A 72,089-nucleotide genomic window follows, 5' to 3' on the forward strand; every position below is an offset into this window, starting at 1 on the left:
TCCACAGCTACTTTCTTGACTCAGGACTTGGTCATTTCTCACATGGACCACTGGGGTACAGGACTAATAGTCTTAAATCCACTGTCTGTCTTGCTCTTTTCAGGTATCTTCCAACCTACAAGAGTAGTAATCTATCAAAATAAAAAATGACATATACTTTCCCCTCATAAAATCCATTTCTGGCACCCCGAGGCCTAAGCCTGAAGGCCTTTAGTATGCCATGTAAGATCCTACATCATCTAGCTCTGTTCTAACTCTTTGGTCCTGTCTCTCACCATCTTATCCTCAAGTCCTGTTAGGTGAAAAGTTCCTATAAATCTCAGGTCCTCTTCTGCATGGAGTGTCCTTGTCTGCCTTCTCTCTTATCCATACAGCTTTGTAAAGACTCAACTCAAATACTACCTCCACCATAAAGTCTCCCATGACTGTCTGCCCTAAATATAACTAGCCACTCTCTTCTTTGAGTTTTACACCTTAACCTTGTATACATTTCTGGCATATAACAGAATTTTCGGCATCTACATCACACTTAGTGGTTTACTTGCCCTTCTTCCCCTTTTCTCTGTAAGCCTTTTGGAGGCAGAAACTCACTCTTCTTCATTTTGAAAACCCCAACAGAATATCTGGCACAGGGTTTGGGGCATCCATCAGGAAGAAAGAAAAATTAAAACAAAAAAATGGGAAGGCAGAATGGAAGGACATAGGCAAAGTAGGAAGACAGGCAAGGAGAAGCTGTGTGGCAGCAGTTCTTGGAGTGACAGTGAAATGGAGAGCAGGGAATCTAGTTAGGAGGTTAACCTGAGGGTACAGGTACACGAGGATGAGGCCTGGATGAGTTTCGTGGCAGTAGGAGTGGACAGAAAGCATAGGACATGAGGAGGACTGCGAAAAAAAAAAAGAAAGAAAAAGAAAAAGGACAGAACACAGGGCAGAGTATCACCTTGCTAAGCCCCTGAGTGGGTGCCTTTAAGCACAGAAGAACTCTGTCTGAAAAATTATACCATGAACTCAGATTCCAATGTTCCACTGTGGGCTTCCCACTAGAACAACACATGGATTTTTCAAACCATCAAAAGGTAATTTAAAACAGCAGAACCCATGCATTATTGCTTTGTGAGTCAGAAGGCCCTTCATTAAAATACGTTTGTCACACATCTGGTCAGTATTTAGACAAAATGACTTTTGCATTTAGTGTTAGGATTGAGATAACCATTTGCATGTAGGTTTTGGTAGTAGTTTGGATTTGTTTCTGGAAAAATCAACCAAGTCACAGTGTCAGAGGGACACAGAGAGCAATGCTTTCTGTTTCATTTATTGACCAAGGGCACCCCCATCCCAAGTCACAGCCTCTGGGGCACCCACACAGCTTAATTCTGAGAGACAGCCCTGCCACTGCCGCTTACTGTCCACACCAAAGACTGCACAAGCCCAGGCCAGGCTCCTGGAGCATGTGCTCTTCTGCCACAAAGATGGTGAACTCCATTTCCTTTCTGCCCCAAACCTGCAATCAGCAGGACTTCAAAGACCAGACTCTTGTGGTGCGTCCTCCCCCTTGAGGAAGCAGCAGTCCTCCAGTTCCATGGAAGTGTGTCTCACAGAAAATCCACCCTTGTGTTAGGAATTCAAGCTCCTCTGTGTTGTCACTGAAATGCCAGATAAAACTGAAATGAGCCTTTGATAAGCCATGTTGAATCTGCCCCAGATAATCTACTAGAAGCATAAACAAGTAAGGGGCTTGAGGTGTAGGACACACAACTGGCCACCGCTGCCTTCTGGGCCACAGAAAGAGGGTTGAGCCTTCAACAATGACCCTGCCCATGGGCCAAGGCCACAGGAAGCTGAAGGTGACAACGGGAGCAGAGAACCGGCTTTTCTCTCTCCCATCTGGAAGCACCATCTCCCTCCTGAAACTCCCCCTGCCCTTGCCCCTCTGCTCTGCTGTCCCCCTCTCTGCCCCCGGCTTTTTTTTTTTTTTTTTTTTCTGGAAATGCTCTGCCATCATTTCCAGCTCTTATTACAGTTTGCTAGCTGGGTGACTGAGTAAGTTGCTTACATTGTTTGATAAGAAGATGAGGATAAACGTATTAACCTACTGGATTATTAGAAGGAATAAATAGCTACTGTTTTACAGATGAGCCTAGCTAGGTCAGAACCTGGAACACAGAGGATTTAATAAATACCATTTCTTTCTTGACTAGTATGTAGCACTGTGGTTAGGAGTGTGGACTCTGGAGTGAGACAGCCTAAGTTAAAATCCAGCTCTGCTAAACTACTATAGCTATGTGACCTTACATTCATTTCTTCTGTTCACCTCAGCCTTCTCCTCTATAAAATGGGGATAAGAATCACACCTACTTCAATAGGATATTATAAGGATTAACTAGATTACTGTATGCAACCTGCTTAGAATAGTACTGGGTTATACAAAATTAGCATTGCAAAGCTTAGCTATTATTATTATTCTCCTCTTTACATAGGTATGATTCATTTAAGCAGTTTCATGGAGCCAATAGAACATTACTACATTCGTAGGAGGTACTCAATACCTCCCTGTGATTTAAATGAAAGAATGGAGGAAACTCTTTTCAACATTGGGGGTACTTTATAATGTAATTTATAAAATTGTCATTCAGACAGGAATTATTTTCTGAGGGTCTTTTATATACCACACACTGCACTGGGTTCCAGGGACACTACCTCACAAAGCAGGCAAAGCCTCTGCTCCAAGACTTGCTATCTGGTTCTATAAGTCTTCGCTATTCTGTAGTCTTGCTGCCTTGCTTAGCAAATGAGGACACCGACGCCTGACCAAAACAAGGCATTTCTAGGAGGCAGTTACTTGTAGACATGTCGTTTATTTTTAGGACTCATGTATCAAGGCCTCATTTGGTTTGTTGAGTGTCTTGTTCCAATGCCCTTTTTTTTTTTTTTTCTTTTTGAGATGGAGTCTCACTATGTCACCAGGCTAGAGTGCAGTGGTATGACATCGGCTCATTGCAACCTCTGACTCCCTGGTTCAAGGGATTCTCCTGCCTCAAAGTACCTGTGATTACAGGCACGCACTACCATGCCCAGCTAATTTCTGTATTTATAGTAGAGATGCAGTTTCACCATGTTGGCCATGATGGCCTCGATCTCCTGACCTCACGATCCACCCACCTCAACCTCCCAAAGTGCTGGGATTACAGGTGTGAGCCACTGTGCCCGGCCTCTGATGCCCTTCTTTGTGAGGGAATCAATACAACCTGGTGGAAAGAGTTGGGCTCTCCAGTGAGACCAAACCTGGTTCTGCCAGGTACAAATTGTACCATTGTACAACATACTTAAACTCTCGTGGCTTCAGTTTTTCATCTGTATAATGGAATAGCAGCCTCTGCTGTGTCAGTAAGAGTCTCTTTGTATTGCAGAGGCTACAGACTGAGAGCTGGGAGACTCACACATCTCACATGGTGTCTTTATCGTGTTTAATTGATTGAATTCATGACAGACACTTAACATTTGGGAAATTTTCTATGAAACCTAGATTTCTGGCTTCTTTTGACAAGTCAGAAGGTCTGGCAGCAACGCTGAGCTGGAGTGAACAGCTGCCTCTGGGATGGAACATGAATCTTTCAATGTGGCACAGTCCCCACCTTTCTCCATCCATTGCTTACACCTGGACTGCTCCATTCATTAACCCACTCTGTCGGCATAGAAGTTTGCAGGGCCTGCTGTGCGGATGATAGCTTTATAGGAGGATGTTATTGTAAACAATCAGGGTGTTTCCCTGGCTGGCGAATGCTCACTGAAACGTTTGCCTCTGCTGTGGATATGCAGAGCATGCTTTCTCCAGACATCTTTCTCCTTTTAGTTTCATAGGAGATTTAGGCGGCATGGTGATGATAAGAGAAAGATGTGGCAGTAGAGATGCATCAATGTAAATATAAAAGTAATAGAAATGCATTCATGTAAGTATAAAAGCACCTGACTGCAGCACCCATTAAGAAAGAAGAGAGGAGGGCAAGGGAAAGAAGAGCTCTACCTTGAGAAACCAGGGGCTGTTAAGATGCAGTGCGCTGGCTGGGGCCTTCTGAGGAATGGCAGTTTGGCAGACCATTTATCTCCTTCCTTCCTTCCTGGGGCCAACATGAGTCTTATTTATAACTTAGCTCTCAGACTCCCTTCATGTTAAATCCATAACTGAGAAGCCTGCAGGGCTAAGAGTGGAAAGTAGCTTTCGAGACATCTAGATTACAAAGCTGCATGGTGCAATAGAAAGAGCCCTAAACAAGGGGCCAGAAACTGGGAGCCAGTCCTCGTTCAGGCTCTTGATCTTTTAGGGATTGGTTGTGTCTCCTTTGTAAGTTATGTAGCATGAGTTAGGGTGTTTATATTCACCTGCCTTAGGAGAGGCTGTTATGAGCATCTGATAAGATAACTGATCTCTGTCTCTCTCTATATACACACACACACATACACATGTGTATACACATATACATGTGTGTGTATACATATACACATATATATCTCTATATATACATATATATACAGAGAGAGCTATATATATATAGAGAGAGAGATCCGTTATACACTGGTGTATCTACATTATTAGCATCTAATACTTATGAATACTCATACACATATATAATGCACCCTGGAGAGTATACAAAGTATATGAGAGTTGTTAGAGATGTAATTGTCTATGAGGATCCATGCTGACCAGACAGAACTCTGGGTCCAGGGCCGTGAGGTGAGGGAGGGTGTTGGAGTTCATTACTGTAGCGTCTGCACAGAAGCCAGGCATTTGTGCTGGAGGTAATCAGGGCAGAACTTTATTACCCCGGTAAAAGATGCAACATTAATAGCCAAAAAATACTTTTAAGGAAATGTATTTATTTAGTCCATATAAGGTATTTGGAGGATGAAGGTACCTGAAACCATTCATATGAGGAACATATGAACAATGATGTGTAGCCTGAAAAAGGGAAGAAGAAGGGAAAGATAACCTGAGGCTGTCTTTAAACATGACTCATGTCATATGGAAGAAGAATTTGACTCAGCTAGCCACAAAGAGAAATCAAGATGAATGGCAGAAATTACAAGTGTGCTGATTTTTCTCATTTATTAATTTATTTTTTTATCTATCTAAAATAGCAATTAAGCAGGCAAACTCAAAGCTACACACTTGCATTAAGTCTCTACATTGTCATTAGCTAGTATGTGACCTTAGGCAATTTGTTTAGTCTCTGAGTCTCTTTTTGTTCAATTCTGTTAAAATAGAGATAAAAATAATACCTATCCCAAGGGCTATTTTGAGAATTAATGAATCAATGCAGGGATGGCTATTGGTATAGGGTTTGGTATACACTAAGTACACAATAACTATTAGCTATTATTATTCAATAAGCACTTACTATGTGCCAGGTTTTGTACTAGATGTTGGGCTTACAAAGGTAAATAGGATGCAGTCACTCTTCAAGAACTTTCTAATCTAAAAGTAAATCAATATCTGCAAGAAAAATCCTGAGAAAGAAATGTCTGCATCTAGAGAAGGATCCGTTTCCCATCAGCAGCTTTTCTCACACAAAGGCTGATCAACTGTTTGGGAAGATGGAACAGAAGGAACTCAAGCTTCAGAATGTTTCTGGGATTGGATCATCTTTAAGGTGTCTTCTAATGTCAAAAGTCTCTAGCTCTAAATTTCTTCTCAGAAATTTCTTAGCCCTCAACTGAAGTCCAAGTCGAAGCCTGAAAGGGGAACAGAGCTTGTATGCCTGACCATGCTGTAATCACTAAGTCTTGTCCTGCTTTGGTCCCATGTCTCAAAGCAGTGACCTCTCCGTCAGGCAGGGGCCAGCCACAACTCCTCTTATCCTAGTGAGTACATGAGGGGCTGCAAGAGCCTCTGCAATGGTCTTGACCCTGTCTACAATATTTCATACCTGCCGCTCACTGAGGTTTTGTTTACTCTAAAATTATGGGGAGTGTGACATTGTGCTTGGAGCATTTGATGAATATATTCCCTGAACCCTCACCCAACAAAAACTCACTTTGGAAACAGAGCCTGAATTTAGGAATGTGGCTTGATTATGGGTTGCAGCCTGGCTTGCAGTTTTGCCTCTTCTCTGTGATCCATCCTTGGAAGCTAGGACCAACAGCATAACACTGACTTAGACCAGCAAGAAAACTGTTCAAAAAAGCTACCTTTTAGTCCATCAACCTACCAATGCCCTCAGCACTAACAGACAACTAACCTTTCAAAATAGGCAGAAAAGAGTCATCCCCTTTCCTTTCATTAGCTGTCCAAGAATTCAGAAATACACAAACTAGAATAAAAAATACATGAAAGCTTTTTGTATTTAATTTGTAATTTATAATAAGTTTATTTTTAATTAATGTAATTAGCCTAATTGTGTATTTCATGTTCACAAAAATCTTCAGTATTGGTATGCTTGATTTTCCAATCCTATTAACAAACCTTTTAATCCATACAGACCAAATCAAATAATTTAGCATTTATTTCAACATTATCCTTTAGTGTTCTTCATGCTTTGTGAATGTTGGTCTCAACTGAATGAGATGAGAATAGTGTTTTAAAAGTGGGAATCATACATTATCCCTTGAAATTCATTTCATCCTTATTGTAGCAATAACTAACAATTATTGGCTACATTTTAGTGGGACCAGGAACTGAGCTAAGAGCTTTACATACATTTTCTTATTTTAATTATTACCCCAATTGGTAAAATAGTTATTATTGCATCCATTTTACAAAGAAAGAAGCTGGAGCTCATATAAGCTAAGTATCTTGGCCAACTTTAAGAATACTAGTAAATTACAAAACTGGAACCCAAACCCAGATCTGTGGGATTCAAATGCCCATCCACCTACTCCGTTAGGCTGCCTCCAGCCCAGGCTGGACACAAAGTAAATTTTTCATAAATAATGAAATGATAACGACTCAGGCAGTTTTCTTGCAAGAAAGGCTACTATGATCCACTCCACTGGATATCTGTATATGGAGCAGGTTAAAATAGGCAAGAGGAGTCTTTGTGATTCTATTTCTTGGAAGTCCAAGATTTAGATCGAAAAAAATATGAGATCATTATGTACAAAGAATCTTCATTTAGGAAAGGTTATATGTTGGATAAAGTAAAAATAAATATGTTTACCCAATTAAAAATGGTCTTGGTTTAGAAAGGCTGAGATTTGAATGCAATATGTTGGAATATATTTGGGGTTTCGGTGTGGTGAGGTGGGGATGGTGGGGAAATATATTTACAAAATAAACTTCTTAAGTTAATATGGATTCTATTATCTGTTGTCCTTTCTTTTTTTTTTTTTTTTTTCCAAAAAAATTTAAAAACTGAAAATAGGCCCACAGACTGTTCTATTCTGCCTTGAACTTTAGGGGCGAATTGTAAGCATACTTTGAATATATTTTAGTCAGGGCCTATGAAATATGGCCAAGTTCATGATACTCTGAGGCTAAAAGTATATTGCCTTATCTCCCCCTCATGCCAAATGAACAGAAAATAAACTGGTTCTTTTTTTAGCTTTTTATTTTGGATTTGTTGAATTGGCTTATTTTCAAATCTTGCAAGCAATACTTTTTAAATTATTTTTGAAATCTCTTGTTAAAGAGTTTTCTCCACTTAAAAATGAAATTTTGGAAGGGACAGGAAAATGCAAAAGCATTGTTCTTGACTTTTAAGTTTTCAGAGTTTCTGGTGCTGGTGTCCGGCCTGCTCTGAAGGGTCATGGGATCCTCTGTATTATAGTCACTTTGGGAGCAGTGGCCACAACAAGCACAAAGCTGTAAATCCCTAGAGTAAGGGGCAATTGATGGGTGCTTCACTGAAAAATTAAAAAAAAAAAAAAATTATAGGAGGAAACAGGAAAAAGAAATGTTAGAAAACAGTCAAAGTTTTAAAAAGTCAAAGTCGAAAAAAAAAAAGAAAAATGGAGTGGGGAGAAGGAAAGTATCAAAAGCTTTGCCATCACCTGCTCACTGAAGTGAGGATAAAATGTGGGGGAGATAGGGTGGTGGGGAACTATGCTTGAATTGGGGGCTGAATCTTATGCAGACTTATCACATTCCGGGCATGTGAAAAAGTGGCTGAGACTAAATCTTCCCATCCTAATGCTATGCAAAGATCTAGTATCTCTCCTACCAACTGTAAAATGCCTGGGAGAAGACTTCAACATAACAGTGCAGTAGAGCCTGGAGATTTTATATGTAATATTCAGTTCTGGTTGAAAAGCAAAGTAGCATAATAGGTAGAAGACATTTTGCTGAGGAACAAATCTTAATTGGAGGTTCGAAGTTGGCAGACAAAAATTTATTCATTCACTCATTCATTCATTTGAAAAATATTTATTGACTATCCAGTAGCTCTCAGGTCATAAGCCAGGCACTGAGATGATATCTACGAGTAATATGTAGTCTAGGTAGTCAAGAAGCTTCCCTTCTGCATAAGGGGAAGCATCAATATATGAGCACTGATTATGCAAAGTGATAAGATGTAGGATAAAAGTATAAAGTTCCAAGAATACACTTGGGAGGGTCATAAATGCAGTTATGAGGGTCCCCTAGAGACTGAGGTGGCACATTTGATGTTAGCAACACATCTCAATGAAACTCTGTTGTTCTCTAAGGTTAACAGGTGTGCAATGAAGTAATTTTCAAAATTGTATATGTGTGTGTGTTTATGCATGTAAAGTGACCTCAAACAGAAAGACAGCTAGTGAGATTGTGGTATTTAAATATTTGGTGATTTTATAATTCTCTTTATGTATCTTTATAAATTTCACATGTTTACTGTGAAACTATGAGGAAAGAATTAACACAGCAGAACTGGGTGCTCAGTCATTGCGTGTCCCTAGAGGGCCTAAAACTATGATTCACACTTGGCTAGCCCCTGGTGTTTTCATATTGTGTATGCCTGGAGAAGGGGGCATGCTGTACATGTCAAGATTTGTCATTGTTGTTTACCAAGATTCATGATGTACCTGGTTTCATTTTGGGTCCTGGGTTTTGATTACTATGACTGGTCACATACAAGTGTGTGCCTACATGATCAGCCCCCACTAAAAGCCTCAGTCCCTGAAACTAGAATGGACTTCCCTAGACAGAGACACTCTGCACATGCACCTATAATTTATTTCTAGAGAAAAAGCATGTTTTGTGTAGCCCCACTTGGTCAAGGATTCAGAAGCCTATGCCTGACCTCTGTAGACTCTACACAATGCATATCCTTCTCCTGCTGCTATAATAAACTTTAGCTATAAATATAATGAGTCCTTCTAGTGAATCATGGAACTCCAGTTGGTCTTGCGATTCCTGAAACAGTGACCCAAAAGATATATTGAGCAGCCATTATGAACCAGAGAGTCAGTATGGTAGTCACTGTAGGATAAGGAAAGATGGGGGTGTTAGATGACACTACTTTATTACTCTCATCTAAGGTAGCGTAAAATTCTTAATTGTTTTAAGAAAAATTCAATCTGCTTTAAACCCTCACTGGTCAAGGTAACTACAAAAGTATAATGTTTATTATGACACGTTTAGGGAAGGCTGCTTTTTTCTTTTAGAGCCATGTAAGAATCTTGGAGGCCTTACCTAGTCCAGGTTTCTAGAAAGGGCCTTTGGCCTTTAGTCCACATTGGTTATTGATGACCTGCTTATTGTCCTTTGAAGGTGAACAGCTCTGCTGTTGTCTGCCTAATTAGGGAACAGGAATATCTGCCAGATAGTGACCAACCTCCCAAAGTGACCAAGAAACCATTTCCATCTGAGAGCCTGACCTCCCTTCAGAATCTCTCATGGAAGCCAAGTGCTAGGTCCTACTACTTAACAGAAACTATAGAACCATACCTCTTCTCAAGAAAAGCATTTCCCTTCTCATGCAAGAATATTCTATTCATTCAAAACCTTGGATCCCCTGTGCTCTGAAAAATTTTCCTCTAATTTGTACAGATGAGATTTGCTGTCAGAAAACTGCTTAGAGGTCATCTTCTGGGAGTCTGGCAACATCTGCTTTGGGCCCTCTACCACAAAAGCCACTAATAACTATTCAGTCAAGACTGTATACAAAGGTTTGAGTCTCTTCTTAGAATGTAAAGCGGGGAAAACATACATCAGCAAGAACAACACAGACTATTAATCTTGCTACAAATTACCTTGTTACATTAGGAAGACTCATTCTTTACCTAATAATGGCAATTAGTCTAGTAGATAAATTGCTATATGTATTAGGATTCTCCAGAGGAACAGAACCAACAGGACACACACACATACAGACACACACACGCACTAGGGAATTGGCTCACAGGATTCTGGAGGTTAAGAAGTCCCACAGTATGCTGTCTGCAAGCTGGAGACTCAGGAAAGTTGGTGATACAATTCAGTCTTAGAAGGCCTGAGGACCAGGAGAGCCAATGATGTAAATTACAGTCCCAGGGTAAAAGAAGAGGATATGAAATGTCCCAGCTCAAACAGTGAGGCAGGAATAAAAGGGGTAAATTCCTCCTACATCTACCTTTTGTTCTACTTAAGTCCATAACAAATTGCATGAGGCCCAACCACATTGGGAAATCCGTCTACTTTACTAAATGTTTTCATTGAAATGCTAATCTCATCCAGACACAACCTCACAGACACACCCAGAGACAATGCTTAATCTGAGCACTTCATGGCCCACTTAAATTGACACAAAATAAATCATCACATTATGGTACAAAATAAAGTATTGCAAGCCTTATAATAAATATGTATGAAACAGCATGTGAGAGAGAAGAGATTGGGGAGACAACGTAGAGGCGCTGATGGGCCTCCATGGGTGGATTGGACTTTCACCAAGAGAGGTCACTCATTGTCCTTGTCCAGATTCACCCAAGAATCCACAATTCAACAACAGCACCAGAAACATAACTACCATCAATTAAAGCCAAAGGTCTATTTCCACAAAACGAGGACCTAGAAGAATATCTTTTTGAAGTGGAATCATAGAAAGAATGCTAATCAGTTGGGCTTTATCTTTACTGTGGACATAATTTTTTAAAAAAAAGGAAAAATGAATAACTTGTATGGTGTAGGAAGGAGCTTTTCTCCCTTGATATCAGTATTACTGGCTCTCTGAAGAGTCGGTGGGAAACATTACCACCATTCCTTGGAGGTCTGTAAGACTAACATGGCTGCCCATGGGCTTCTGGCAGAGCAGAAAAGACACCAACTTAGGGTCTGAGAAACCTTTACCCCTGCTGAGTGGCTTTGGGAAAGTGTCACCCTCTGATCCTGTGGTTCTCACAAAAAACAAATACATTATACCTATTTTTCAGGATACTTGCGAGGTTTAGAAATAATATCCGTCACATAGTGGGCACTCAATAAGTGATAGATAACATAAATTTTCTCTTCTAGATGACAAAGGCAACTTCTTGTCAGGGACCAGAGCACTGAGCTAAGAAATTTCCAAGAATCTCCTCCAGGCCCAAGATTTTAGCCACTAGTGAAACTGATCTTCTGCTTGGACACAATCCAAACTCCTGCAGGCAGCATGAGTGCAGTGAAGCCTCTTTACTGGCCCACACTCTCTTTAGCCACCCCACTCCAGGTAGCTTGTCTGAGTCTCCTTACACACTTCCTCTAGCCTTTTTCCTCTTCACTCCACTATTTGAGTCCAATTTCCCCTGAAAAAATATTCACTTAAATAGGTGGCATTGGGCCAATTTCATTCATTGATCTGTGTCAATGTTCTAATGAGTGCTAATGAGTGACCTGCTCAGGTAGGTGAACATCAAGTCATGGAACACTAGTAACTCCGCATCCCAGGTAGTAAAAACAAGCACAATGCCAAAAGACCTCTTCACTCTAGAAGATCTTCTATAGGCCAGGGAAGTGGTTTCGTGGGAAATTTGGGGACCCATGGACATGCTCAACTTAGGACACTTCAGGATGCTTCTGTTGTATCTACCTGGAGAGATCAACCTGGAAAACAGTCCTGCTACTTTACCAGGACTACCAGCCAGCAGCTGTGCAGGAGAGTGCTCCAAGTCATACCACGGTCAGGCCAGATGGAGAGGCCCAGAATCTTCATTCTGAAACCACTTTCTTAGTTCTAGGAATTTAAACTTTTGAAAAGATAGAGTTTAGCAACACTCTGGGAATTATCTAAGTTCATCACTTTATTTTTTGTGAAGCTGATGCTTGCATAAATGAGATGATTGTTAGGCACTAGAATTAGTTAGGGCTCAGTTGAATTTGAAACCCAGGTTTTCTAGCACCTAAACCAGAATTCCCTGTGCTAGTTCATATGCATATACACATATATACATGCATATATGTATCTTCATATATATATGCATATATACCTATATCTTCATATACATATATATAAAGATATGTATATGCATATGTGTGTATATATGTGTATATATACACCTTGTTATATATAAACTTTTGTATATCTTACCTGTTCTAGAAAAGTCTCTGGTGGTGATGGACCAAAAGATCAAATCTGTAAATTATATTCCATTACCAAGAATCTAGGTGATTAACTGCCTAGAGCTCAGTCTGCCGAACTGTAAAATGAGCAGAGTATTCCCTGCGTTGTCCTATGTTGCTAGGCTGTTACAAGAATAGATAGGGATGTCTTGCTCACAAAAAATGCTGAAAAAAAAATTGGTTAAAGAAGTAAAGAGTTCAGAAAGTCAAAGTTCACACAAACACAAGTTAGTAGAATTGATCACCATTCTCAGATTCAGAAGCTATTGGTGGTGTTCTCCCTACCTCCAAGATTGGGGGAGCATTAGCCTTTATAGTAACATTAGACAACAGAGTGGCTTACTATTGGAGCTGGCAACCTGCATGCTGCTACACACAGACCACTGAGACAGGCAACCTCCACACCTTCTACCAACTGCTCATGGGCTGTTGCTTAAACAACCCCACATCCTGGACCCAAGCTCCTAAACAGACTAAGAAAAATAGCAGGGCCGGGCGTGGTGGCTCAAGCCTGTAATCCCAGCACTTTGGGAGGCCGAGATGGGCAGATCACGAGGTCAGGAGATCGAGACCATCCTGGCTAACACGGTGAAACCCCGTCTCTACTAAAAAATACACAAAACTAGCCGGGCGAGGTGGCGGGCGCCTGTAGTCCCAGCTACTCGGGAGGCTGAGGCAGGAGAATGGCGTAAACCCGGGAGGCGGAGCTTGCAGTGAGCTGAGATCCGGCCACTGCACTCCAGCCCGGGCGACAGAGCGAGACTCCGTCTCAAAAAAAAAAAAGAAAAAAAGAAAAAAAAAAAGAAAAATAGCAGCGCACTGAAAGTGGAGTAGACAGAGGGAGAAAGAACAAGCAGGGTCACCAAAATGATGACCCTAAAGAAATGGAGTGCCTGAATGAATGGGACTGATGTCAATTTGGGAAAGGGGTAGGGAAAGCGAGGGGGAGAGAAAAAGGGGGAGGAAGAGGGGTGGGAAAGAAAGGGAAGGACGGAGGAATAAAAAGAATATGAGAATTTAGGAGATTCACATATATATTTGAGACTCAAAGTGGTGACACAGAAGATCAAGTTGAAGGAATACTCTAAAGCCCACAACAAATATCCAGATCTTACCATTGTTAGTACAAGGGGCCTGAAATACAATTCCCTTGGGATAAGATTGTACACAGGAGGCTATATCTGCTGTGCAGCTCCCCAAAACTTTAGCCACTGTGACTTATCCCAAGGGGAAGAGTTTTGGCCACCTGAGTTCCTGACTGGGGTTCTGACGGTGGCTTTTAGCCTTTGCATCATCCTGCATCTTAAGGATTGCTCTGTCTCTCTCTCCTTCTCTGTCCTGCGTGAGCAAGCTGCTGGCATCTCCTGTCGGCCACAGGAGCTATGTTGACAAGGCCAGGAAATGTGTGGGAAGGGGTAGGTTGGGGGGAGATTCCTAGGCAGCATTCCTCTAGGAACTTTCTTCTCTAGGAATTCTCTTTATCAGATCAGCATCTGTTGCCTGTCCACTGGGTCATAAGCTTTCTTTATGCACGTTCAGTTGTTAAATCTACAACAACTCTTGTCCCCTCACAGACCTTTACTCCTGCTCAAGGGAAGGGTCAGGGTGTGTGTGTGTGTTGTGAGCAAACTCCCTCATTGCCATGGATCTGGCAGAGGCACAAGCCAGCCCCATTCCAGGACCATGTGACACCAGCTGGGTTACTCACTTGGTTGCCCTCCAGCAGGGGCAACCGGGGACACCTCCCTAGAGTGACTACAGCGTTTATCCCTGGGATGAGTCAGCCCAAGCCTTCCTCTGCCCAAAAAGGGAATCTGAGGCTGGAGCTGGAGATGGGGCCTGTTGATTAGCCCCATCTATGGTTGGGAGATCACATAAACTACCTCTCACCTGGGAAACATGAGGGACAGAGTGAGTAAAGCTCAGGTCAGTGGCTCAGAAACTCAGAGTGAAACATAAGTTTATTTGAGAAACTCGAGTGACAGGTGGAGCTTTGCTTCCAGAACCCCAAGGAAGATCCTACTCAGCTGCCTAATGATAACATTTTCATCAGATTTCCATTCATTTCATCTCACTGACTTCACTCTCACCTTTATTTTGTTTTCGTCATTTCTGGAGTGGGTCAATTACTTAACCCTGAAAAGAGACGTGATATAGCAGAGTCTTAGGGTGGCTTCTGGCTCATTCTTCATGAAGAATAGGATTCTATTTTTTGTCCTGAACAGGGTAAAGTCTTCATATTACAAAGCTCTACCTACCTAGTAGGTAGGTTGATATTTCTGTTGTTTATAAACACTGGTCTCATCTCTCCAAGAGCATAATACACTCTTCAAAAGCACTCACTTCCCTTATAGTTCTAATTCTTCATGGCACTCTCTGAGAAGCACATGTGGATACTTAACACTTGTTACTTGATTGTTCTTAATCTTAAATACCTGAGAGAGAAGGCATTTCCACAACCTTACTAGTCGCCAAATCCAAGATCTAAATTCATTGAGATCGAGTTTTTAATAGCAAAATTAAAGTCCTTTTACTTATCATATTTTACACCATTTCACCAACATCTATAGTTTAATTGGTTAATTTCCATCTGCTGGCCTTCTAGTTAACTCTGAGGCGTTCCCCTGATGTTACTATTATAATTGTTCCTGGAGGTCTATGATAAAAACAGTGGTCATTTGTAGAGGCTTCGTCACACACAAAGTGATTTCACAGGTATTTCTACTTAGAGCATCACCCTCTGTGGTGGCTATAATTGCACTTCTCACATCTCCGACATCGGGGAGCAACATCAGGGAACATAATTAACTCAGCGCAGATGGGCTGTAAACTCCATCATATGTTTGTGATGTGGTCTGATGGCCCTTTCAGCCCCTCCACGCTCCTGGGCTATTTTGTCTCACAGGTGTTTCCCCTAACAAAATGTTCTCGCACACATTCTGTCTTCACATCTGTTTTTCTGAGAACCCACTCCCTCGAACCTGACTTGACGAGCCCCTTCTCTGGGTCTCCAGAACACCCTGGATCTGTCTCCATTAGATAATTCTGCATGCCACATTACACTGTCTGTCTCCGTGTTAGACCTGGATCCACAACTGTACTGTAATGAGGTGAGTGCTACCCATGCTGGGAGAGGGCGATTCACCTCACTGGCGAGTTCAAGAGTGAGTGTGGAGGTCAAAGAGGGTTTCAGCAACATGGTACCTTCACCTGTGCCTAGAAGGATGGGTAGGATCCAGGTAAGGAGGATGGGAGCCAGCATTCGACGCAGAGGGAACAGTGTGAGAAGGAGAATGGGCTTAGGAGCCTGATGAATATGCTGGTGTGGCTGGAACCTGTCTAGAAATGTGGCATCTTGGTAGTGATTGCCACACTGAATAGTTTTAACTTTATGTTGTACATAGTGCTTCTCAACCAACGTTTAAAAAATCTGCCTTCACACAGTGTAATCAAGTAACTCTTCCCTGTTATGTAATGATTCTCAGGTTGGTGGGGTGTCCCCTAAGAATCACTCTGCCCTGTACTGCCCAGGACCATCCCAATAGCCCTATGTGGCTAAATAAACTTTAAATTCATTCAAATGGAAATCAAATTAAACTTTCAGATTTTCAGTCACCCTGGACACATTTCAAGGGTTCAGGAACCACATGTGGCTCCAGCTCCCCTGTATAGAACAGCACAGAGGGAAGTGGAGGACCTAGGGATGAGGAAGGCCAGGAAAGGTGGTTTCCAGAGAGGCAAAGAGACTGTGGTGTGTCACACAGCTGACAGTGAAAGAGCAGAGCTTGAAGCCCAAATCTTGTTAGTCTTAACCACGAGTTATTTCCACTGGATTTTTCTATTTTTTCCCAACTTCCTGGAGCTGGTTGGTAGGAAGTCTCATTCATGTCCAGATCCTACCCTATGGGTGCTGGAAGTGAAATAAAGTGCAAAGCATCCAGGACCTAAATTGAGATTATTTAGATTTGAATCCAGTGCTGTCATTTAGGAGGTGCAGGGCTTGGGAAAGCCAAGCCCACGTACACATGTGCTTGGAACTTTTATTAAGCACCCTCATGGACATCCTTCCATGTCAAGACATCAGATTTTTCTCATTTTTCAAGATACATAGCATTTTATAGTTCTAGTACATAATGAATTATTTTGATATTCCCCACTTCATAGATAGTAAGTTTTCTCCCTACCTTTTTAAATTTCAAATACTGCAAAGAAACTCATTTTGAGCTTTTGATTTTGTACATAGTTCAAGGATAAATCCTAGAAGTGTGATTGCTAGGTTAAAAAGTAGGCATTGCAAAAATGTTCTCCAAAAAGGGGGCAGCAATTCTCCTAATAGTGCGTTATACTCCCAGTAATGCAAAAAACTGCCAATTTTCCATGCCTTTCTCAATACTGATCTCTCTTCTTTTTTAGTTAACTCACTTAATGGATACTTTAAAATGCATTGCAATCTTTCAAATACTCTGCAAATGTAAGGTGTTATGGCCAATAACCTTTTCTAGAAGGCCCCATATCAAAAAGTGGACATCCAAGCCCTTGGGGAGCTTGCATCATCCAGAAGTTTTTACTATATGTTCTTTCATTTTCTGGAAATAATGTTTTGGCCTTGGATCCTAATTTTTTAGGCCAAAATGTCAGTTTTCCAGGATGATGGGGTTGTAAATAATGAATAAGAGAAACCCTCCAGCAAAAGCAGCTATCACCATTCTTAGAGTTTTGCTGGCAAAATAATTGAATTTGATAGCAGATAGGGACACTTGTGCCACCCAAAATTTTACTGAGCCAGCCTGGCAGGGAATGATTTGCCAGGCCTTTCATTTACTGTTTCCAAAGTCTTTATTTTATCTACTTTCTTTTTCAAGCCTTTTTATTTTTACTACTCATTTGGAAACTGTAAAATTGAGGCTTCAGCATCTACTCACTTTTTTTTTTTTTTTTTTTTAAGAAGCACAGGCCTAGTGCAGTGGACTTTCAGGGGTCTCCCATGTTGATTTTGAAAACAAAGGAAGTCTGACCCTAAGCTCCTTTTTCCTTCCTATAGAATCCATCCACCCCAACATCACCACTTGGTAAACTCCTAGTCCTCCTTCCAGAACCTAAGGACCATCTTTCAAGTCAGTTCTTTTGTAGAGCCTTAGCTGCTCTGTCTTCCCACACATTTCATTTTTACCTGTAAGCAATTATGTATTTCCCAATAATTTCCTTGTTTGCATCTTTCCCCATGCCCGTCTCCCAGCTATGAATTACTTGGGCTGGACCTGGGTCTCATTTATCTTTATATCTCTAGTTGGTAGTACTTGGTAAGTTTGTCAAATAAACATTTCTTCATTTTGAATCCTTGCCTGGGTTGGACATAAAACAATAATAACCCTCCGAGAACATGTAGCATAAAGACCAGCACTCCCCAAATATTCCACAAGCTCCCTCATGCTTCTCAGCCTCCCTTGTATTTATGGTGGGGTTATGTGACTAATTCTGGTTCATAGGCAAGCGTGTGAGTGAAGTAATCCTTGGCACTTTCTGTCTGAGGTAGGAAAGAAGGGTGGTGAGTTCCATACATACCCTCTCTCTTGCCACTATGCCTGAAAACAAAGAACTCTGAAACAGCCAAGGTGCAAGATGGAAACAGCCTAAATGTCTCATCACTGTTGAAGAGTAGCCACCAAGGAGAGCAGTCTAACCTGCATCAGACCATTCGGAAAGTGAAGAATAGCCTTTGGGATTTGGGAGTTTATTGTCACAGCAAAACTTAGCCTACCCTAACACAGCATGTGAATTTCATGAGTTGAAAATGTATGTAGAAAAGAAGCTCCTAAAATATGACAGTGTCATTTGATCATGAAACCTTTAACCTTCATCCCCTAGGACAAGTGAGGGTTGGTACTATAGATTTCATGACTTCAAAGCAGATTATTTTCTCAAAAGAGCACAGCCATTCCTGTTTTATTGACAGAGATTCCAAGGCATGGAGAAGTGAAAGCACTGGTTTCTGGAATTATGGGTGAGATTAGCAGGAGAACACAGACCCAAATTTCTGACCCCCCTGCCTAGATAGAACTGCTCATCCCACAACATCAGTGTCCTCTGGGGTAAGTACTCTAGGAATAATATTGACCTACTTAGAAATGGGACAGATTTTACATCTCTAAAGCTAACTCCACTGAAGAGTATCTGTTTCGAAGCAACATGGTGGTAAAAAGGTTAACACTAAATTTGAAGTTTATTTCTAGGCAGACATCCTGAGCCCTGGGGGAAAGATTGCAGCTGCCCTGTGGCCCAGATAATGCAATACCAGGGTGAACAAGGACATCTTAGAACATTCTGTTCTCCTCCCCCGAGACCAATTAAAATCTGTAGGCATCTTTCTGTTGACCAGGCTGACTGACTAATTGAATCAGAATTATGACATTTTCATCAACTTTCTCTTATCCTCTCTGCCTTGTCAGCAGACAGAAAGTTTGACAATCATGCAGCTTCAAGTATATGAGGCCCAGTGAATGGATCTGCTCTCACCTTAAACCACTGAACATTGTACATTAAATAAGATTCCAAAAAGGATGGAACAAGATTGTGGGCAGGGTAGTGTACCCAGATATTAGTCTCTGTTTATCCAGATAAGAAGAAGCTAAATACCAAGACACCACCTTCAGGATGCCTGATGAACAAGAAATCTGTCATTTAGCAGCTGCTGTTCCAATAAATCAACTCTGTAATTACCTCTGCCTTCCTAATTAACCATCACACTGCCCAACGGAGAAAGCTCCTCATGTTGAGGACCAAATACCTGCTGAAGTCCAACAGGATTCCTTCCATTCTATTAAGCTAGGAAGTATTTTCTCCTGCATATCCAAATGGCCTGGTTAGCCTTAGAGTCTGCCCCAAACAGTATCAAAGCCTCTGGGAATCAGCTACACATTTCCAGTTGTGTGAGACATCTCAGCTTGAGTGTGACAATCTCCATATTAGTAACTTCTGTGAAATCATTTCTTTATATCTAAACTGCATCAGAAGTTAGGCATTTATAGCAGCATTAGTTCCAGCTGTGAGGAAGCTTCAGCTCACAAGATATTAGGAAGGGTTGGGGTGGGGGGAACCTCTGGGACAAAGATTTCAGCCTCAGGACCTGTTTCTGAGTTTTCTAAAAGGAAATCCCCTCAACAAACTAGGCATTGAAGGAGCATACCTCAAAATAATCAGAGCTGTATATGGCAAACCTATAGCCAACATTATACTGAATGGGAAAAGCTGAAAGTATTTCTCTTGAGAACTGGAGCAAGACACAGACACCCACTCTCACTACTCCTATTTAGAAGTGCTCCACTCTCACTCTAGTATTTAGAAGTACTAGCTAGTGCAATCGGGCAAGATAAAGAAATAAAAAGCATCCAAATAGGAAAATAAGAAGTCAAACTCTCTCTCTCTTCACAGCTGATATGATTTTATACCTAGAAAACCCCAAAGACACCAACAAAAGGCTCCTAGAAGTGATAAACAATTTTAGGAAGGTTTCAGGATACACATCAATGTACAAAACTCAGTAGCATTTCTATGAACCAATCATGTCCAAGTCCAGAGCCAAATCAAGAACACAATCCCATTTACAATACCCACAAAAAATTAAAATATCTAGGAATACATCTAACCAAGGAGGTGAAAGATCTCCACAAGGAGAACTACAAAACACTGATGAAAGAAATCATACATGACATGAACAAATGGAAAAATATTCCATGCTCATGGACTGGAAGAATCAATATCATTAAATGGCTATACTGTCTAAAGCAATCTACAGACTCCATGCTATTCCTGTCAAACTACCAATGGCGTTTTCCACAGAATTAGAAAAAAACTATTCTAAAATTCATATGGAACTGAAAAAAAGCCCAAATAGCCAAAGCAATCCTATACAAACACAAAGCCAGAGGCGTCACATTATCTGATTTCAACCTATAAGACTATGATAACCCAAGCATCATGGTACTGGTACAAAAACAAACACATAGGCTGGGTGCAGTGGCTTATGCCTTTAATCCCAACACTTTGGGAGGCCAAGGTGGGCAGATCCCTTGAGGTCAGGAGTTCGAGACCAGCCCCACCAATGTGGTGAAACCCCATCTCCACTAAAAACACAAAAATTAGCCAGACGTGGTGATAGGCACCTATAATCCCAGCTACTGGGGAGGCTGAGGCAGGAGAATCACTTGAACCCGGGGGACGGAGGTTACAGTGAGCCAAGATGGTGCCACTGCACTCCAGCCTGGGCAACAGAGTGACACTCCATCTCAGAAAAACAAAAACAACAAAACAAACAAACAAAAAACACATAGACCAATGGAACAGAATAGAGAACCCAGAAATAAAGCTGCACACCTATAGCACACCTTTGCCTGATCTTTGATGACATCAACAAAAATAAGCAGTGAGGAAAGGACTCCCCTATTCAATAAATGGTTCTATGACAGCTGGCTATCCATAGGCAGAAGAATAAAACTGGACCCCTACCTTTCATCAGATATAAAAATTAGCTCCAGATGGATTAAAGACTTAAATATAAGACCTCAAACTATAAGAATCCTAGAAGAAAACCTAGAAAACACCATTCTGGACATCAATCTTGGGAAATAATTTATGGCTAAGTCCTCAAAAGCAATTGAAGCAAAAACAAAAATTGACAACTGAGAACTAATTACATTAAGGAGCTTCTGCACAACAAAAGGAAATAACAGAGTCAACAGACAACCTACAGAATGGGAGAAAATATTCACAAACTATGCATCCAACAAAGATCTGATATTCAGAATCTATAAAGAACTTAAACAATTCCACAAGCAAAAAAAAAAAAAATTAAGAAGTGGGCAAAAGACATGAACAGACAAGTTTCAAAAGAAGACACACAAGTGGCCAAAAAGCATATGAAAACATGTTCAACATCACTTATCAGAGAAATACAAATTAAATCCACAATGAGATTTCATCTCATATCAGTCAGAATGGCTATGACTAAAGAGTCAAAAACAACAGATGCTGGCAGGACTGAGAAGAAAAGAGAATGCTTGTACACAGTTGGTAGAATGTAAACTAGTTTAGCTTCTGTGGAAAGTAACTTGGAGATTTCTCAAAGAACTTAAAACAGAGCTACCATTCAACCCAGCAATCACATTACTGGCTATATATCCAAGAGGAAAAAAAATCATTCTACCAAAAAGACATACGTACTCATATGTACATTGCAAGCACTATTCACCATAGCAAAGACATGGAATCAATCTAGATGTCCATCAGTGGTAGACTGCATAAAGAAAATGTGGTACATATACACCATGGAATGCTATGCAGCCATAAAAAGAACCAAATCATGTCCTTTGCAGCAGCATGGATACAGTTGGAGGCCATTATCCTAAGCAAACGAATGCAGGAACAGAAAACCAAATACCACATGTTCTCATTTATAAGCAGGAGCTGAACATTGGAAAGTCATGGACATAAACATGTCAACAACAGACTGGGGACTATTAGAGAGAGAAGGGAGGGAAGGGAGCAGGGCCTGAATACTATTGGGTAGTATGCTCACAACCTGGGTGATGTGATCAGTGGTACCCCAAACCTCAGCATCATGCAATTTACTCATGTAATAAACCTGCACATGTATACTCTGAATCTAAAATGAAAGTTGAAATTATTTAAAGAAAAATATAAAGTAAAAGGAAATCCAAGGCTGAGGCATGTTTGGGAAAAGCTATTTTAGCTTTGAAGCTACCTCTCACCACATTGGCAGGAAGGGCTATGGACTAGTTGTCTTTCCCCAAAATTCATGTTGAAACCCTAATCTCAGACATGATGGTATTAGGAGATGGGGGCCTTTGCAAGGTGATTAGGCCATGAGGAAGTAGCCTTCATGATGGGATTAGCACACTTATAAGAAGAGATACAAGTGACTGTAGTTAAGAATAATGTATTGCACTCTTGAAATTTTCTGAGAGAGTAGATCTCAAGTGTCCTACACACACACACACAAAGTATCTAGATAAGGTAATTAATATGTTAGTTAGCTTCACTGTAGTGATTGTTTTACAACAAATTCATTCTTTGTTAAGAAGGTTTTCCCCTTACATTTAGGAATAAGCCAAGAACGTGTGATGTCAACAAAAAGCAATTTTGTATAGGAAGTCCTAGCCAGTTTAATATGGCAAGAAAAATAAATGAAAACATAAAGATCATAAATAAAGAAGAAGAAAATGTGTCTTTATTGTAGACAACATAATGATTTATGTAATCAAAACAAATTCACACATATAATTATTGATTTTCAACAGTGGCGCAAATTGATATTCTTTATAACAAATGATGCTGGAACAATTAAAATATCCACACATGGAAGTGATTAACCTTAACCCTTACCTCAAAAATATACAAAAATTAACTCAAAATGGATCACAACCTAAATATAAAGTTGAAATTATATAACTTCTAGAAGAAAATAGAGGTGAATTTTTTTGTGTACTTAGGTTGGTCAAAGCCTTCATAAATAAGATAAAGTGTACACTATAAAACATTCATAGATTGAACTGTGTCAAAATCAAAATATTTTGCTTTTTAAAAGACACAAAATGAAAAGGCAAGCTACAGATTGAGAAAACATTTGCTAATTAAAAGCTTATACCCAGAATGTAAAAGGATTCCTACAATTCAATAATAATATGGCAAACAACCCAATTTAAAAATTGGCAAAAGATTTGAATGCATACTACACCAAAGAAGATATACAAACAGCAAGTATGTGAAAAGATCCTCACCCTCATTATTTATTAAAGAAAGGCAAATTAAATCCATAAGGAGATACCATTTTATTCCCACTAGAAAGGCAAATATTAAGTATTGTTGAGGATGTGGAAGAACTGGAACACTCTTTGTTTGCCAGTGGTAACTTAAAATGGTACAGACACTTTAGAAAATAATTTGGTTTTTTTATGAAGTTAATATGCACATATGATCCACACAGCTCTAATTCTAGACATTTACCCAAGAGTAATGAAAACATATGTCCACAAAAAGATTCTTATGTGAATGTACATAGTAGCTTTATTTTTAATTCCAAGAACTATAAAGATTCAAAATATGCATCAACTGGTGAATGTTTATATATAAACTAGTATCCCCATAGAATGGAATACTTCTTAGCAATAAAAAGGAATATAAACTACTGATAGATACAACAACATGGATGATTCTTGAAAAAAATTATACTAAGAGAAAGAAGACAGTCAGAAAATGTTACATACTATATGATTCCATTTATATGAGATTCTTTGCAAAAGTCAAACCTTAGTGATAGAAGGAAGATGCTTCAATGGTTGCCAAGGTGTGGAGAATTGTACTGATTCCAAAGGGCATAACAGATCTTTCTGGGGTGATGGAAATGTTTTGCACCATGATACTCATGGCACTAACAAATCTATACAGTTGTCAAATCTCATTGAATTGTACACTGCAAATTGGTGAATTGTATGTAAATTACACTCAGAGGTGATTTTATACACACATGCGTACATACACATGCATAGATACACATATTATTTAAAATGAAAGAATTCAATGTGGAAAAGATTACAGATTACACACAACTTGGTCCTTTCCATCACTAACAGAAGATAAAAAAAAAACTCTTGGTAAGAAACTTTGAATTCTGGTTTTTTCCTGTGTCCCTGATGTTATTCCTGCTGTCTCTCTGGAATAAGAGAGCAAAAGACATAGTCTGTCCAAGGACCAAAATAGGTCCTGTGTAAACACACACCGTGGTTATGATTGCACATATTTGCAGATGGACCTAAACCCTGTAGCCTTAAGCAAGGACTCTGGAATCACTGGTGCCAACTCAAATCATTTATCAAAATGTATTTCCCTTGCAAAATCAAGCAGCCAATCATCAGGACTCTTGGCCGAGGTGGGAATCGTTTTGGCTAAAGCACTCTAATGCTTCTGCTAACGCAAAAGCCCATGGGCATACTAATAAATATGATGCAACAACACTTGTATTGCAGGGCAGAAGGGCAAGGAGAGGGAGCACTTCTGTCATGGATCTGTTTACTGTGTGTTTATCAATTAATGTAATTATTGAGAATGTATGTATGCCTATTACCGTGAAGATGCTAAGGAGAAAAGGGTCAGGGGACAGACGTTTGGTGTAACATGCTATGCCTTCAAAGTGAGTATATTTTTATACTTAAATTATAAAATGTTACTTTAAATATATAAGAAAGCACGAAAGAATGAAAATAAATGTCATCTTCAACTTAAGAAGTTAGAAAAAGAACAAACAAAATACCCTGAAGGGAAACAGAAGGGAGGAATTAATAAAGATAAAAGCAGAAATTGAGATAGAAAGCAGAAAAACAGTATGACCAATAAATAAATCCAAAAGACAGATCTTAGAGAAAAATAAACATACCAACAAAAGCAAAAAACAAAAACTAGTTATCAATAGATTGCCCAATCAAGAAAAAAATTAGCTCATAAAAACAGAATACAAAATTAGTATGTGGGAAATAATTACAGAAACTGATGAAAATGAAGGAATCACAAAAGAGTTATTTGTTCAATTCTATGTAAATAAATTTGACATAAGTTTTAAACCTTCCAAATTCATTAAAAGAATTAAGCATAACATTGACAACAAAAACCAACAGTACACAAAAAAGATAACTATTAATTTGATACAAAAATCATAAATATTACCAACAATGCCACCAACTGAAATAAGTGCCACATTAAAGGATCATACACTATGACCAAGTGGAATTTGTTCCAGGATAGTTTAATATTGGGAAATATTTTAATAGAAGTTACCATGATCATACATTTAAGAGAATTAGCCAAATGATCATCTCAGATGTAGAAAAGGTATTTAACACTACACACATTATTGAATTGATAAAAGTCATCAAGATAGGAACAGAAAAAGACATGTATATATACATATATACACTTGCGTCAGAAAAATTTGTGTGTGTATACATGTACATGAGTGTGTGTGTGTGTGTGTGTATTTACATAGAGCAGGAGGCAGAGCGAGAGCTCAATGGTCAGCATCATGCTTAATGGAAAATACTAGAATATTTCCTCTAATGCAGGAATAAAAATAAATTACTACTCAATGAAAATAAAAGTAATTTCAAGATTAGTATTAAGAAAGAAATGAAGACAAGGTTAAACATAGAAAGACGAAAGTAAAATTATCACTATTTTCAGGTATAACTCTATATCTAAAAATTCTAAGAGATTCAACTGAAAAAGCATTATACACATGAGAGAAGTCAGTGAGGTTACAGAGGACAAAATTAATATGTAGAAATCAATGGCTTTCATAAATGCAAACACCAACAAATAAGAGAAAATAATGGAAGATTCCATTTACATTAGCAACAAAAAGTGAAATTTTTAGGAATAAATATAAGGAACATGTAAGCACTTTGTATATGTAAAGCATATGTAAAACATATGTAAGGCATTTGAAACATTCCCTAGTGACAGAAAAACAGATGAAAATGAGTATTCAACCATATTTTTAAGAAAACTCACTGTTCAAGATATGTTTTCCTAATTTAATTTAAAATTTTAATATACATAATTGTCCCTGTGTTGATGAAGCTATGAGGAATAGCCACTCTTGTACTTCTATTCATTGTAGGCAGGAGTATAAATTAATATGATCTTATGGAAAGCAATTTGGTTAATGGTTTCTATCAAAATTAGAAGCAAACATAGCCATTTAATAAAATGACACTTCATTTGTCTTACAGATACACTCATGCAACATGACACATGTGCAAACTCATTAATTACACCACAGTATGTTATAGTAAAAGGTTTGGCATAGTGTACCTGTCCATCAGGAAGGCGCTGGTTAAATTATACTCCATTCATACAACGGAACACAATGCAGTTGTAAAATTAAACTTAAAAGAATGAGAAAGTTCTACATATATGGCTATGTAAATAACTTCAAGATTAGTATTAAGAAAGAAAATGAAGACAAAAGCAACATGTAGAGTATGCTATGGTTCATGCAAAAGTTTGTGGGTCCAGGGAATAAGAATTCATATTTCCCTGTGTACATGCAAAAACCATCCCTGGGTGGACACACAAAAAGAAATTAGTAAATTCGCTGCTGCTTTGAGGCGAGGAGGATAGGAAACAGGAGTAAAAGAGGAAATTTGCAGAGTATAGATTTTGATAATTTGTGATTTTCAATCCATATGAATCCATTACATTTAGAAAATCAAAATCAAAACTTTAATAGAAATAAATGAAATAAAAATTTTAATTTAAAAGTAAAGACATTTAAATGGGAGAAAAGATTGAGAAAATATTTAAATACTAATAATTGCTACTTGCTTTAAATGCTTTCTATCCTGTTTTAGGCATTTTACATGTTGTATCCTGTTTTAGACTATTGTTATCCTCACTTACAGGTGAGGAAACTGAGGCAGAGAGATTGATTACATGTCCTAAGTCACAACTAGGCCATCTCCAGATTCCTGAAGTTTTAACTTCTTAGCTATGCTGCCTCCTGATATTATGTGGTGCAGTCAAAATACACACTGTAAAGGCCACAACCACCACCAAACAGTAACACCTGAAGTTCGATCCCCCACTTTGCTTACTAGTTGTGTAACCTGGAAAAGTTCATTCAACACTTAGAGACTCAAGTCTATCATGTGTCCAGTGGTTATAATTATACCTGTCCTGTCTCTAAAACTTGCCATGAGATCATACATGTTTGTGTGTGACAGAAAAGCAGAGGGAGAGATTTAGATTTTAAATATGTGCCACAGGACAGAGATTAGAAAAGACGCAAGAATTCATCTTCAGGGGGATTTGGACAGTACAGAAACAAATCTTGTTTATCCACTGATTTCCTCTGTGATTCTCAGGGAGAGGTTACCCTGGGGAAAGTTCTGGACCCTGAGTGTAATTAAATGGCACTTATTTAAGGAAAGAAATTATGCCGCCAAACTCTCTCACCTGAAACAATCAGGAAATTGCATTGTTAGCATTATTACTCGGTAGCGGAGTGAGGAAGGGGGAGGAGGTTTTGTGGACAGTATGTACCCCTAGTGTGAGTACTGTATTTCCTTATTTAAGGAAAAAAAAAATGGTAACTTTTCTAAGAAAATATCAACAGTCTTATCCAAAATAGTAACAACTTTAAAAATTGAGTGACACAGGAGGAGTGTGGAACTCCAGCTCATAGCCACAGCAGAACAGCTGGGAGCAGAGACATGCCCAACCTGTTGTGTGAGGAGGGCGAGTTGGTGATTATTCATAAGTTGATCACCGTGGGATCACCGTGGGCCTCTATTTGGTGGATTTCTATTAAGCAGGAGCTCCATGGCTCCTTGGGAGACTCACTGCACAGTAAGGAGAAAAGCTCTCCCTGGAGAATCTACCAGAGTAAGTTCAGGGTGTAAGTTTTGCTTTAAAAAATAAAATGTTGGGCCGGGTGGGGTGGTTCACACCTGTAATCCCAGCACTTTGGGAGGCCGAGGCAGGCAGATCACCTGAGGTTGGGAGTTTGAGACCAGCCTGACCAACATGGAGAAACCCTGTCTCTACTAAAAATACAAAATTAGCTGGGTGTGGTGGTGCATGCCTGTAATCCCAGCTACTCGGGAGGCTGAGGCCAGAGAATCGCTTGAACCCGGGAGGCAGAGGTTGCAGTGAGCTGAGATCACACCATTGCACTCTAACCTGGGCAACAAGAATGAAACTCCATCTCAAATAAATAAACAAATAAATAATAAAGAAAGTGCTGGCCCAGGCACAGTGTCTCATACCTGTATTCCCAGCACTTTGGGAGGCTGAGGCAGGAGAATGAGTTGAGACTGGAAGTTTGAGACCTCATCTCTACAAAAAATTTAAAAACTAGCCAGCTGTGGTGGCATTCATTGGTAGGTCAAGGCAGGCCAGGAGGCCAAGGGAGGAGGATGGCTTGAGCCTGGGAGGCTGAGGCTGCAGTGAGCCATGATTGTACCACTATACTCCAGCCTGGCTGACACAGCGAGACCCTGTCTCAAAAACAAAAAGAAAGTCATAAAGTTCCTTTAATAGCAAATAGAAATAACAATATTGTGAAGGTGACAGTCACTGTTATTCTTATTTTAAGAGATGGCCGGAACAATTCCCTGACCTCCCTCAGGAATCCATGACACTGCCTCAGAATACAGTACTCACACTAGGGCTACATACGGTCCACGAAACCACCTCCCCCTCCCTCACTCCACTACTAAGTAATAATGCTAATAATGCAATTATCTGATTGTTTCAGGTGAAAGAGTTTGGGGGTTTACTTCATCTATATCACATGCATACATAGTCCCAACACTAAAGCCAGAAAAATATTGATTTAAATACATTTTCTGCTGATTAATTCAACTTAGGATGTGTAAGCGTTGATAATCCTTCACAATCCCATAAGAATTCCACAGGAGTTGTCCCCTCTGATCCCCACAACAAACTGCAAGAGAAACTAGTTATCCTCACTCTAAAGACAACAAAATGGAGGACTGGCAAGTTTAACTGATCTCCCCCAGGGTAGATTAGGAGTAAGAGTCAGGACAGGGTCTAGGTCCAGGGTTCCTGCAACCACCCTCCTCTTAAATGTCTGCTAAGGTCTTTTTGAATCTTAAGATTTTGGAACCTAGAAAGTTAAATAACTTAGCCCCAAAGCTGTCCCTGTGAGTATCCTTTACCCACTCTTAAAGAGGAGACAGACAAAATTGAACTGGGTACGTCACATTCATCTCCTGGTCTACTTAAGAAGCAGAAGATTACCAAGAGTGGGAATCCACCAGGCTATAGTTCCATCTCTCCCATCTCTCCCCTGGTTATTGATGTTAAGCTACCATGTTACTCACTGATAGAAAACTGGAAGCAAACTAAAATGAAAATTTTTTGGCCCTAAATTACTCCTTTGACCTCTAACCTGAATTTTGGCTGCTTTTGCTTAGCAGTTACTGATTCAAAGGTCTGACGGTAAGCCACAGTGACCATGCATCAACCCTCCATCTGGCGAATGATATTGATTTAACAAAGGGCAACGCCATGGCCAAAATGTTGTGTGAATGACCCTGACATGGCATGCCAGCCACTGAGGGACCCTGTACCACAGAGGCCCATGGTTCTTCATACAAACACTCACATGCCCCCTGCCACATACCACACCCCCATGCCCAGCTCCCAGGACAATTTGGATTCAGTTATTCAACAAATATTTATAGAGGACCTCCTAGGTGCCAGGCACATTCCATGTATTGGTATTACGGGATCTTTGGGTGTTGCTTTTGTGGCCAGAAACCTGTGGTCAATGGTACCTTTGCCCAAGTTTTGCTTGGGCCCACTGGGCTCATTCCACCTACATGGCCTGGCAGGCTATGCTCAGCTTATGCTACCAGCCTGGATCCCATGTCCCCAAGGGAGACTGCGAGTCAGGCATGGAGCAGTGAGGGGTGTGTGAGCGACTGTGGGGTCTGGCCACTGCACAGACATGCTGGCTGCTGCTGCAGGGTGGGCAACTCCAGGTGCCGGCATGGGCACTGGCTCTCTGTGAGGCTGTGGCTGGACCAGGTGCACTGCAAGCAGCTTCCTTGGCTGACACTGGTGAATGCAGTGACACCTGGAATCTTGGAGATGCCAGGAACCACAGGGCCCCAATGAGGGAGTCACAGCCCTGGTTTGGGGAGCTCCCAGGTCTGGGCTCCCTGAAGGGCCACAGCTCATCTCTCCTTCTCTTCACCTTCGATGTACAAGAGCAAGGAGCATGTTTCAGCCCTGTTTGGGTTACAGCTCTTTTAGCCTCACTGTTCTGCAGGTCCCAAGTTCTTGTCTTACAACCAGGAAGATGAGGTATGCAGACAGTGGAGGGTGATCAAGATGAAGAGCAGCTTTATTGAGTGATAGAACAGCTCAGAGGAGACCCACAGGGGGCAGTTCCTTTCTGCAGCCAGGGTGTCCTATTAGGTGTTCAGCTCCTAGCAGAGAGCATAGCTTCTCTCTGCAGCTGGTCTTCCTACCCTCTGTCTAGCTCTGGCTCAACCTGGGGCTTTTATGGGCCTCAGAGGGGAGGAAGTGAGTGCTGATTGGTTGATGGACAGCCATGGGTGGGCCTGGAAAAGGCATCACAAGTTCCCACTCTGGTCCATGGGACTGACAGACCAGCCCCCAACCTTCAGGCCCTCCCTGACCTGAAGGTGGGGACTCACTGAAGACCCTCTCCCTTCCACCCAGGAGCCTCTCTGCCTCCTGCCATCACCCATGGTGCCCAGGCTGCTTGTACCAAGGGGCACCTGCAGGCCAGTGCTGAGCTGCCCTCAGCACCCCCTCAGCTTCCCCACTGAGCTCGTCGACACCTAAAGTCTGGAGGGAACCAAGGAAACAGGGAGCTGGTGCATCAGTGCTGCCCCACATGTGCGCACATCTGGCCAGGCTGTGACAGGACCCAGGCTCAACTCCAACCCTGCTCCAAGATCAGAGCAGGTGCTAGGAGCTGGGAGAGGCCAAGAAGTGGAAGCAGACACCCCTGAGCCTGTTGGGCAAGTGAGGGGGCCTTCCTCAGTCCCTGAGGGTGCAGAGTGCAGTGAACGCCTGGGTCCTGCACCTGAGAGGGCAGGGGTCCCACCTGCTCTGTGGAGTGTGCACCCCGGCCACACCTCCTCACAGCCTGGAGTGGGGGCTCTAGGTCCTTGCTGGGCCCTTTTCTGCCCACTCCTTCATGCCCAATCACACTGCTCCCCTGCTAGTGGGTGGCGCAGTTGGCTGCCTCAGGGATGCAGGGCACAGGGGACGCACTGCTGTCATTGCTGCTCCTGCAGTCACTCCTGCTACCACCGCCCACACCTCCCTGCTGCAGCTGGTGCAATGGCAGTGGCCACTCCAAACGGCCCACCACTGCCATCATTGGGAATATAGCAATTAACAACACAAACAAAACTCCTGCCTTTGTGGTACTTATATTCTAGTGGGGAGATTTAGATAACAAACACAATAATAATACTAAAATATTTAAATAAACTCACCCACTATATTTCTCCAAATCACACCTTCTAGCCTCTCTGGGGCTCTAGTTTCTAGGACTACATTTCTGCCAGGGTCTTGATTTCTAATATTCACCACTCACATCCAAACACTAAGCCTGCCTTGGTGTTTTGGCCACCATCACCCTCACCACTTCTGACAGCTAGAGCCCTACCCTGAATCTCATTATGTGAAATCCCTCTCTCACGCACTCAATGAGACATGTTGGGAATTGTGCTGGAATATCCATCATCTTCTCCCATTAGCTGTTCCCTGCACTGTGAGTGGAGATGGCTACTATCATATCCAGGGGGCCTGACTAGCTCTAATCACAGCTCCCTGCTCCACTCCGTCTTTGGTCTGGTTCTAGATCCTATCAGGCTTTAGGGATCTGAGATGGGAGCATCACCAACACAATAGTCATTCAGAAGGAGATTGATAACCCAAGGGAAGGATGTACAATTCCATGGTAGGACCAACAATTCCATTTTGAAATCTACTGCACACACTGGGCAGTGTTCTTTCATCGCTCAGCACCACTTGGCTTCAGTTTCCACCCTTGTCAGAGTCCATCCTCATTCTTCTTTTCCTCTGTGTCTCCCCTAGCATCACTCTCTGTGCTCACCGATGTGCTCCCTCTCACCTCCCAAGCTTCCACTTCCCTGCGTAGTGCACTCTGAAGGTATTCTTTCTTCTTAAGCCAGCTTTTTCCTGTTAGTACCCAGCACATCCATATATAACGACATCGAAAATCCTCTCTTTATTCCCATGGACAGGTAAAAAAGAGGTGAAGGAACACCATAACAGTTGAATGCATTGAAGACAGAAAAGGACTAAAATTCAAATCTCCAGGCTCTGAGCTCTTCCTAGTAGTCTACATGACCTATGGCTTGTAAGAACTTACTAGTGACCGAACCTCCTTGTTTTGGAGCTCTCAAGCAAAAACTTCATTCACTCTTTTTGTCTTTATGATCTCTCTCTCTCTCTCAATACACAACCACACAGAGTGAGAGAGAGAGGGATACAGAGAGTCTCTCGACTTGGTTTAGGATGGGAAGGGCTGGGGATATGGAAGTTGATGCATCAAAGGCCTCCATATATTGGTGAGGCTACTGGAGGGAGAAGCAAGTGTACTTTTGCTGGCCAGAAAGATATTTGACTTTTTTGCCCCTCTCCAATACCTGGGTAAGGATTAATCTAGATAACATATACAAAGACTGCTGAGTTATTCAAAGACCAGCATTACACTGCACAGCGTTACTGAACAAGGAGACTAGCAACAGCTTATACCCTTATAGCCAAGGAATTTCTAGTCTTGATCTTTAGCCAGGAAAGGAAGAGCGTGGAAACGGAAAATCACTCTGATACCTGCCTCACTCTAAGGAACAATACTAATGTCAAATGAGTAAGATTGGTTTCGATAGCAGTGTATATGAATTAAATTTGTGAAAACTGCATCCATGGAGATTTGCAAGCATCAAAGAGTATGCTGCGGGGAACTACCCCGAACCCAGCAGTCTTAGTCCATTTATGTTACTATAAGAGATTACTTGAGGATGGGTAATTTATCCAAAAAAAAAAAAGAAGAAAGAAGTTTAGCTGGGTGTGGTTGCTTGCACCTGTAATCCCAGCGCTTTTAGGGACCAAGATGGGAGGGTTGCTTGAGCCCAGGACCTCAAGACCATCCTGGGCAACATAGTGAGACTCCGTGTCTACAAAAAAATTTATTTTAATTACCCAGGTGTGATGGCACAAACCTGTGGGCCCACCTACTCAGTTGGCTTGGGTGGGAGGATAACTTGAGGCTGGAAGGTTGCAGTGAGCCATGGTTATACCACTGCACTAAAACCTGGGTGACAGAGCAAGATATTGTCTCAAAAAAAAAGAAAGAAAAGAGGTTTATTTGGCTCACAGTTTTGCAGGCTGTACAAGAGCCATGGTGCTAGGATCTGCTTATGGTAAGGGTCTCAGGCTGCTTCCATTCATGGCAGAAGGCAAAGAAGAGCTGGTGTGTATAGATCACATGGCAAGAGAGGCAGCAAGAGAGAGGGGAAAGGAGCCAGGCTCATTTTAATAGCCAGCTCTTGAGGGAACACTCTCATGGGAGCTAATAGACTGAGAACTCGCTCATTACCTTGAGGAGTGCACCAAGCCCTTCATGAGGTATCCATCCCTGTGATCCTAACACCTCCCACTAGGCCCCATCTCCAATACTGGGGATAAATTTTAACATGGGACTTGGCAGGACCACACAAACTCTATCCAAACCATAGCACCAACTAAATTATTGATGCTAAGTTTTCAAGAACAATTCACCTTTGGGGCACAAGGTAATTACACAAAGCTTTGATGCAACAGCTGGAGGAAATAACCCAAACAAATAAACAGGGCCCATCTAGGGGAAAAAAAGTCCTCCAAAAGGGAAGCTTAATAAAGTACATGTGTTCAGTTGATTGTGGGGAGAAATTATATTATTTTGCTCTGGCAAATTATATTTGTATGTAAACATCATATTTTCAAATAGGATTGTGTTCTCAGTCCAGCGTCAGCGGTAAAGACAGAAGTGTTCTGAATGTTCAACAATATACCGTACAGATTCTTTTTATTAAAATCTCATTTCACTGGGATAGCTCCTTCGAGAGAGATGTGCAGAATAATGCTAGGAAATCAGTGAACCGACACCACATAATTATATCACGCATATTAAATATTTCTGCTTACGCATTCCCTACGCACTTTGCTGCACTTAGTACACAGAGACAGCAAGGATGTCACTAGCTCAGGAGCTTGGGAGAATTATTTCTTTTTCCTTTTTTCCTGTTCCCTCTTTTCCAGCTTTTTTAATCAAATAAAAGAGGGAGCAAATCAAAGTTATTAAGTCTTCACCCCCTCTTTGCAATGCTGCCACTTCAAAAGTGCTTTATTTGGCTCCTTTCATCAACAGAGTTCTGAATGATCAATGGGAAATAACTGCTAAGTCACCCAGCACAGATTTTCATCATTACCTGTTGCCTCTCTGGACTCAGCCCCAGCCCCGTGGAGCTTCTAAACCATGTGTTCAGCTCCTTTGGGACCCACTGGATTATCCTGGAAACAGCAAAACAGCTCCAGCTGAAAAATCAGATGATGCTAGGAGTTTTTCATTTTTTATTATAAGATTAAAGGGAAAATGGTTACCCCTATGGTTTGACAAACATATAGTTTATTTCAAAGATGGCTGACTGTGGGAAAGAGAGGAACATCTGGGCACATGATTTTATCCAATTATGGAAAGATTTAGTATAAATCAAAAACACTGATCCTGAATGCTTAGGGCTGATTAGATCTTCATTCTTTCATTCATTGTGAAAGAAATGGTGGCAGGAGCCTATAGTGTCAGCTACCTTGGAAGCTGAGGCAGGAGGGTCCCCTGAGCCCAGGAGTTGAGTCTAGCATGGGCAATATTGCGAGACCCTGTCTCCTAAATAAATACATAATTTAATGGACAGTTACTTTGTGCTGTGTTCTGTGCAAGACACTAGTATTGGAGAGTCAATCGAGAATCAGAAAGAGATCTTGTTCACAGGGGAGCGTAATGAATTAGCAGAGGAAATGAATGTGTGTGGATTGTTCTAATACCAGATAGAGGGCAGCAGCGATGATGGCAGAGACTGACCTGAAGGCTATGATTTAAAGAGAGGGAGAATTTCCTTTGGCTTGATGATCTAAGGAAGACTTGTTGAAGAAAATGTTATTTTATCTGGGTCTTGAAGCATTAGTAGAATTGCACACAGGGAACATGCTAAGAGGAAGAAAAGAAATTTTCAGGCAGAAGGAATAGTAAGCATACACAAAGGCCAAGTTAGAGAGTGTGGGGACTGTCTTAGGATCCCAGTGAATAGTTTCAGGGAAGGAAAGGAGCCTGAAACAAAGTAACAGATGAACTGGATGTCAGAGAGTTCCCAAGTGCCTGATCATTTCATCAATTCTCTTCGATGGTAAACAAAACAAGACAAAACCCTAGAGGCAGTTCTTTGTAAGGAAATCCTTCAGTTTTGTGTCATGTGACCCTGTTACCCTGCCTGAAGGTGGCCTCACTGTTTGTGCACCATCTCTTGTCTGCATAATCTGCTCTTCAGCTTGCAGGTGGCATTGTCTGGTCCTGGTGTGACTGCAGCCTAGAAAGAGTTAACACACTTTTCACCTTGCATCTCCTTACCTCAGTGTCTTTGCACCCCAAATCTGAATTCTCAAAAAAAAATTGTTGGATTGGACTGATTCAGGTACACGTTTCTAGTTCCATCAGTTGTGACTGGTGAAGATGGCATCCCAGGGCAAATATGGCAGCCCATGTCCACCCCTGAAGCACCTGCTATGCGTAAAAGTGATATCAGTAGGCATTTACCCCAAACAAGAATCATAAGTTTCTAAAATGTCACAAATGTCTGCAAACACTTGAGAAGATAAGGAGGTCTGCAATGCATACCTTTAGAAATTATTTCAGAAAGGTAAGAAATTTGAAAGTTTTGGCATTCACAGAAACGACCTTCAGTTACATGAACAATCGCGATATGGAGATGTTTGTAACTCTGCACTGCTGAATAAATGAGATGATTCACTCCTTTAAGTCCCCATGACCTCTCTGAGATTCATGGGTGTAATAATTTGCTTCATTTCTCTCCACTTCAAGATTCCCAACAGTATGTTAAGTAGGAAAATATAGTCTTTCTTTGCCTCATCTCATATGCATTCAAATTACTTGTTGTGTGGAGAACATAGTTTATGCATCCACTTACGTAAACTTACCAGGATTATGAACAGAATATATTCTCACCAGGCAAGGGCAGTGTTTTACTTTTATAGGATACATAATCGGATAAACAGTGTCAGCAGAAAAGGGGATTTTACCAGGTAATGGTTAAGAAAGTGGAAGGGGACTGCAAATAAATACTTTAAAAACCATTTTAGTGCTGGTTGCCTTCCTTTATAAGGCTACCACAAAGCCACCTATTCATACAGTGTCTGATATACCAATCAGTAAAATCAGTGTCTGATTTTAATGTACTAATATTGGCTGTAAATTCTTTACTTGGGCAAGGATACACAGATCAAAATTGCAGCTGCCACTACTGCTGCTTTCAGCTTACCACTAAATTTAACAAGATTGCCCCAATAGTTAATTGATTAAGTGATAACCGATTATGTGGGGGTGATCATGTGCACCTCTAACACACACACACACACACACAACCAATAGCAGAAATTTAAGCTCATCATTCCTATGAACATATGTGACTGTTAAAGCCATAGATCTACCACTGCAATTGACTCCTCTGACAGCCCCAAACTTAAATATGATTCATGTTTTCCCATCAATAAGGTGGTGTACTATTAACTTAGTTTTTGTGATTCTTGAGGTAATCTAGAAATGTTATCTCTCTTTCTTTGTTTATAATCTTAGCAAACTAATTTTACTAAAAATGTCCTATTTACATCCCACAGGCATCCAGGGCTCAGCTAAGACTTTCTGCTTCCAACTAAAGAGAAGAATTGGAACATTTAGGGAAAATATTAGGCTATCCAGTGAATGTCAGTAGCTGAAATTTTCTACCAGTACAGATGATAAGAATTCTTTTGCTATGTGAGCCTGATCTGTTTCCACAGTACTTGAAACGTCTGATTGTATTTAAATCAGACGAGTTAGTTGTAAGTTAGAGCTGAAACATAAAGGAAACAAGCAGAGAAAGCCCTTGCAACTGAGAGGGGCTGGTTTCCACAAATGGTCACTAAATTTGAGTTTTTCAGTGGCCAAAGCCAAAGGGGCTCATGCTTTGTTACTGAGACAATGTTTTAAGGTTGCAAACCAATGATTTTTAAAGCATATTGATCCAAAAGTCAATTGCTTGGGGCTAAGAACCAAGAGACTATGTACACTATTTAGACTATATGGACTTCACAGTGAATATGCTGATAGCCTTGAAATTTGTAATAAGAGAAGCAAACTGTTACATATTTTTTCCTTTGGTATAAGTACTATAGATTCTGGAATGTGAGCAATTCCACCTTCAGTTAGCCACAAAAGCATGTAGCCTAGCCCTTAAATAAATGAATAAACCTGGAAAGGGATACAACGTGCATATGTACCAACTTGGCAAGCGTTATCAACCCATGACAGAAAATAAGGGCACTTTTCCAGAGCTACACAAGTTATTCTCAGAGGCCTCCAGGGGCTGCAAGATTCTTCTGCACTGGTCCCATCATCAAAGTCAAGCCACAACATTACCCCTCCATCACCAAGGTCCCTGTGGGACTGCCACTGGTCTGGTCTCCATCTCTGCTCCTATGGAGGCTGTTGTCTCCTTGCAAATGCTTTCCTTAATGCTCTCCACAGCAAACTTGGGACAAGTCCATTTTTAAAAAAAGATTTTATTTTGAATGTCAGAGATAAAGAAACGAAAATAGCCTGGCAAACTGACATTTCCAAATATTCGCCTACTTTACTTTTCTTAAAGCCCACAGACACGGGTCCTAAGGAGTCTTAACCTTCCTCCTGATCTATTCACACATAGAATTCCTCCAGGTTCTGAGTCATGTGCTTTTTTAAATCTCCGGCTTGCTCCTGCAGAAACCTAGAAGGGCTCTTACTTCTTCCCCTTCCCCTGGTTCATGCGACACCATCCTTGGCCTTGTCTCAAGTGTCACTTCCTCCAGGAATGCACCCCAATAAGTCTCTCACTGCCTAATCAGGTCTAGGCATCCTGTACTACTTTCACTGCTCAGGGATCTTTCATTTCACATTTCATAGTTGTGTTTTTATTTTTCATGTTTAAAAAGCTATTTGTCACCCAAAAGAAGTAGAATCAGGGACTCCAACACCTTTGTACACCGATGTTCATAGCAGCATGATTCGTAGTAGCCAGAAGGTGGAAGCAGCCCAAGTGCCCATCAACAAATAAATGAATAAATAACATGTGGTGGAATCATACAACAGAATATTACTCAGCCTTAAAAAGGAAGGGGATTTTGACACGAGCACAGCCTGGATGAACCTTGAAGACACAATGCTAAGTGAAATAAGCTCGTGACAAAAGGACGAATATAAGATTCTACTTGTATGAGATACATAGAGTAGTTAAATTCATAGAGATAGGAAGTAGAATGGTGGCTGTCAGGTGCTGTGAAGAGGGGAAGATGGGGGTTCTTGTTTGATAGATATGGAGTTTCAGTTCTGAAAGATGAAAAGTTCTGGAGATGGATGGTGGTGATGATTGCACAACCATGTGAATGTACTTAATGCCACTATGGACGTGTAAAAATGGTTAAGAGGGTAAATACTTATGTGTATTTGACCACAATTAGAAATAATAAATAGACAAATAAAATTGATTTTTAAAAAGCCATTTAATACTTATCTCCGCCTCCTAGATGATAAGCTTTCCAAGGATAGAAGCTGTATCTACTTTTTCAGTGTTATCTTCCTGTACCTGGCATATAGTAATCACTCCATATGTACCTCTTGAAAATAAGATAAATGAGTGCATGGCAGGACTAGATCATCTTCTTTTTACAGCGTCACTGAATATATCTGTGTCTCAGCTTCACCTCACCTCTTGAGACCCCCTACACCAGGCAGGAAAAATGTCTACTTCACTGTGTAATTTTCATCATTCAAATTCTTATTTCCTTGATATCTGCCTCCACCCAGGATAAGTGATGATGAGCCCCCCACCCACATATTGGGAATCCCCCAAGAAGCGTGGCCTCATTCTTTGGCCTCAGAAGAACAATCTTATCAGAATATGTTATCACAGCATTAGTGTACTTTCCGAAAGCTTGGTCATTCTATCTGATATGACTCTACCATTAGGACAAATCAGTTCCATTGGGAATAGCTGTGATGAACTCAGAATAGTTCTCTACACCAGTGAGTGGGGAACAGCATGTTGGTGAGTCCTTTCTAAAGTTTTCTGTGTCAATACTCAGTTCCTGTAAGTAACTACTTGAGCCAAAATACCTATAAGAACTGACTCTATAAGAATACACCACAGTTTTCAGCACAGGGGACTCTAAACTCACATAAAGTCCCCCAAAAGTGTATACTCCCTGTTTCCTTTCCTCTTAAAAATTCTAGAACATGAAAGAGAACCAATATAGTTTTGGCCCAGCCATGCACAACAATTTACACTACCTATATTATCAAGCAGGACATTTATTTTTTAATCTTAAATATTTTGCCTTAGATTAATGACACTTGAACTTTGCCTCAAAACGTGTAGAACAATTGGTAACCAACTGGTGTGTTTCAACTGGTCCTAAAACAAAGGGACCATCTTCCCTAAGTAAATATTAACATTTTTAATTTTGATGAGATATTAAACAGATTTTAAGTTTAAATGGTAGGTTTTACAGTTCTTACCCATCATGGTTACAGAAATCTCTGGCTTTGATTTTTAACCAAGACACTCATTACTTCTACACATGCCACTTACTTAGGCGCTCACCTTCTTGTTAAATCTGTACTTTTAAAAAATATCCATTCAATTCTTGCAGAACGTATCAGCTGTGTATCAGTTTCTTTATTAAAGGTATTATATCTTTATTAAAGATATTTCTTTAATATCTCTCTCCAATATTTAGTAATACCTTTTCCAATCCTGAATTTTTATAACCGAAGGAGCCAACAACAGAGAACAGGAAATTGTCAACCTCATGTCAGAGCTTATAGTGAATTTTTGAAAACTCACAGCTTAAATCTATAAATCCGGAAGTTTTCTTGTTTTATTTCTCTCCCCAACAAAATATACTTTTTGCCTCATTGTAGCCATACAACCTGGGGAGACAAATTCGTCTCCTACTCTAAGATCCTTCCCAGATTGCAATCACCTCTGAATCACAGTGAGGCCACTTTCTACAAGGGTGACCTAAGCAAACCTTGCCACATATACCATCGTCCCACATCACACACTAAGATAAGATGACTGCAGAAATTTAATCTTGTGCAAACAATAATCTCTGTTAGAAGCCACTGAAATAGAAAACTAAATATTCTGCTGCTTTTGAAAAAATCCAGGTAGATGGTGTTACCGATCTTGTGACCTGAAGATGCTTCTTGCTGTGTGTTTCCCGCACGATGGTTTGTACCAGGAAAGAATGTAGTCAGCATGCCTGTGTGATTCAGGGACTGCAATGAAAATTGAGCCATCAGGAACTGGTCTCTTTTGGCAGGCATCCCAAAAACATAGCAAATCATTCAGCAAAGAGGTACTATAGAGAGGTGAGCTACAGGGGCCCTGGAACCAGCTAGGTTCCTCCGCAGCTGCTCTGCTTGCTAAGCATATGATGTGTGCAAGTTATTTAATCTCCTGCTGTCTCAATTTCTTCATCTATAAACTGGGGGTGACAGTTGTCTTTACTTCAGAGAATTGTGATGAGGGCAAAGTGAATAGTGCATGCACAATGTTCACAGTATCCTGTGAATGGTTCATGGTTTACATGCACTTTTTTACATTTAAAATGTAGTATCCTTACTGCATACCCAGCATGCAGTAAGGAACCAACGAATATTAGCTAACGTCACTATTTGCTTCTTTCTTTAATTGATTTCTAGCTCCCACCATTTTCAAGGACCTTAGCTTAAACCCGATCCTTTACATTACAAATCACCCCATCTCCTTTCCTCAGTTACAACTGGAAAATAAAATATCCCCTCCCTCCTCGGCTGAACAATCATTTATATTCACCTGCTCTATCGGGGCCTAAGAGGAAACCAGCTATGGAGAGAATTCAAAAGTAGAAAGCCGGGTGAAAGGTCTCTCAGGAGTGAGAAGGTCATTTTTTCACTGGTTTGCTCTGCAGAGGAAAATAAATGGACCTGAAACAATCTCACTGAAAAATGAGTTGGGGGTGGGCAAAAGAATCTCATTCAATGTGTGTGTGTGTGTGCGTGTGTGTGTGTGTGTGTGTGTGTGTCTAACCTATGGGTGACCAAGCTGCCTTAAGTCTGAGGCTTCTCTTCAACACAGGTAAATTGTGTGCCCCAAGTCCACTAGTGGCTCAACTAATAAATTGATCTAGTACTAGTTTACTCAAAGACCTGTTAAAATGAATGAAAGACTCCGGACTGTTTCTTTCTACCTAACATGTCACTATCTTGCTCAGTTTTATTTGGGGTTCTTAGTGTGGGGGCACACAGAGGAAGCAGATGGGAGACCTGTCAAAGCTTAACTCTCTGCCATTGAACTTCGGACTTCTGAGGAATTGAAAGGTGACTATATCTAGTAGCCTCACCGAATAAATGCTATGCTAAGATCACCGTGAACATTATGAATGGCAGTGAAGCTCCATATAGGTTAATGAGAAGGAGTAGTGAAAACAGTCAAAGATAGGAAGTTCCATTCACTTTACCATTCTTGTCCTAAAAACTCCTTAGGGGTGGGACATGGTCTGAAAGGCAAGTATGAGGACACATAAATCACTTAGTGATTTTCCTGAACTAGACAGCACCCCAAGTAGGTGGGCTTAGCTGAGAAGGGTTGAGGAGACAGACAGCCCACTATACGCATTTGCCCCATGAAGCACGCTACAAATCTTCTCTGCAGTCTTCTGTGTCAATATATCTTCTATAAATAACCGCTCAAACGTTATTCCTGGAGGGGAAGGGAAAATGTTTACAAAAAGGGGCTGTTCAGTGTGAAGGTACTTCCTTCCCCCGGTCCCAGTAGGTTGTGACACGAGTTTGGGCTACTCCTGTTCACCAGTCATTCTCCTCTCTGTGCATGACAAGGAACAAAGAAAGAGCAGATGTGCAGTGGAGTTGGGGATGTTGAAGAGTGTTGAGCATAACCGATGGACTTTTCGGTCATTCTGAGAGCTTTCCTGAGAAAAAGGAATGTCCATCTGTATCATAACTTGAAATAATAGAGTGACGTGGGAGGGCTGTGTGGCATGAGTAGCAGGGCATATGGTTGGGGACTCTATATGACTAGTGGGGTAGATTTCCAAGTAGTTCTCATTTCCTTCAGGTCTCTGCTCAAAGGTCACCTTATCTGTTTTACACAAAATAGTCTCTATCCACTTCTCCATTGACACTCCCCACTCACTTTACCCTGGGTATTGTACTCTGACTTTCTCATCACCACCTGACATAAACATGCATTCACTTATCTATCTGCTTCCTCCAGTTGGGGCATAAGCCTGAAGAGAATCAAGACTACTGTGTTCTTTGCTTTATAATCAGTACCCAAGACAATGCCTGGAACATAGTGGTGCTCAGTAAATATTGCTGACGGATGAGTAAATCTGTTGTATCTGTTTAGATTGTATACAAGACTGTTTAGATTTTATACAAGAAAAGGGTGCCAAGCATCAACTTTAGAATAGTCTAATCTTCTCATTTTACAGACAAGAAAACTGAGGCTGAAACAGGTCATGGCTTATGCCAAGTCTGGCTGATGCAGAGAATGAAGCTGAGGTTCTATGGTCCACTGAGCAGCCTGTCCTCAAGAGCATAGACAATTTTGCTGAGCACATCTGACATATGACAAGGTGATGGAGAGGAGTGGGAAGGAAATTTCCTGGGCACGTCTGAGACATTCCCAAAATGAAAAGGAGAAAACTGATTCCAGAGACACTGAACAAATGGGAAAAGAAGGAATGACCATGCCCCTGTCCAACAGGCTGCCTGCCTGGGGATGGCAACGAGAGAAAGCAGATGGCTCCACTGGCACACAGCAGCTGGCTGGAGCAGTACAAATTGAGTGCCCTTGGTGAATATCATTAGGGTAAGTGCTGTGCTAAAACACCTAGAGGAAGAACAAGCAAGCAGAACACACACACACAAACACACACACACACGAATTTTTATTTTATTTTATTTTATTTTTTATTATACTTTAAGTTCTAGGGTACATGTGCACAATATGCAGGTTTGTTACATATGTATACATGTGCCGTGTTGGTGTGCTGCACCCATTAACTCGTCATTAACCTTAGGTATATCTCCTAATGCTATCCCTCCCCGCTACCCCCTCCCCACAATAGGACCCAGTGTGTGATGCTCCCCTTCCTGTGTCCAAGTGATCTTATTGTTCAATTCCCACCTATGAGTGAGAACATGCGGTATTTGGTTTTCTGTTCTTGTGATAGTTTGCTGAGAATGATGGTTTCCAGCTGCATCCATGTCCCTACAAAGGACACAAACTCATCCTTTTTATGGCTGCATAGTATTCCATGGTGTATATGTGCCACTTTTTTTTTTTTTATACTTTAAGTTCTAAGGTACATGTGCATAATGTGCAGGTTTGTTACATCTGTATACTTGTGCCATGTTGGTGTGCTGCACCCATCCACTCGTCAGCACCCATCAATTCGTCATTTATATCAGTATAACTCCCAATGCATTCCCTCCCCCTTCCCCCCTCCCCATGATAGGCCCCGGTGCGTGATGTTCCCCTTCCCGAGTCCAAGTGATCTCATTGTTCAGTTCCCACCTATGAGTGAGAACATGCGGTGTTTGGTTTTCTGTTCTTGTGATAGTTTGCTAAGAATGATGGTTTCCAGCTACATCCATGTCCCTACAAAGGACGCAAACTCATCCTTTTTATGGCTGCATAGTATTCCATGGTGTATATGTGCCACATTTTCTTAATCCAGTCTGTCACAGATGGACATTTGGGTTGATTCCAAGTCTTTGCTATTGTGAATAGTGCCGCAATAAACATACGTGTGCATGTGTCTTTATAGCAGCATGATTTATAATCCTTTGGGTATATACCCAGTAGTGGGATGGCTGGGTCATATGATACATCTAGTTCTAGATCCTTGAGGAATCGCCATACTGTTTTCCATAATGCTTGAACTAGTTTACAATCCCACCAACAGTGTAAAAGTGTTCCTATTTCTCCACATCCTCTCCAGCATCTGTTGTTGCCTGACTTCTTAATAATTGCCATTCTAACTGGTGTGAGATGGTATCTCATTGTGGTTTTGATTTGCATTTCTCTGATGGCCAGTGATGATGAGCATTTTTTCATGTGTCTGTTGGCTGTATGAATGTCTTCTTTTGAGAAATGTCTGTTCATATCCTTTGCCCACTTTTTGATGGGGTTGTTTGTTTTTTTCTTGTAATTTGTTTGAGTTCTTTGTAGATTCTGGATATTAGCCCTTTGTCAGATGAGTAGATTGCAAACATTTTCTCCCATTCTTTAGGTTGCCTGTTCACTCTGATGGTAATTTCTTTTGCTGTGCAGAAGCTCTTTAGTTTAATTAGATCCCATTTGTCAATTTTGGCTTTTGCCGCCGTTGCTTTTGGTGTTTTAGACATGAAGTCCTTGCCCATGCCTATATCCTGAATGGTACTACCTAGGTTTTCTTCTAGGGTTTTTATGGTATTAGGTCTAATATTTAAGTCTCTAATCCATCTTGAATTAATTTTTGTATAAGGAGTAAGGAAAGGATCCAGTTTCAGCTTTCTACTTATGGCTAACCAATTTTCCCAGCACCATTTATTAAATAGGGAATCCTTTCCCCATTTCTTCTTTCTCTCAGGTTTGTCAACGATCAGATGGCTGTAGATGTGTGGTATTATTTCTGAGGACTCTGTTCTGTTCCATTGGTCTACATCTCTGTTTTGGTACCAGTTCCATGCTGTTTTGGTTGCTGTAGCCTTGTAGTATAGTTGGAAGTCAGGTAGCATGATGCCTCCAGCTTTGTTCTTTTGACTTAGGATTGTCTTGGCAATGCGGGCTCTTTTTTCGTTCCATATGAACTTTAAAGCAGTTTTTTCCAATTCTGTGAAGAAACTCATTGGTAGCTTGATGGGAATGGCATTGAATCTATAAATAACCTTGGGCAGTATGGCCATTTTCACGATATTGATTCTTCCTATCCATGAACATGGTATATTCTTCCGTTTGTTAGTGTCCTCTTTTATTTCACTGAGCAGTGGTTTGTAGTTCTCCTTGAAGAGGTCCTTTACAAAACTATGCCACATTTTTTTAATCCAGTGTGTCACTGATGGACATTTGGGTTGATTCCAAGTCTTTGCTATTGTGAATAGTGCTGCAATAAACATACGTGTGCATGTGTCTTTATAGCAGCATGACTTATAATCCTTTGGGTATATCCCCAGTAAAGGGATGGCTGGGTCAAATGGTATTTCTAGTTCTAGATCCTTGAGGAATCGCCACACTGTTTTCCACAATGGTTGAACTAGTTTACAGTCCCACCAACAGTGTAAAAGTGTTCCTATTTCTCCACAACCTCTCCAGCACCTGTTGTTTCCTGATTTTTTAATGATTGCCATTCTAACTGGTGTGAGATGATATCTCATTGTGGTTTTGGTTTGCATTTCTCTGACGGCGAGTAATGATGAGCATTTTTTCATGTGTCTGTTGGCTGTATGAATGTCTTTTTTTGAGAAATGTCTGTTCATATCCTTTGCCCACTTTTTGATGGGGTTGTTTTTTTTTTTTTTTCTTGTAAATTTGATTGAGTTCTTTATAGGTTCTGGATATTAGCCCTTTGTCAGATGAGTAGATTGCAAAAATTTTCTCCCATTCTGTAGGTTGCCTGTTCACTCTGATGGTAATTTCTTTTGCTGTGCAGAAGCTCTTTAGTTTAATTAGATCCCATTTGTCAATTTTGGCTTTTGCTGCCTTTGCTTTTGGTGTTTTAGAAATGAAGTCCTTGCCCATGCCTATGTCCTGAATGGTATTCCCTAGGTTTTCTTCTAGGGTTTTTATGGTTTTAGGTCTAACATTTAAGTCTCTAATCCATCTTGAATTAATTTTCATATAAGGAGTAAGGAAAGGATCCAGTTTCAGCTTTCTACTTATGGCTAACCAATTTTCCCAGCACCATTTATTAAATAGGGAATCCTTTCCCCATTTCCTGTTTTTGTCAGGTTTGTCAAAGATCAGATGGCTGTAGATGTGTGGTATTATTTCTGAGGACTCTGTTCTGTTCCATTGGTCTATATCTCTGTTGTGGTACCAGTACCATGCTGTTTTGCTTACTGTAGCCTTGTAGTATAGTTGGAAGTCAGGTAACGTGATGCCTCCAGCTTTGTTCTTTTGACTTAGGATTGTCTTGGCAATGCAGGGTCTTTTTTGGTTCCATATGAACTTTAAAGCAGTTTTTTCCAATTCTGTGAAGAAACTCATTGGTGGCTTAATGGGGATGGCATGTATTAAGCTTGCCATAAATTACCTTGGGCAGTATGGCCATTTTCACAATATTGATTCTTCCTATCCATGAGCATGGTATGTTCTTCCATTTGTTTGTGTCCTCTTTGATTTCACTGAGCAGTGGTTTGTAGTTCTCCTTGAAGAGGTCCTTTACATCTCTTGTAAGTTGGATTCCTAGGTATTTGATTCTCTTTGAAGCTATTGTGAATGGGAGTTCATTCCTGATTTGGCTCTCTGTTTGTCTGTTACTGGTGTATAAGAATGCTTGTGATTTTTGCACATTAATTTTGTATCCTGAGACTTTGCTGAAGTTGCTTATCAGCTTAAGGAGATTTGGGGCTGAGACAAAGGGGTTTTCTAAATATACAATCATGTCATCTGCAAACAGGGACAATTTGACTTCTTCTTTTCCTGACTGAATACCCTTGATTTCTTTCTCTTGCCTGATTGCCCTAGCCAGAACTTCCTACACGATGTTGAATAGGAGTGGTGAGAGAGGGCATCCCTGTCTTGTTTCAGTTTTCAAAGGGAATGCTTCCAGTTTTTGCCCATTCAGTAAGATATTGGCTGTGGGTTTGTCATAAATAGCTCTTATTATTTTGAGATACATTCCATCAATACCGAACTTTTTGAGAGTTTTTAGCATGAAGGGCTGTTGAATTTTGTCAAAGGCCTTTTCTGCGTCTATTGAGATAATCATGTGGTTTTTGTCTTTGGTTCTGTTTATATGCTGGATTACGTTTATTGATTTGCATATGTTGAACCAGCCTGGCATCCCAGGGATGAAGCCCACTTGATCATGGTGAATAAGCTTTTTGATGTGCTGCTGGATTTGGTGTGCCAGTATTTTATTGAAGATTTTTGCATCGATGTTCATCAGGGATATTGGTCTAAAATTCTCTTTTTTTGTTGTATCTCTGCCAGGCTTTGGTATCAGGATGATGTTGGCCTTGTAAAATGAGTTAGGGAGAATTCACTTTTTCTTTGATTGGAATAGTTTCAGAAGGAATGGTACCAACTCACCCTTGTACATCTGGTAGAATTCGACTGAATGCATCTGGTCCTGGACTTTTTTTGGTTGATAGGCTATTAATTATTGCCTCAATTTCAGAGCCTGCTATTAGTCTATTCAGGAATTCAACTTCTTCCTGGTTTAGTCTTGGGAGAGTGTAAGTGTCCAGGAAATTATCCATTTCTTCTAGGTTTTCTAGTTTATTTGCGTAGAGGTGTTTATAGTATTCTCTGATGGTAGTTTGTATTTCTGTGGGGTCGGTGGTGATATCCTCTTTATCATTTTTATTGTGTCTATTTGATTTTTCTCTCTTTTCTTCTTTATTAGTCTTGCTAGCGGTCTATCAGTTTTGTTGATCTTTTCAAAAAACCAACTCCTTGATTCATTGATTTTTTGGAGGGTTTTTTGTGTCTCTATCTCCTTCAGTTCTGCTCTGATCTTAGTTATTTCTTGCCTTCTGCTAGTTTTTGAATGTGTTTGCTCTTACTTCTCTAGTTCTTTTAATTGTGATGTTAGAGAGTCAATTTTAGATCTTTCCAGCTTTCTCTTGTGGGCATTTAGTGCTATAAATTTCCCTCTACACACTGCTTTAACTGTGTCCCAACGATTCTGGTATGTTGTATCTTTGTTCTCATTGGTTTCAAAGAACATCTTTATTTCTGCCTTCATTTCATTATGTACCCAGTAGTCATTCAGGAGCAAGTTGTTAGATTCCCATGTAGTTGAGTGGTTTTGATTGAGTTTCTTAGTCCTGAGTTCTAGTTTGATTGCACTGTGGTCTGAGAGACAGTTTGTTATAATTTCTGTTCTTTTACATTTGCTGAGGAGTGCTTTACTTCCAACTATGTGGTCAATTTTGGAATAAGTGTGATGTGGTGCTGAGAAGAATATATATTCTGTTGATTTGGGGTGGAGAGTTCTGTAGATGTCTATTAGGTCGATTTGGTGCAGAGTTGACTTCAATTCCTGGATATCCTTGTTAACTTTCTGTCTCGTTGATCTGTCTAATGTTGACAGTGGGGTGTTAAAGTCTCCCATTATTATTGTATGGGAGTCTAAGTCTCTAAGGACTTGCTTTATGAATCTGGGTGCTCCTGTATTGGGTGCATATATATTTAGGATAGTTAGCTCTTCCTGATGAATTGATCCCTTTACCATTATGTAATGGCCTTCTTTGTCTCTTTTGATCTTTGATGGTTTAAAGTCTGTTTTATCAGAGACTGGGATTGCAACCCCTGCTTTTTTTTTGTTTTCCATTTGCTCGGTAGATCTTCCTCCATCCCTTTATTTTGAGCCCATGTGTGTCTCTGCCTGTGAGATGGGTCTCCTGAATACAGCACCCTGATGGGTCTTGACTCTTTATCCAATGTGCTAGTCTGTTTGTTTTAATTGGAGCATTTAGTCCATTTACATTGAAGGTTAATATTGTTATGTGTGAACTTGATCCTGTCATTATGATATTAACTGTTTATTTTGCTTGCTAGTTGATGCAGTTTCTTCCTAGCATCAATGGACTTTACATTTTGACATGTTTTTGCAATGGCTGGTACCAGTTGTTTCTTTCCATATTTAATGCTTCCTTCAGGATCTCTTATAGGGCACACCTGGTGGTGACAAAATCTCTAAGCATTTGCTTGTCTGTAAAGGATTTTATTTCTCCTTCACTTATGAAACTTAATTTGGCTGGATATGAAATTCTGGGTTGAAAATTCTTTTCTTTTCTTTAAGAATGTTGAATATTGGTCCCCACTCTCTTCTGGCTTGGAGAGTTTCTGCGGAGAGATCTGCTGAAACACACAAAGGGAACACACAAAGATGGGCTTCCCTTTGTGTGTAACCGGACCTTTCTCTCTGGCTGCCCTTACCATTTTTTCCTTCATTTCAACTTTGGTGAATCTGACAATTATATGTCTTGGAGTTGCTCTTCTTGAGGAGTATCTTTGTGGAGTTCTCTGTATTTCCTGAATTTGGATGTTGGCCTGCCTTACTAGGTTGGGGAGGTTCTCCTGGATGATATCCTGCAGAGTGTTTTCCAACTTGGTTCCATTTTCCCCGTCACTTTCAGGCACACCAATCAGATGTAGATTTGGTCTTTTCTCATAATCCCATACTTCTTGGACACTTTGTTCATTTCTTTTTACTTCTTTTTCTCCACACTTCACTTCTCACTTCATTTCATTCATTTGATTTTCAATCACTGATACTCTTTCTTCCAGTTGATCGAATCGGTTACTGAAGCTTGTGCATTTGTCACATATTTCTCATGTTATGGTTTTCATCTTTATCAGTTCTTTTAAAGTCTTCTCTGCATTGATTATTCTGGTTATCCATTTATCCATTCTATTTTCAAGGTTTTTAGTTTCTTTGCACTGGTTATGTACTTCCTCCTTTAGCTCTGAGAAGTTTGATTGACTGAAGCCTTCTTCTCTCAACTCGTCAAAGTTATTCTCTGTCCAGCTTTATTCTGTTGCTGGCAATGAGCTGTGTTCCTTCAAAGGGGGAGATGCGCTCTGATTTTTTTAATTTCCAGCTTTTCTGCACTGCTTTTTCCCCATCTTTGTAGGTTTATCTGCCTTTGGTCTTTGATGATGGTGACATACTGATGGGGTTTTGGTGTTGGTGTCCTTTCTGTTTGTTAGTTTTCCTTCTAACAGTCAGGACCCTCAGCTGTAGGTCTGTTGGAGTTTGCTTGAGGTCCACTCCAGATGCTGTTTGCCGGGTTATAAGCAGCGGAGGCTGCAGAAGATACAATATTGCTGCACAGCACGTGTTGCTGTCTGATTCTTGCTCTGGAAGCTTCGTCTCGGGGTGTACTTTGCCGTGTGAGGTGTGAGGTGTCGGTCTGCACCTAGTGTGGGATGTCTCCCAGTTAGGCTACTCAGGGGTCAGGGACCCACTTGAGCAGGCAGTCTGTGTGTTCTCAGATCTCAACCTCTGTGTTGGGAGATTCACTGCTCTCTTCAAAGCTGTCAGACAGGGGCATTTATCTCTGCCAAGGTTTCTGCTGTTTTTTGTTTAGCCATGCCCTGTCCCCAGAGGAGGAGTCTACAGAGGCAGGCTGGCCTCCTTGAGCTGTGGTGGGCTCCACCCAATTCGAGCTTCCTTGTGGTGGCTTTGTTTACCCACTTAAGACTGCAATGGTGGGCACCCCTCCCCCAGCCTTGTTGCTGCCTTTCAGTTAGATCTCAGACTGCTGTGCTAGCAATGAGGGAGGCTCCGTGGGCGTGGGACACTCTGGGCTAGGTGTGGGATATTATCTCCTGGTGTTCCGTTTGCTAAGACCCTTGGTAAAATGCAGTATTAGGGTGGGAGCTACCCGATTTTCCAGGTGTTGTGTGTCTCAGTTTCCCTTGGCTAGGAAAAGGGATTCCCTTCCCCTTAGTGCTTCCCAGGTGAGGTGATGCCTCGCCCTGTTTCAGCTCTCACTGATCGGGCTGCACCAGCTGACCAGCACCAATTGTACGGCACTCCCCAGTGAGATGAACCCGGTACCTCAGTTGAAAATGCAGACATCACTGGTCTTCGGTGTCACTCACACTGGGAGCTGGAGTCTGGAGCTGTTCCTATTCAGCCATCTTGCACACACATGCATTTTTAAATTTTTAGTTCATTCTTTCAATTTCCCTTCACTACAAGGTAGGCTCCATGAAGACAGAGCCTTTGTCTGTGTTAATAATTATTAGTTGGATACATGAAAAGATGAATGAATGAGTTATTAACCATCTCCCATGATAGACATTGTGCTAAGCACAAAGGATGGTTTCTGCATCAGGAGGAATCAGAAGGGGAAATAAATAAGACCCCCAATTACCAAGTGGTGTGTTTAGTGTTATGAAGGAGCTGAAAGGGTCCTAGAAGAAGCTAGGCTTTGGGGGTCAGGAGGTCTCAAGAAATACATCAGGTGGTGGTTGGTGATTAGCTCAGGTATTACAAGAAAAGCCTAAATGGATTAGGAATAGAAGATGGAGAACTGAGAGAATAGCATGTCCTAAAGCCAGAAACAAGAGGGGGCTAGAGGAACTCCAAGCAGCACCACATCATGTGGGAGGGACATAGCCTTTTGAATTAGACAGACTCAAGTTCAAATCCTAACACTGCTCCTTACTACCTGAGTATTTTTGAACAATTTACTCTGGTAGACTGATCTTTGGTTTTAAAAATCTGTAACATAGGAAAATATTGCCAGCATGTCAGGTTCTTGCAAGGATTACATGAGATCATGTTTTCTATAGAGGATGCCATGGTTGAGATCAGGAATTGCTGGCTGCTACTCTAGTGGGGAATCGGGGAAAGGTGGCCTGAATGAGCAGGCAGGGGTCAATTAATCTGTGACTTGAGGGTCCTAGGAGAATTTTGTACTTTGACCAGGAGGCATGAGGAGGAGTTGCAGGGTTTTAAGTAGAGGGATTATGAGAGTGCAGGCAATGAGACTATTTAGTAATCACTCACAATAATCCAGGAAGGAAATAAAGGTCTCTCTAAGGAAGATGCAATGGGAATGAAGAGTAGTGGATGCACATAGGATACACAGGAGGAAGAATTAATAGGACTTTATTACTTATGGTTCCTATGAAAGGAAGAGACATCTAGAACTATTTCTACTTGTACTTCTTTGTAAGCTCTTCAGATCAGGGCCAGAACCAAACTCTTTTTTAGCAGCAGGCAATGAAATAAGTACAGGATCCAGAGGAAAGGTTTAATGTGTTTTATAACAAGATATTTTAATTTGAATTTTATAAAAGTATCAATCTGCAATAGATTCCTCATTTTAGTTTAAGAACCACTGGTTTACAATAGTGCTGTCCAATGCAAGCCACGTATGTATTGGTGACATTTATGTTAATATTATTTTTTATTCAACCTTATATATCCAAAGTATTGTCATTTTGTGATAGTTAATATTGAGTGTCAACTTGATTGGATTGAAGGATGTAAAGTATTGTTCCTGGGTGTGTCTGTGAGGGTGTTGCCAAAGGAGATTAACATTTGAGTCAGTGGACTGAGAAAGGCAGACCCACCTTCAATTGGATGGGCACAATATAATCAGCTGCCAGTGCAGTAGGATAAAAGCAGGCAGAAGAACGTGGAAAGACCAGACTCACTGAGTCTTCCAGCCTTCATCTATCTTGCATGCTGGTTGCTTCCTGCCCTAGAACATCGGACTCCAAGTTCTTCAGCTTTTGGACTCTTGGACTTACACCAGTGGTTTGCCAGGGGCCTCAGGCCTTCAGCTGCAGAATGAAGGCTGCACTGTTGGTTTCCCTACTTTTGAGGTTTTGGGAGTCGGACTGGCTTCCTTGCTCCTCAGATTGCAGACAGCCTATTGTGGGACTTCGCCTCGTGACCCTGTGAGTCAATAACCCTTAATAAATGCCCTTTCATATGTATATGTATCCTATCAGTTCTGTTCCTCTAGAGAACCCTGACTAATACACATTTCAACATGCAATCAATATAAAAATATTAATGAGGCCAGGTGCAGTGACTCACACCTATAATCCCAACACTTTAGGAGGCTGAGGCAGCTGGATCACGAGGTCAGAAGTTCGAGACCAGCTTAGTCAAAAGAGTGAAACCCCATCTCTACTAAAAATACAAAAAATTAGCCGAGCATGGTGGCGGGTACCTGTAACCCCAGCAACTCAGGAGGCTGAAGCAAGAGAATCACTTGAACCCAGGAGGCAGAGAGGTTGCAGTGAGTTGAGATTGCACCACTGTACTACAGCCCAGGCAACAGTGCAAGACTCCGTCTAAAATATATATATATGTGTGTGTGTGTGTATATATATGTGTGTATATATATGAGATATATTGCATTTTTGCAATCAAAATCCAGTCTATATTTTACAATTATAACATACCTGAATTTGTAGTAGCCACATTTTAAGATCTCAATAGCCATATGTGCCTACCTGAATTTGTAGTAGCCACATTTTAAGATCTCAATAGCCATATGTGCCTAATGGCTACACTGCTGAGTGACACAGATGTAGAATATGCACTCATTGCTGGTTTCGATGATTGAGTGGATGGTCGGTCATACTTTAACCACGTCTTAGAAGAAGCACAGTGTTAGAGGGAAATTCTTGTTCCCCACTCTCCTAATTTTACTTCAGAGAGATTTATTCTAAACATATCAAGCCTCTTGCTTTACCCCTTACTCCTCTCCTAGAAAAGTAGAGTGAATTTCCTATGGGCAGTTTTGGGAAAATAAGCCAGGCATGTCCATCTCAGCAACTCCATCCTTATCCTTTAAAAAGCCAGCCTGAGGAGGGAAACTAGGGATCTGTGCTTCTCCTCTTGGGTACCTCCTTCATGTGGGAAGGCCTGCTGTGGCCTGGCACTGCCTTGATCCACAAGGTAAATTCCCCTAGTTCTGTGGTTGTGCCTTCAAGCTTCTTTGACACTCACAACAAGTCATATTATCCAAATTTATTCTTTACCATTCATAAAGATAATTCTCAACCTCCAGCTCTGTCTGCATTAGCAGAGGCTGCTCCTAGGGACAGGTGTAGAAGAACAGGGTCTCTGCAAAGTCATGGGCATCTCAGGAGAGGATTTTTGAGGTGCAGGTGGCTATAGCTTGACATTAAATTAGCAAGTGGCCTAAGTACACATGTGTGACTCATGCAGAGACTGAGCAGATGCTGGCCGGCCACAGAGTCCTTAGTAAGCACAGCTGTGGTAAGGATTCAATTATAGAAAAAATAAAATTTTCTTTCTGCCATTGTTTTAGGCTTCAGGGAATGTACAATATTTGCTGTTTTTAAACTTCAAAAGAGTTGAGTTTCAGAAAACTAGGGAAGTGAATTGTTAATGTCAAAGCTGTCAACAGTGTGTTAGCTGCCCCAAACTCCATTGTACATCCTTAAGAAGAGAATGATGGCATAACTAATCTTGGGGTTTAGGTGTTTTGTTATCAAACTCAGGAATGAGCCACCACCAAATGTTCTCAAGTTAGTTCATGATTGCTTAAGAACATACGGTGGAGACAGTTTCTTAACCTTCAGCAACTCCACAGTCATATTGGTGTAGGATTGTATAACACCCATGAAAAAGAGAATGTGGTTTCTCTGTAACTAAATATAGTCTATGCTCAACTTGTTGGTTCAGAACTGAAGAGGTGGGTCTGTATAATTCTGGGGCTCATCTGTCACTCACACAAACAGTGCCCTCCAATTTAGCATTTCTAAGCAATTATGGTGATATTTTGGCTTCCAACTAATTACTTATTTTTCATTTCACATTTTCTACATAAAGTTCTGAAAAAAATAAAAGTTTCATTTTGGAGATATATATGGATTTTTTTTTTGAGTCGGAGTTTCACTCCTGTTGCCCAGGCTGGACTGCAATGGCATGATCTCAGCTCACCGCAACCTCTACCTCCCGGGCTCAAGCGATTCTCCTGCCTCAGCCTCCCAAGCAGCTGGGACTAGAGGCATGCACCACCATGCCCAGCTAATTTTGTATTTTTAGTAGAGACAGGGTTTTTCCATGTTGGTCAGGCTGGTCTTGAACTCCCGACCTCAGGTGATCTGCCTGACTTGGCCTCCCAAAACGCTGGGATTACAGGTGTGAGCCACCCCACCTGGCCCTGGATATATATTTTTAAACGCCAGAGAAATATCAAATCATTCTACAGGTAATTGACTAAATCGTCTAAAGATATTAAAATTAATTTGAGTAGAGATGAAGATATGGAAGTAATCAGAATACACACACACACACACATATATATATATATATATATATATATATATATACACATGATATTTGAAGGCATAGATATATAAGAAGTCCCTCAAGAAGCCTTTAAGAGAAGGAGGGGGGCAAGAGCTGAACTCTGAAGAATACAAACATTTCAGGGATATACAAAGAAAGGAAGGGAACTAAGGAATTTCCAGAAGAAAGTAAGAATATGATTTTCTGTGGATGAAGACAGAAAGAATGTTTTAAGAAGGGAATAACTGACTGAGTATAAATAATATTAATAAATGTATTCATTCAACAAATATTTATTGAGTATTATAGGAAGAGACTATTCTAAGCACTGGCCATTCAATAGTGAATAAGACAATATCTTTTCCCTCATGGAGTTTGTGATCTAGTGTAAATTCACACAGACAAGGTAAGATAAGAAAGGGCTGAAAATGGTCCATTGGGTTTGATCATTTATTGATTATTAGGGTCTTCAGTAAAAGGAAATTCAATGGTATAGAGGGATAACAGCAGACAGGAGTGGGTTTATGAGTTCACGGAGCTGGGCAGTAATGAGACAGGGTGGTAGCTGGACAATGTGCAGTCCATACTGGGTGATGGCTATGGAGAATATTCAAGGGAGGAAGGTAGGAAGAGCCAGCAGAGACAGAAACTAAAGACCAAAGGAAGAAGATGCAAAGTGACAGAACACACTGATAAACAACGCATGGGTAAATACAGTAAGTCCTCAACTAATGTTATAGATAGACTCTTGGAAACTGCTACTTTAAGCAGAACAATGTAAAATAAAGCTAATTTTACCATAGAAGAATTAATATAAACAAGAGTTCAGTCCTGAAGGCATATTTTTGGTGACAAAAACATCACCAAACTTCTAAATAAAGACCAAAACACTTCTAATATTAAACATTGAAATAAATGTGAGCTATACATACATTAAAGAGAGGTTAATGAAAACAAGGTAATTATTTACCCACTTATTTCAGCTCAGGATTGCAGGTGGTTGGAGCCTATCCCAGCACTTGGGATGCAAGGCAAAAACTCACCCTGGCCAGGCCACCATTCCATCACAGAACACAGGCACACACAACCACGCTCACTCACACTAGGATAATTGAGACATCCCAAGGAATTAGCAGGCACAGGGCTGAGACGTGGGAGGAAATCGGAGTACCTGAAGAAACTCACAAAGCCACAGGAAAATGTGCAAACTCCACACAAACAGTGGCCCTGGCTGGGAACCAATTTTGTTTTCTCACCAACCAAATTGGCATTGGTGAGACGCAGGAGAATAGTCCTTGATCATAAGGATCTCTCAGGCTAGCACAACAACTGAATGAGTGATTCAAATGCTAATCATCATGTATGGAATAAAACATGGTTCTAAGCACACACAGGGAATATCCCATTTAATCTTCCCAGCACACCATGCAGGAAGGACAATTATTGTCCCCCTTTGACAGGTGAAGCCACTGAGGGATAGAAAGGTAAAGCACCTGGCACAGGAGGCAAGCTGGTAAATGACAGAGCCAGAAATCACAACAAGACAGGCCACAAGTCCAGAGCCTGAGCTCTTTTTTTTTTTTTTTTTTTATTATACTTTAAGTTCTAGGGTACATGTGCATAACGTTTATATCATGTATAACTTCCCAATGCAATCCCTCCCTCTTATACACAGAGCTTAACCTCATTTGCTTTTGTTTATCCCCATGCCATATTTTCACTGAAATGTCTCTTTTCTGGTGAGGTGTCAACATCATTTATGTCCCCCAGAGTCAAGCCTTTGGTGCATATGAAAAGTGAGTTCATTTTCTTTCTTCTTTCTTTCTTTCTTTTCTTTCTTTTTTTTTTTTTTTGAGACAGAGTCTTCCTTTATAGCCTAGGCTAGAGTGCAGTGGCGCGATCTCAGCTCATTGCAACCTCCATCTCCCAGGTTCAAGAGCGTCTCCTGCCTCAGCCTCCTGAGTAGCTTAGATTATAGGTGCACACCACTATGCCCAGCTAATTTTTATTTTTTATTTTTGTATTTTTAGTAGAGAAGTGTTGGCCAGGCTGGTCTTGAACTCCTCACCTCAAGTGATCCACCCGCCTCTGCCTCTCAAAATGTTAGGATTACAGGCATGAGTCACCACACCCTAGCCTAAAAGGTGAGTTCAAAATGAATGTTTTTCTTATGTTAGCAAATTCAAGAGTGACAAAGAACTCACCTGCTTCAAGAAAATTAAGATAAGCCTGTAATCCCAACGCTTTGGGAGACCAAGGTGGATCACTTGATGCCAGGAGTTTAAGATCTACTTGGGCAACATAGCAAGACCCTGTATCTACACAAAACATTTAAAAATTAAAAAAAAGAAAGAGAAGATGATAAACACTTGACCTTCTGTTGACCTGAGGGCTGGGTCATGGTAAGCTCATCTTTGCTTTCCACAACCTTGACAATCATGGAAGACTCTTGTAATTTTGTTCAAACAGAAAGTCTGTCAGCACCTTCAGAACATTATCTGTGACTATCACTGCACCTGACTCCAAAAGAAAATGGGTAAGTTAGAAAGAGAGACACACTTTAAAGCAAACCATGGAAAACATATGGAACTAGGACAGAGTGGAAAATTTTAAAGGTGTTTTATTCTCCAGAGGTCATCAAGCATAAGAAGAAAATAAAAATAAAGTAATGAGCACACAAAAGATTTGAAAAAAATTAAAAAGCATGCCAGATTCTTAGATGAGCAAGTCTAAAAAATATATATATAATAATACCTTCCATTAGGGCAATCCTGATAAATCTCACTACCACTTTGTTTAAAATTGAAAAAACAATTCTAAAAGTTAATCTCAGGAAAAATAAATAAAAAGACAATAATGATGGAGATTAGAAGAAGAGACACTTATTCTATCATGTAAGAAGCTGGGCTATAATGAAGCTGCAATAATTGAAATCTGGTTCTGGGGAAGAATGAGACTGGAAGATTCATGGGACAGACACAGATAGAAGAATTTAGTATATGGTTAAGTTGTGATTTCGAATCAGTAGGAAAATGCTAAATTATACAAAAAATCAAGTTGGGTCAATCAGCTAGCAGTTCAAATAAAATGTAATTTAGATTCTTAACCACGTATCTTATTCTAAAATAAACTCAGATGGATTCAATATTTAAATATAAATCAAGCACATGAAAACACTAGAAGAAAATTTAAGTGGATATTTTTATAATTCTGAAATGGAAACATTTTCTAATCATGCTACCAAAGCAAGAAACCATGAAGGATAAATTTGAATACATAAGAATTCAAAACGTTTATGTGGCAAACTCACTATAACCCAAATTAAAAGATAAATAAATTAATAAAACATATAACGTGGCCTCTTTGACAGAGTGCTGAGAAAAATGAGATGTCCATGCATCTGAGGAATAAAGTGTGGTTTCAATAATTCATGCAGGAAACATTTATTGAGCTGCTCTGGGTCAGGAGCTCTTCTAGGTGGCAAGGATACAGCTAAGCAGGGAGATGAGGTCCCTGATGTCATTGAGCTTAAAAACTGTTTTTAATGTCATGGAGGAGTACTATGATGAAAATAAAGAGAGTGTTAGGGGCTGGTGAGGAGCTGGAGGCTAAAGAAGTTCATTTTGAAGAGTCGATTGTCAACCTAAGGCCAGAAGGATAAGAAAGAGCAGCCTGGCAGAGATCTGGGGTGAGTGCTTTCCAAGTAGGGGAAATAGCTAGTGTAAGGCCATGAGGTAGGAAGAACCTGGCCTGTCTGAGAGATGAGAAAAAGGCAGGCAGCCAGAGAATGCAAGGCAGAAGGGAGTGTCATACAGGAAGAGACGGAGGAATTGATACAGGCTGTGGATAATGCACACCTTCATAAGCCAGCGTTACCTTTTACTCTGAATGTGAGAGTAGCCACTGTACCCTTTAAGCAGGTGACTGGCTTCTGGCTCCTTGAAGGAAGAAGCTGCTACTTCTACTTGCTTAGCAATTTCCAACCTTAGCCATTTGCACATGGTGAGGCTCTAGGCATGTACCCCTCAAATCTAAATCACAGCGCAAGGTAAATCCATTCAAAACCTCAGAATGGAAATGCGAGCACTCAGAGGTATTAATGTTGTATATAAAGAATCTCAGGGCTTGTCTACCAAATCCAATGTACATTCACCATTCTCAGTCCAGTTAGCTCTTTGCTACTACTTCTTTTTTATTCATGTTTTTGCCAGCCTAGCCAAGTTGAAGGTCAATTTTATTTATGTTTTGTTTTAATTTTAGCATCTGAGTCATTTTTGAATGTTCCATGTTTTATAAGCAGATATACAGGCTTTCTTTTTAAAAAAACATGAAAATTAACCAGAAGCTGAGATTGTTTGATTTCCAGGATTCACAAAGAAAATCATGTGCTTTTTGGAAGGAACTTACACGTGAATAGAGAAGGGGCTGCTATGAATGGAGATGAGCATACGAGTTTGTGTGTGCACACATGGGTATGGCGGGGGTGGGCAGAGAACCACAACACATACCGTGGGCAACAGACACCTACATGTGGCCCACACCAAACACATTTCCCCACAAATTCTCTGTGACTTCATTCTTTTCTCTCCCGTTCAAAAAAGCAGTTACGTGAATTAAGGGAAATTTAAAAGGGCAGTTAGGTATGTTGAAAATGCAACAGAAGAAATTAAACCCACTCTACCATTTGTAAAACACCTAATCATATATCTCATGATAGAATCCAGTTCAAAATTCAAAAGGCACAGGAAATTGTTATTCTTAGCAGGCATAGGCCCAAAGAACAGGAAAACCTAAAATATACTGTATGATGATAAAACAAAAAAGCTACTGTGAACTATAACGTAGTTAATAGAAACAACATAATCTGTAAGTAAAAGAATAATAATAATCTTGATCTCTTATTTCTTTTCAAAGACTTAATTCAACAAATTAACCACTCAATGAATAGAGTTGGGGCAAATAGATCTGCCCCACTCAAGAGTGCTTGTTATTGGCTAGGCAAGCAACTCATTCGTGTAATCCCGGCACTTTGAAAGGCTGAGGCAGAAGGATTGCTTGAGTTCAGGAGTCCAAGACCAACCTAAGCAATGTAGTGAGACCTCATCTCTACAAAAAGTTTAAAAAATTGTCCAGGCATGGTGGCACATGTCTGTAGTCTAGCTACTCAGGAGGCTGAGGTGGGAGAATTCCTTGAGCCCAGAAGTTGGAGGTAATAGTGAGCTCTGATTGCAACACTGTATTCCATTCTGGGTGACAAGATGTCGCCCTGTCTCAAAAAAAAAAAAAAAAAAAGAGTGCTTATGGCTACTATTTCAAATCTCATTGTCCTTTAGCACTGAGAGTTGATGGTTAGGTAAGCTGGTATAAGATCCAGTCCCATCACCCGACGGAGCACAGAGCACGTCTCCTCCTGTTTCCAGAGCCCAGGAAGGAAGCTTTGTCAACACAGTGTGGACCCTGAGCAGCTCCCCATCCTTCAGAGCCCAGGCCATTTGTTTTCCTTAAAACATAAAAAAAGAAAAGAAAAAAAAAATGCCATTTAACCCAATCATGTTTTTATTTTTTATGAGATGATGATATCATGACAAAGCTATTTTATCACTTCTTTGTTAAAGAAGTTTGGAATATGTAAAGAAAACAGAGTTTTAGAAAAAATAACAATGACCATATTTTAGCTTTAATGTCTTCATTTTTGTTGCATGAAACAATGGTTCTTGAGCCTATTTTTTTTATATTATATATAAAACTGCTTCAAAGGAGCCCTCTCTTTTCCACTGTACTCCATTCGTTCAGCCAATATTTACTGAGTATTCACTGTATATAAGCTAAACTTGGCCCAGTCAATGGTACAGAGTTCTTGTTTCCTTGGGGGGCATCAACAGTTAGACAAATAAGTACAACAGCATGCATTATTACTGCCAAGATGGATGCGCTCCGTGATACAGACAGGGTACAGATACACATTAGTAAATCCTACCCTCACTCTCATGGGATCTTTATCTCTCTTTTCTTCTCAAAGTACAACAGGAAATGAATTTGCAGTTAAACTTGACTACCGGGATTATATCTTTGCTCATTCCAGTAAAGTGAGTTAAAATGCAGGAATGGTGCTAATGACTAGAATGAAGAAAGGACTCCAAACCCATGGGGGCTGAAACATAATCGAATGCATTTATAAGAATCAAAGTAAAATCATTTATCTTTTAAATAACCCATCATGCCTGGAGCAAGTAAGTAGAAGGGGAGGGAGCAGAGGCTTTGTTACGAGGCATGAATCTTTAACTAAATCCACAAACACATACACACACAGGACATAGACACACACACCCAATCATACACATGGTCACATCACACACACTCACACACCAGTTCATATATACACACCAACACACACAGCTTCACACATTCCCTACCTGACAAAAGAAATATCGCAGACATCTAAATGTGGGAAAAGAGTTTCAGTGCTGGAACTGCAAATCCTGAAAGCCTTTTTCTTTCTACTGCAAATCTTCTCAACCATCCTAAAGATTCGTGGAAACAAAAATGGAAAAGATCCCCAAGGCAGCCTGCAGCAGTGGTCAGGTAGGCAGCAGGTTTGCATTCACTTGCTCCAGGATGATCACTTTCTTTGCCTGCACAACTAAACCTTGTTCTGACACAGATATTAATGTCATCTTTGACTTCTATAACACATGTCTTTGGAAAAATCAGGGATTTCACACTGGTTGTCTTTTTAATACAATACAGCGTTATTGTTTGACTTTTGTATGTACAGATGCTATGACAGTGAACACTAAAACGGTCCCCCACATGCCACATGCAGATGATAGAGAAGAGCAGTGGCCTCTAGTCTCCCGGGTGCTGGGGCTCTTTTTGCCATATGGTACTGTGAATATAGCCAAGGGCCACTCAATAAAAAAAGAGAATGCAATAGAGGAGGTAGAGCAAGATGGGCAAATAGAACCCTCCAGTCATCATCCTCCAGTGCAGGAACACCAAATTGAACAACTATCCACACAAGGAAGCACTTTCATAAGAACCAAAAATCAAATGAATGATCACAGTACACGGTTTTAACTTTATACCCCTGAAAGAGGCACTGAAGGATATAGGAAAGAAAGTCTTGAATTGCTGACACTCCTCCTTTCTCATCCCCCAGCAGCCGCTGCACAGTGCAGTGAGAGAATCTGTGCACTTAGGGGAGAGAGAATGCAGTGATTATGGAATTTTGCTTTGGAACTTCATGCTTCCCTGTAACAGCAGAAAGCAACACAGCAAAATTTAGCCAGTGCTCAGAGAGGGAACATTTAGACTAGCCCTACCCAGAGAGGAATCATCCATCCCAGGGATAAGAACCTGAGTTCTGGCTAGCCCCACCTCTACATGTTAAAGCACTCTGGGGTCCTAAATAAACTTAAAAAGCAGTCTAGGTCACAAGAACTGCAATTTCTGGGCAAGTCCTGCTGCTGTGCTGGACTAGAAGCAGTGGACTTGGGGTGAACATGACCTAGTGAAACACAAGATGGAGTGGCCAAGCGAGTGCTTTTGTCACCCCTTCCCCAACCCCAGGCAGCAGAGTTTGCTGCCCCAGAGAGACTCCTTCCTTCTGCTGAGGAGAGAAGAGAGTAAAGAAGACTTTGTCTATGAACTTGAATGCCAGCTTACCCACAGCAGAATAGGGTACCACGCAGAGTCCTGAGGTTCCTATTCCAGGCCCTAGACAACACCTGTAGACACACCCTGGGCCAGAAAAGAACCCGCTGCATTGAAGGGAAGAACCCAGTCTGGCAGGATTTCTCACCTGCTAACTGAAGTGGGTACCTTGAATAAGTGGTACCCAGGCAGTACTTGCGTCAGGCCTTGGGTGAGACCCAGGGGTATGCTGGCTTCAGGTGTGAACCAGTGCATTTTAAGCTGTGGTGGCCATAGGGAGAGACTCCTTCTGCTTGAGAAAAGGAGAGGGAAGAGTAAAGGGGACTTTGTCTTGCAGCTTGGGCACCAGTGCAGCCACAGTGGGGCAGTGCACCAAGCAGGCTCCTGTAGTCCATGATTCCAGGCCTTGCATTTTGGATAGCATTTATGGGCCTTCTCTGGGACAGAAGGGGGCCCATTGCCCTGAAAGAAAAGACCCAAGACTGACAGCATTCACCACAAGCTGACTGAAGAGCCTACAGGTGTTGAGTGAATATTGGCAGTAGCCAAACAGTACTTGCCATGGGCCTGAGGTGGTGGTGGCCTGGGGGAAAGACTCCTTCTGCATGAGGAAAAGTGAGGAAAGAGCGGAAACAACTTTGTCTTGTGTCTTGGGTGCCAGCTAAGTCACAGTAAAATAGAACACCAGATAGACTCCCAAGTTTCCCGACTCCAGGCCCAGGCTCCTGGACAGCATTTCTGGACCTGCTCTGGGCCACAGGGGAGCACACTGCCCTGAAGGGAAGGACACAACATTCGATGGATTTGCCACCTGCTGACTGAAGAGCACTTGGACCTTGCATGAACATTGACAATAGCCAGGCAGTGGTTGCCACAGGCCTTGGGTGAGACTCAGTGCTGTGCTGACTTCAGGTTTGACACAGCACAATCCCAGCGGTAGTGGCCACACAAGTGCTTCATTATCCTCCCTGCCAGTTCCAGGCAGCTCAGTATGGAGACAGAGACTCTGTTGATTTGAGGGAAAGTAAAAGAGAAGAACGAGAGTCTTTGCCTAGTAATCCAGAGAATTATCTCAGATCTTACTCAAGACCACCAAGGTGGTACCTCTACAAGTGTGCAAGTCACAGCATTGCCAGATTTGGGGTGCCTCACAATGCAGATAGGGCAGCAAGGACCAAAGATTCAGATCACAATACTCAATTCCCTTTGAACACCGAGGAAGCGTTACCAAAAAGGACAGGTACAAACAAGTCTGGAGTGTAAAGACTACAATAAATACCCAACTCTTCAACGCCTAGACATGGACAAACAACCACAAACATCAAGACCATCCAGGAAAACGTGACCTCACAAAATGTACTAAATAAGCCACCAGCAACCAATCCCAGAATGACAGAAATATGTGACCTTTCAGACAGGAAATTCAAAATAACTGTTTTGAAGAAGCTCAAAGAAATTCAAGATACCACAGAGAAGGAATTCAGAATCCAATGAGATAAATTTAATGAAGAGATTGAAATGATTTTTAAAAATTAATCAGAAATTGTGGAGCTGAAAAATTCTATTGACATGCTGAAGAATGCATCAGAGTCTCTCAACAGCAGAATTAATGAAGGAAAAGAAATAGCGAGCACAAAGACACACATTAAAAAATACAGTCAGAGAAGACAAAAGCAAAACAAACAAAAAGAATGAAGCATGCTTACGTGATCTAGAAAATGGTCTCAGAAAGGCAAATCTAAGAGTTATTGGCAATAAAGAGGAAGCAAAGAGAGAAGTAAGTGTAGAAACTTTATTTGAAGGGATAATAACAGATAACTTCCCAAACCTAGAGAAAGATATCAATATCCAGCTACAAGAAGGCTATAGAAAACCAAGCAGACTTAATCCAAATGGGACTATATAAGACATCGAATAATCAAACTCTCAAAGGTCAAGAATAAAGAAAGGATCCTAAAAAGCAGCAAGAGACAAAAAGCAACACAAAATGGAGCTCCAATACATCTCACAGCAGACTTATCAGTGGAAACCTTAGAAGACAGTAGCATGACGCATTTAAAGTGCTGAAAGAATAAAACTTTTATCCTAGAATAGTATATCCAGCAAAAATATTCTTCAAACATGAAGGAGAAATACTTTCCCAGACAAACAAAAACTGAGGAATTTCATTAATACCAGACCTGTCCTACAGGAAATGCTAAAGGGAGTTCTTCAATCTGAAAATAAAGGACATTAATGATCAATAAGAAATTATCTGAAGGTAAAAACTCATTAGTAATAGTAAGTACAGAGACAGATACAGACTATTATAACACTGGAATTGTGGCATATAAACTACTTATATCTTGAGTAGGAAAACTAAAAGATGAACCTATTGAAAATAATAACTACAACAAATTTTCAAGGCATAGATAGTATAGCAAGATATAAATGGAAACAACAAAAAGTTAAAAAGCAGAGAGAAAAAATTAAAGTGTAAAGTTTGTATTCATTTTCTCTTTGCTTGTTTATTAATTCATTTTTGCAATCAGTGTTGTCATCAATTTGAAATCATGTTATTTGCAACATAAGATGTTATTTGCCATCCTCATGGAAAACTCAAATTTAAAAAACCTGTTACAAATATATAAAAAATAAAAAGCAAAAAAAAAAAAAAAAAAAAAACAGCACTAGATAAAATTACCTTCACTAAAAAAAGACAAGAAGAAAGAAAAGAAAGAAGAGAACAACAATGAGAAAACAAATAACAAAGGGCAGGAGTAAATCCCTACTTATCAATAATAATATTGAATGTAAAGGGACTAAGCTCTCCAATAAAAAGACACAGAATGGGTTGATGATCTGTTGATTACAAGAAACATATCTCAACTCTAAAGGCACACACAGAGTGAAAATAAAAAGATAGAAAAAGATATTCCATGGAAAACCAAAAAAGAGCAAGACTAGCTCTACTTATGTCAGACAAAATAGATTTCAGTACAAAAACCATAAAAAGAGACAAAGGTCATTTTATAATGGTAAAAGAGTCAATTCAGCAGTAGGATATAATAACTGTAAATATATATGCACTCAACACTGGAGCACTCAGATATGCAAAACAAATATTATTAGAGCTAAAGAGAGAGACAGACCCCAATACAATAATAGCTGGAGACTTCAACACTCTACTTTCAGTATTGGACAGATCATTCTGATAGAAGATCAACAAAGAAGCAGCAGACTTAATCTGCACTATAGACCAAATGGACCTATCAGATATTTACAGAACATTTCATCCAAGAGCGGCAGAATACACATTCTTCTCCTCAGCACATGAATCATTGCCAAGAACAAACCATAAGCCACAAAACTAGCCTTAAAAAAAAAAAAAAACAAATAAATTATATTAAATACCTTTTGTGACTACAATGAAGTAAAACTAGAAATCAATGACAAGAGAAACTGTGGAAACTATAGTAACACATGGAAATTACACAATATTTCCCTGAATGACCAGTGGATCAAGAAATAATTAAGAAAGAAATTGAAAATTTTATTGAAACAATGCCCATCAATGATAGACTGGATAAAGAAAATGTGGTACATATATACCATGGAATACTATGCAGACATAAAAAGGAATGAAGTCATGTCCTTTGCAGGGACATGCATGAAGCTGGAAGCCATCATCCTCAGCAAAGTAACTCAGGAACATAAAACCAAACACTGCATGTTCTGATCCATAAGTGGGAGTTGAACAGTGAGAACACATAGACGCAGGGAGGGGAACAACACACACCAGGGCCTGTTGTGGGGTGGGGTCGAGGGGAGGGAATTTAGAAGACAGGTCAATAGGTGCAGCAAACCACCATGGTGCACGTATACCTATGTAACAAACCTGTACATGTATCCTGGAACTTAAAGTAAAATATATATTTTTTAAATCCCCAATTGTACCTTACCTTCTAGTCACAATCTTCAAAAATAGATTTTCATAATAAAAAAGAAAATTTTATTGAATCAAATGGAAATCAAAACACAATATATAATACCAAAATCTAAAGGATACAGGAAAAGCAGTACTAAGAGGAAAGTTTATAACAATAAATGCCTACAATAAAAAAGTAAAAAACTGTCACAGAAACAACCTAATGATGCATCTTAAAAAACTGGAAAAGCAACAGCAAGCCAAATCCAAAATTAATAGAAGAAAGGAAATAATAAAAATCAGAGCAGAAATGAGACTGAAACAAAAAAATACAAAAGATCCACAAAATGAAAAGTTGGTTTTTGAGAAGATAAGCAAAATTGATAAATCTTTAGCAAGACTAAGGAAAAAAGAGGAAGACCCAAATAAATCACAGGTGAAAAAGAAGACATGACAACTGATACTGCAGAATTTCAAAGGCTTATTAGAAGCTACTGTGAACAACTATATGCCATGATGCTGGAAAACCTATAGAAGAAATGAATACATTCCTAAACATATAAAACTATCAAGATTGAACCATGAAGAAATCCAAAACTTAAATAGGCCAATTATAAGTAAAACAAAAGCCTGGCAACTGATGAATTTTTACCAAGTATTTAACAAAAACTAATATCAATCCTACTTGAACTATTCTGAAAATTAGAGAAGGAGGGAATAATTCCAAACTCATTCTACGAGTTCAGTATTGCCCTGATACCAAACCAGATAAAGACATAAAAAAGAAAAAAAGGAAACTACAGGTCAATATCTCTGGTGAATATTGATGCAAAAATTCTCAACAAAATACTATCAAACAGAACACAGCAACACATTAAAACGATCATTCCATCATGACCAACTAAGATTTATCCTAGGGATGCAAGGATTATTCAGTATATGCAAGTGAATCAAAATGAGGCATTATATCAACAGAATGAAAGACAAAATTCATATTATCATTTCAATTGATGCTGTAAAAATATTTGATAAAATTGCACATCTCTTCATGATAAAAACCCTAAAACAAAAACTGAGTATAGAAGAAACATGCCTTAGCAAAATAAAAGTCATATACTACAGACCCACAGCTAGTAGCATACTGAATAGGTAAAACTAAAATCCTTTCTTGTAAGATCTGGAACACAACAAGGATGCCCACATTCACACTGTTATTCAACATAGTACTGAAAGTCCTAGCTGGAGCAATCAGACTAGAGAAAGAAATAGAGGGCATCCAAATTTAAGAGGAAGAAGTCAAATTATCTTTGTTTGCAGATGATATGCTCATTTATTTGGACTCCACCCAAAAACTATCAGAACTGATAAAGAAATTTAGTAGTATTGCAGCATACAAAATCAACATACAAAAATCAGGTGTATTTCTATGTGCCAACAGCAAGCAGTCTGAAAAAGAAATCAATAAAGCAATCCCATTTATAATAGCTACAAATAAAATAAAATGAAATACCTAGAAATAAACTTAACCAAAAAAGTGAAAGATCTCTACATAAAAACTATGAAACATTGAGGCAAGAATTGAAGAGGACAAAAAAAAAAGGAAAGGTATTCCGTGCTTATGGATGGAAAGAATCAATATTGTTAAAATATCTATACCACCCAAAGCAACCTACAGAATCAATGCAATTCCTATCAAAATACCAATGACATTCTCCACAGAAACAGAGAAAATAATCCTAAAATGTATATAAAACCATAACAGACCCAAAATAGCCAAAGCCATTCTAAGCATAAATAAATAAATACTGGAGAAATCACATTACCTGGCTTCAAATTATACTACAGAGCTATAGTAAGCAAAACAGCATGGTACTGGCATAAAAACAGATACATAGAACACTGGAACAGAATAGAGAACTCAGAAACAAATCCAGATACCCACAGTAAACTCATTTTTGACAAAGGTGTCAAGAACATACACTGGGGAAAAGACAGCCTCTTTAATAAATGGTGTTGAGAAAACCAGACATCCATATGCAGAAAAATGAAACTAGATTCCTTTCTCTTGTCATATACAAAAATCAAATCAAAATTAATTAAATACTTAGATCTAAGATCTAGAACTATAAAACTACTAAAAGAAAACTTAGGGAAACTCTCCAGGACATTAGTCTAGGCAAAGATTTCTTGAGTAATACCCCACAAGCACAGGCAGACAAAGCAAAAACGGACAACTAGATTCACCACAAGTTAAAAAGCTTCTGCACACTAAAGGAAAACAATAAAGTGAAGAGACAACCCACAAAATAGGAGAAAATATTTGCAAGATATCCATCTGACAAGAGACTAATAACCAGTGTATATGAGGAGCTTAAACAACTCAATAGGAAAACATTGGTTTAAATGGGCAAAATATCTGAATGGATATCTCCCAAAAGAAGATGTAAATTGCAAACAGGTATATAAAGGTGTGATCAACATTATTAACCATTGGAAAAATGCAAAGCAGAACTACAGTAAGATATCACCTCACCCCAGTTAAAATGGCTTTTAACCAAAAGATAGGCAATAAAGAATGCTGGTGAGGATGTGTAGAAAATAGAACTCTTGTACACTGCTGGTGGGAATGTAAATTAGTGCAGCCACTATGGAGAACAGTATGGAGGTTCTCCAAAAAACTAAAACTAAAACTACCATACAATCCACTGCTAGGTGTATACCTAAAAGAAAGGAAATCAGTATTCCAAAGAGATATCTGCAGTCCCATGTTTATTGCAGCACTATTCACAATAGCCAAGATTTGGAAGCGACCTAAGTGTCCATCAACTAATGAATGGATTAAAAAATGTGGTACACATACAGAACAGAGTACTTACTATTCAGCCATGAAAAACAATGAGATCCTGTCACTTGCAACAACATGGATGGAATTGGAGGTCATTATGTTAAGTGAAATAAGCGAGGCACAGAAAGACAAACTTCACAAGTTCTCACTCATTTGTAGGAGTTAAAAATTAAAACAGTTGAACTCATGGAGCTAGAGAATGGAATGATGGCTACCAGAGGCTGGGAAGGGTGAAAGGGTGGTAAAGTGAGGATGGTTAATGGATACAAAAATATAGTTAGGTAGTACAAATATAATATAGTATATAGTTAGATAGTATAAATAGTATAGTATAAATAAATAGTATAGTATCTAGTTAGATAGGATAAATATTATCTATATTGTGACAGCACAACAGGGTGACTATACCCAGCAATAATTTGTTGTACATTTTAAAATAACTAAAAGAGTATAATTTGTATGTTTGTAACCCAAGGAAAGGATAAATGCTTAAGGTGATGGATATCCTATCTTCCCTGATGTAATTTTTATGCATTGTATGCCTGTATCAAAATATTTCATGTACCCCATATATGCACCTACCAAAAAAGTAAAAAGCAAAACAGGTGAACAATGATCTAAACAAGAGTACCAACCATGATCAGACAATGCTGAATTTTTTCCTGTGAAAAAGGATGGTGGAATATCAGTCACCCCAATGACATATTTCTGGCTGTCACCAGTTCTCCAAGTATGAAAATCTTTATGGTGCCAAACCTAAGTGTCATTCGCCCTAAATATTTAAGAGCAACAACTGGGGCACAGTGAGATATGATCATACCATAGCACTCCAACCTAGTTTAGAGAGCAAGACCTCACCTCTAAAGAGAGAGAGACAGAGAGAGAGAGACTGTAGCAACTGGACACACACCTCAGTTGCAGGAGAGCTGAGGATGGAGATTCTGTTAGGCTAGGAAAAAGCCCAATTGATGGTATCTGGGAAGGCCTACAGCAAAGTGGAACTCAGCAATAGGCACTAACATGTCCACAAATATTACTGTTCCTCCTAACCACATTACACTTCCCTTTTCCAATCCCATTAGCCTACTTTACCTGTCCTCCATGGCTAAATGTTGAGAAGACCCCCCGACATATGCTTATATATCAACTAATTCGCAAGTGTTTAGTGAGCGCCCACTATGTATTCGTCACTATTCCAGGCATCAAAGGAGGATATCAGAGAAAAATGAGACAGTCCCCTATCCCAAAGAAGGCCTAAGCTTGCTGTAAAGACAACATCACGTAATTACCCAGTATTATAAAACATATGAATCAGACCTAATTTGTAGATTCAAGATGAGAAAGGAGAAACCTAAGTTTCAGAGCAGTAATGGTACACTTCATGGAGGAGTGGGACTAAGCTGATCCTAATACCCCATTTCTATTCCTGAAACTGTGAAGTGAAGCCTGGGTCCCTGACCTGGAGGGGTAGCACACCATGACACAGTGGGTGATTATGGTCATGCCCTTCTATTCCTGACAGACCTGGTTCCAATCCCAATTCTTTCTATGTTTGTAGATTCAGAAAAGTCATTTAATCTCCCTGAGTCCCAGTAAACTCATCTATGAAATGGTATTAAGGTGTGTGTTCAAAGTCTTACATTAAAGCCTGGCATATAACAGGTGCTCAATCCATGGTAATTATCATTATTTAAAGTCACTTCAATATATGGAAGGATGAAGCTTTTCCATGATATTTTAGTCAAAATTCAATTATATATTTGAAATCATTAAAAGTTGCCTCAGACCTTCAAATTTTATTTCAAGGCAGTGGTGCCCAAGCTTTGCTGAACATTTGAATCACGTGGAAATCTTTAAACTATACTGATGCCTGGGCCCCACCCCAGACATTCTGACTGCTTTGGTCTGGGATGTAATCTTGGCACTGAGATTTTTTTAAACTCCCCAGATGATGCTTATGTGCAACAAAGTTTAGGAACCACTGTTTATGGCAAAATTCCATCTCCTGTTCCACAGAAGGTTCTGAGAGCAGCAGACCGAGAAGCAAGTAGGGGACACACTTCTTGACATGTTGTCTTATTTATTGTATTAAACAGCGTTCTCCAGAGGAACAGAACCAGTAAAATACACACGTGCACACACAGACAGATACACACATATCTACATGTGTGTATCTATATACACATAGAAAGAGAGAGATTTACTATAAGGAATTGGCTCACATGATTTTGGAG

General features: G+C 40.2%; 1 long non-coding RNA gene across 1 annotated transcript; it reads right to left on the minus strand.

The window, feature by feature from the left end:
* Positions 1-40,496: 40,496 nt before the first annotated feature.
* LOC117075688 lies at positions 40,497-53,485 on the minus strand. Its single transcript, XR_004434084.1, has 3 exons — positions 53,355-53,485; positions 41,272-41,380; positions 40,497-40,712 (listed from the first exon to the last, which is right to left on the minus strand). It is a non-coding gene; the product is annotated as an uncharacterized LOC117075688 (long non-coding RNA).
* Between the last annotated feature and the right edge of the window lie 18,604 nt (positions 53,486-72,089).

Source organism: Trachypithecus francoisi, unplaced genomic scaffold, assembly GCF_009764315.1.
Source record: "Trachypithecus francoisi isolate TF-2019V2 unplaced genomic scaffold, Tfra_2.0 Lachesis_group5, whole genome shotgun sequence".
Lineage (NCBI taxonomy): Eukaryota > Metazoa > Chordata > Mammalia > Primates > Cercopithecidae > Trachypithecus > Trachypithecus francoisi.